The 72089-nt window shown below is 40.5% G+C and overlaps 1 protein-coding gene and 1 long non-coding RNA gene across 2 annotated transcripts; both read left to right on the forward strand.

The window, feature by feature from the left end:
* The first annotated feature begins 18277 nt into the window (after positions 1 to 18277).
* Positions 18278 to 18704, forward strand: LOC120894345. Its single transcript, XR_005738187.1, has 2 exons — positions 18278 to 18405; positions 18466 to 18704. It is a non-coding gene; the product is annotated as an uncharacterized LOC120894345 (long non-coding RNA).
* Positions 18705 to 21633: 2929 nt separating this feature from the next.
* On the forward strand, positions 21634 to 50754 carry LOC120893274 (WW domain-containing adapter protein with coiled-coil homolog). The gene is given in 12 exon segments (XM_040295070.1): positions 21634 to 22158; positions 22445 to 22469; positions 23436 to 23544; positions 23623 to 23877; positions 23974 to 24426; positions 24429 to 24504; positions 24560 to 25349; positions 25428 to 25783; positions 25919 to 26184; positions 26282 to 26472; positions 26538 to 26665; positions 50482 to 50754. Coding segments are annotated over 12 exon segments (2775 nt in total). The 5' UTR covers positions 21634 to 22114; the 3' UTR covers positions 50564 to 50754.
* Positions 50755 to 72089: the final 21335 nt, after the last annotated feature.

The raw sequence follows: 72089 nt of genomic DNA on the forward strand, positions 1-72089 counted from the left end.
ACATCACAAATTTCCACAATGCCTGCATAGTGCAATTAAAGCGTTTCACAAAGTAGGAGGGGCTCAAGCGTGAAAAATGATGGTAACAAAGTGTTAAGGGGAGAAATTTCTCCCGCTGGGCAATGCCACGGAGGAAATCATTGCCTTTCGCTCATTTTTTCAGGTCTTCTCCTTCCGCCCTACACCAAATTTGTTAAACAGCGTTTCGAACTATCCGTCCTTGCCTACGCTTCATACTCCTCGTCTGAGCGCGCTGTCGAAGGTTAAGATGTGTATGTGCGTCAGACGGCCAATCGCTGTCAGCCGTCGTCTATGCTCATTCTATATATAGCACTATCTCTTTCTCGCATGTGATCAAAACTCGCGAATTGTTGTGGTGCTTAAAAACCGTTAACAAACATTGCGGCGATGAAGTTGCATTTTCACAAATCATACCAAAAAAATCGCAATGAGTTCAATCGCTGCAATGTAAAAATGACTAAGGAATCGATGCTCACGTTGGAGGGTTTGCTGTGGAACGCACAGAGCCACAATTCGAAGTATTGTACGCAAGACAGGTGACCATGGCCGTACATAGGACAGCTGAAACTAGAATGCATAAAGCATAACTTTGTGTTACACTATGCTTTTCCTTTCGTATTTTGTAAATTACACGTACAGGCTGAGCCGTCTGCACAAGGGTGTGAATGTGCATGTTTGTGCACAACTGTCGCCAAATGTCTGTTCTTCCGGAATGTTATGATTTATCGGTCAAAGAAAAGAAGATGTTCATTACGGTGATTTTTACTGTGGGTGTGCATCCTTCCTCCTAACTGCAGCGTATGCATCGGGCAGGAGACAATGTGGCTGTATGCAGTAAGTTACCCGCTGGATAGGAGCAGTCCCGCGGCATAGCCATTATTCCGCACATCTTAACACCATGCCCGCGGTGGGTTCCAACCGCGTATGAACCGTCCGCCGTAGCAAGGGCTGACTATCCGGCGATGTGGTACTCAAGTCCCCATAGGCCGTAATGACAATTCTGTGAATACAAATGAACGGCCTTTTTGTATTGTATTTGTCTGTATGTACAGTTTTGCATCACGCAATAACTACAACGTTGATTTGAGCCAAATTTGCCACATAGGAAGGTTATAGTTCAGGGTATTCTGTTTACCTTTTAACCCTTTAGCATACCATATCTACAGTTTCTGTGGCAATGTGTTAACCTTATCCTTCAGCAACTCTTCCTGAAACTTTTGTACCCATTACAAATTTTGAATTTAATATTTTTATTCTTCTTATTCTTATTTGGCGCAAACATTATTTTCTAAGGCCTGCTTATTATGGTACAGTCGTCAACTCGTACGACTTTATAACATGCCCGTCATGAGTTCAAGCCCCAAATAGACCGTGCCGCCATACGTAAGAATGACAATCCTGCTATGGGGGTCGTAATCCAAAAGTCATTGACAGCCAACCCAAAAAGGTTGGGGAGGAGCACTGGTTTATTCAATCCTTGGAGCCTTGGACCAAATGTTATATCGCATGTATCAATAAAATGCATTGAATACAACCAATTGCAATTGCTAGCCATGAGCCTTGCATCTCGAACCATTGTAGTTATTGTTTAATCGTTTTTTTGTATTCTTTTAAAGTAAAAACATTATAAAAACATTTTTAAGCATGTTGTACATTACACAAAAACAGTATAGTTAAAGCAAAAACCAAACATTTTAGTAGTTGTAAACACACAGTTAGAAAAGTTCTTTTTTACTCCATGTGAACTTCACGATCGAATTTTCACGGATTCTTTTAATTAATCATCGAAATACAAAGAAAAATATCAAAATACAACGCGTTTATGTCACTGTAGCCTTAATCCGGCATAGAATTTTTATTTTTCTCTAATTGCATACGCACACATTAAAAAAGATTTCGTGTTGCTTGCAGCTCTTTTGGATCGCTACTGGCTGCAACTCTCTCATGGTCGTCTCGGATTCGGTTTACGGGACTTGTAACGAAGCTGCGGCCAATTCATCGTCGTTAAGTGGCGGCTAATCTGCGCTGTCAAAGCTGCTTTGGCAACTCTCCAAATATTTGGCGTAACGTCCCACTAGGACATGCTTTTACAGGCTTTCGAGACTTATTCAATACCAAGCAGCCGGATAGTATGTCATGCGGTTGACGACTGTACCACAGCGCAATGGGAATTTGCTGGGATAAAATTAAAAAAAATAACTTTGTAACAGCGCAATTCCAAATAATAGGTTTCAATACTAAGGGTTGAACTAAGAAAAATACTAAATATGAGTTCTTTATCTTTTCTGGTTCTCTAGAATAGACCTCTCAAAATCAAGACTTGTTAAAACAACGCAGAAAAATCTTAACTTTTTTGGAAAACTTTGAACCTTTGTAACTTTTTCAAATATAAACCGATTTTGATAAGTTTAGGCATTTAAAAAGGATATTTAGTCCGCTTTATAAATACAAAAAATATTTTAAGTTAAGTTAATTTTATGCTAATATATACGATAATAACTGAAGAAAACTCCTGAAAATATTCATCCTTATAATTTTTGACTTGATGCCATTATGAAAGAGCCGTAGAGTGGCGTTGTCCCATATATGTCACATAATAGTGTAATATATAGTTATATGTGTGCAACACAAATACAGGTGCGACATCACTGCAACAGCCAGAGACCTGCAATTTACTTTTGGTATCATCCGGTGTTAACCATCTCCCGACCTGTGGACGACTTGTGGTGATATACAGGTAAACTAAAACACCCTGGAGGATTTCAATCGGAGAATAGGCACCTCCCACTGAGATAAGCATTGTATTAAAAGCTTATGCCTAGATTCGAACCCTTTCCGAAAGTGAAAGCATTATCTTTTGTGCAAAAAATGGAACTAGCCGATCTCCATACGTTCATGGCTAATTTGGACCATGGACCAGCGTCTAAATGCTCTCCAATTAAAACATTGGCGAATTATTCAGACAGCTTGAGCAACAAAACGTGTTGGCTTCCCCCGGACCTTCGGGTTGGTTACCAAAACGATCTTTTCAAAGTTTCTGATCCTTTGACAAGTATTCCATTATTCGATGGAAATAAAATGCATTTGGCATCATGGATTGCCACAGCGAAAAAAACACTGAGCATGTATCAGCCGATTGTTTCTACCGCAGTTTATGTTATGTACGAGCAAATAGTTATAAATAAAGTAGAAGGCAAAGCTAGAGATAGTTCATGTGTGAACGATAATCCTACATCATTCGATGTGGTTATCGAAGTGTTGAATGCTACGTTTGGTGACAAAAAAAAAGACATGGCTACCTACCAAACGAGCGTACAAAAGAAATTGCACACGATATGAAAAAAGGCAAGTGTTTGGCAAGAAAAAAACGCTTGTATTGTAACCATTGGCAGGATATAAATGATTTTATAGACCAAGAATGTCTAGTCGCTTTTATAAAAGGGCTAAATAAAGAATATTTTGGCTACGTGCAAGCTGCTAGACCCGAATATTTGGAATCTGCATATTCGTTCCTTTGCAAATTTCAAAATCTGCAACACACAAATAAAATACTAGCACCTCGTGTCGAAACGAAGATTTCTTATCAGAAACAGTTTGGCCCTTCATCAAAAAATCGGAATACGAACGCATTTACTAGAAAGCCGAACTAACAGAACGCCGCATTCACTATTAGAAAGCCGAATAGTTCTGAGAAATTAAACAGTAGTAGGCAACAGCACTCACCGATGGAAGTCGATACGACAAGAACAGGTGTAAAACTATTCACGCATACTAGCGAGGATACTGAACAGCACTATGATAACGGAGTAAATTTTCAAGAGGTCTTTGCACCCCTGCCTCAGAGGTAAACGCAGTAAACGGAATGCCTTACATATTGTTACATATCGCATATACATATAAAAAATGTGCATACATTTTAGTCGATATTCAATAGCAAATCAAATCAATATCAATAGCAGATAGTAACGGCACGCATTACGCGAATTAAAAGGGCGTTACAAAAATGTTGTATTCGGATGTTGTATTCGGATAATTATTTTGACGGCATTCTAGGGTACGAAAGCCTCTCTGAACTCCAAGCTGTTTTGGATACGGGTAAACATAAACTTATCTTTTCCAATACAAGCATAGACCTGAGGATACGACAACTCAACCCAGAAACGCACACAGTTTAAGCCAATTCAGTAACCCAAATTTGCCCAATGATGTTCGCATTAACGATATCGTTATTCTGTCAGGACTTTATGTTGCAAAAAATGGCAATATTACAGCATTTGTAAGCAATTTTGGAAGAAAAATGGTTTTCTTTTTTACCAAACAGTACTTTCAACTGAACTTTCAACTTTCAAAGTCGATAAAATTGCCAAAGTTAACAATACGATACAAGCACCTGATTCTATTTCGAAAACTGAAATAGAAAATATGATTAAAATGGATAATTTAAACCAAGAAGAAAAAGAACATCTGTTAAAAGTACTTTATGTAAACATTTCCATTATTCCCAGGGACAAGGAAAAACTATCTTGCGTTACATCCGTTAAACACATTATTAACACGGTAGATGAGATTCCTGTGCATTACAAATCGTACAGATATCCACACATTCACAAAGTTGAAATTCAAAATCAGATAAACGAGATGCTTGCTGATGGCATTATCGAGCATTCGATATCTCCGTGGACTTCACCAATTTGGATCGTGCCGAAAAAGCCCGATTCAAATGGTGCAAAACAATGGTGAATCGTCGTTAATTATCGTAAAATTAACGAAAAGACTATTGACGACAAGAATCCGATAACGAATATTGAGGAAATCTTAAACAAGCTAGCTCGCAGTATGCACTTCACAATGAGTGCTGCTGCTGCAGTGCAAGCAGTATGCTCACTGCAGCAGCATATCGAACATTTGCAGAAAGTTCTTCGCAGATTGAAACAGGTCAATTTAAAAATTAAAATTGATAAACGCGGGTTTTTGCAAAAGGAATGTGAATTTTTGGGACATATAGTGACGCAGGAGGGTATCAAGCTTCGTAGATTTAAAAGAACACCCTATTGCGTATGCTTCCAAAACTCTCAATGATACAGAGTGTAGATATTCTGCCACAGAAAAAGAATTACTCGCCACTATTTACGCTATAAAACATTTCAGGCCATACATTTATGGCAATAAGTTTGAAATCCGTACAGACCATAAACCTTTACTATGGCTTAGGCAGAAAAACGATTTAAATAGGAAATTATTACGTTGGAAATTAGAGCTGGAAGAATTCGAATTCGATATAACATACAAAAAATGAACTACAAATAGTATCGCTAACTCACTTCCACGAATAGAACTAGCAATAAATGCTAATGTACCTGAAAGCTTAATGACTCAACATTCATCTAACACAGATGATAATGATTACATTCCAAGTACAGAAAGACCGATCAACGAATTCAGAAATCAAATTATTTTAGAAAAACTAATGAAAGTAGTACAGAAACGTTAAAACAATTTCTAAAATATTCTAAAATAATAATTGAAAAATCCTCTTTTACTACAGGTAATTTTGTTCAGATAATTCAAAAATATGCCGCACCCAATTGTTTAAATGGAATATATTGCGACAAGAACATTTTGAACTTGCTGCACGAAGTATACAAAAAATATAATAATAATAATTACATAATATTGTTAAAATAATATTAGGGCTATATCATTTAAATTTCGCTGGACTACAGAAATGCGGTAAAAGTAAGGCTCAGTCCTCTACGTTACGCTAGCGTTACGCGTAACGCCTGTTTATTACAAACCCAAGCAGCATTTTTGAACGTTTGTTTTAGCCGCCGTGGATGAGCAAATTAACAGATTATCATGTCTTAATATTGTTTATTTTTATATGATAATAAGAAAAGCTAAAATTTTTGAACAATCATAAATAAGTACAGCAATCGCTTATAAAGATAAATTCGTTGATAATTTATTAGTGTAAATAAATAATAATATTTTTATTAGGCCATCATTTTTAACAGCAATCAGAGTTGTTACAACTTCAAGAATCATAATTATAACAATCTTATACATAAAAAAGGGTAAATAAAAAAATGGTTTTTTATTTATTTACCCAGTTATTGACAAAGCAGGATAATGAAATACTTACAAGTATTTATTAACTTCATTAACCTAACTTTAAAAAAAGAGCCCTCGCACCTAAAGTAATGTTTATTCAAAATGGATGGAAACATGGATTGAATAGGTAATAATTATATTTCAAGTATACAATTTATTTATAAATATTTTAAATATTTTATATTTTCTAATCGTAGGAAATGTTACTCAAATTGAAAGCTTTTGGGATGTTTATGAGCTTCCTTCTTTCAGACTATTTTTCATAAACCATAATGCAACAATGAAAAATATTAAACTTGTAACGTCCGGACTAATATCGCCCAATGTGCACTCAACCCGAACCCCAAACGCAGCGGTATAAACGCATTATACCTTGACCGCTGGAGCACCCGGTGTGCTAGATGAACTGTCATAGAATAAAGCTTTCTTCTTGGCGCCAAGGTGTTATAAACGACAAGGTGAAGTTGTTCAGAGCAGAATGACATTTCTCGACATGACATTTCTCTTCCTGGGGCTCCGGTGTAAAAATCGGGGAGGGCTGGTGCGGAGTAATGAAATTTGTATGCAGAGAGTGACAGATGTCCCCCACAATGTCGCCCAGCAAAAGCGGTAAAAATCAACCTTCTAAATACATTATCCTTGCTTGGCGCGACATTGAACTGAACTGACGTAAGCCACTGCCCAAGCGGCATCGCTGAGAGAGAATTGAGCTTTTCCCGTTGTTTCCCCCCCTGACATACCCACGAACGGTGTGTTTGTTTCTACGCGATGCGTTATTCTCTGTTGTTGTTGTTGTCTTTAACGCTGTTACCGCAAGAGCTTGAAGCAAGAAGCGTTTCACACCATCACCGTCTCACCCAGACTTTGGTGTTGTGATGCGTTTATTTGTACCCCCGCCCCTATGTTCTTCTTACCCGTACCGCGCACCCCATACATTCTGACTTAGAATTCAAAGCAAAGCGAGATGGTCTAACTGAATTTGGAAAAGATGAGTGATGGATATTTCATAACGATTCAGATAACATATTTTAAAACAAAAGTAACAAAAACTTGTACTAGAATTTTATGAAAAAATTAAAGGTTTCCGCCATCGGTATAATGATTGAAAAATAATTATATTAACAACTTATATATAGTATATTATATATATTATAATATCATATACCATATGAATAAATGTATATATAAGTATATATATACATATATATATATATATATATATATATATATATATATATATATATATATATATATATATATATATTTCTTTATTTATATTTATATATTTATGTGTGTTTATATATATGTATTTATATATGTTTTTTTAAACAAACTTACATGTTTCTATTTAAAAAAACCTTATCTTGAAGAATTGAAAAAGAGAAGAATTGAACAGAGTAAATTGTCTGTTTTACTTAATAACATTCATATAGGGATCACAAAAAAATTATCAAATAATTACACACGTGCATGAACATGCTTACTAGTTAGGTTATCGTTGTACATAAATGTAATAAAATACATTTTAATCATTATTAAGTTTATAATTGTCTTTCTGATTATTTAAAAAAACACAGATGTTTGTTTTAATTTAAACCGCTTTGAAAATAGCAATATATATGATACAATTAGAGCTCGCTAATTGTATCTTTTAATGCTTTAACACATTATTCCACAGGAAAAACATCATTTCATCCCGAAATTTGGCAACATTCGTCCGAGTATGATCGAGCAGCTGTGTGTGTGTGTGTATGCCGACGAAATACGACGCCGGTAAGATGAAATGTTTTACTTTTTCACTTTTACTTTACTTTTTCACTTTACTTTTTCATGAAATCACAATGAATCGTAAAAATAGTACAGATTTAATGATATTGATCTTTGTTACAGTTTCTACAACAATCACTAAAGCCGGCTGTGATCGTGATCGGCACATTCTCAACCAACGTTGCCATACACCACAAAATAGCATGGAAAGGAAAGTATTATAAAATAATGTCATATATGAAAGCATTCTAATCTTTCCTTGTTATTTTTCTACTGCAACCAGGACATTGTATCACCGCATCGACAAGTGGTGTTTATGTGCAAGTGTTGCGAAGAAGTGTGTTGTACGGTGTATTATGTGTTTTATTTTATTTGTATCGCTTTACAAGTGGTACATTTAGAGCGTTTAATCGTTGTGATACAGCTTTCTAACGATTCGCCCGAGGGGTAGAAGCGGCAACAATACATGTGCCTGACGCAGAGACAACAACGCCGTCGGCATCCGTTGATACCATCCAAAGTGATGGTTGAAATCGTATTTAAACGTGTAAAACCATGTATTGGGGCATGTAAGTATTGAATAATAGTTAAATAAAATACATTTTATCGTTGTACTGGACAATGTGCATCGAAATTTTAAAAAAAGTTTGTGTGTTTTTGTTTACATCCGAATACAGAACCCTCAGCGTTATACTGTGGTTCGAGCACTCGCTAAGTAACGCTTGAGCTTTCATTGAGCTTACATAGAATGTTACACGCTACCTGCTCACTAAGGACTGCTATCGAGCAGTGTTATGAACAGGTAGCGAGCAGTAACGCCTCCATACAAAAATCGCGAAACGTAACGCTTCAATGCTATTTGGGTGACTTCTGGGTATAATTATTTGTGTGCTCTTCCGAATTGTGCTAAATCTTATTAAAACGGCCAATTAACCTTCCACCACCCGTAAAACGCTTGGTCGTTACAAACTTATGGTTTACTTGTTATTTGAAAATTAAATCTCTTAGAAATCGATTCATCTTAAACAATTTTTTTTTTCGCAATTTAAAATATTTTTTATTCAAATAATGTACACTGGTTGGTCGCCTGGATGACAAAACTTGAGTAAAAATGTTGCTTGGGAATATTTCCAGCCGTTCTCTTTCCATAATGTCTATGGGGAATTCCAATATTCCCAACCAAAGGAGCAGGGATTCGGTGTATGTGGCATCGACGCCGTATTTTACAGGTGTTAGGTGAGCGATGGTTTCCAGCATCCGAGTTGTCTAGTGCTCCGCGATGGGATGGTTGCTCTAAATCACCACTCTGAGCTCGTCATGGTGGTGAGCTTCTGTCCCAACCGTCGGTTATGTGTTCAGATTATGTTATGTGCCCGAGGATCACTAAACGTAATGTAGACTATATACTACAAACTAAAGTTACTACTAACAAATACGCTAATAGGTACAATCATGCATAACTGGATAAATATGTACGCGCGAGAAAATTAATAAGTGTCCACATGGCTATGCGTGTGTAGATGTGGATATAAAGAAAATCCACATGCACACACGCACACCCATGCAGACACTCACCCATGCACACGAACGCCCATACACCCTAAGCCATACATGATCATACCTATACATTTATTGGGTCTCTAAACATATAAGTTCGGTACGTGATTATAAGGTTATGCCAACCTCTTTAGTATATTTGTGCAGAATTCTCGCGTATTCGTAGTCCGTTTGACCAAGGATGTCACGTATTGGGACCTCAGGGTTCCTCCCTATTGCTTGAACCGTCGAAAGTAGTGCGGGTCTTGTTGTTTCAAACTCCACATATGACCATATGACGTGGTCGATGTCGTGGAATCCTTTACCACAGCTACATACATTTGTATCGACGATCCCTATGCGTTGTAGATGTGCATTCATCGCATAGTGGTTTGACATGAGTCTTGATGTCATGCGAATGATTCCACGATCTGTCTGTAGGCTTTGAAACCATGGACGTTGTGTCACGCTAGGAGAAATGGAGTAAAGAAATCTCCCGAGATCATCGGCATCCCACATGCTGTGCCAACGAGCCATGCATAATTGCTGTGGGAAGCGGAGGAATTCGTGAGGCTGAATCGATCGTTCAAAGGAATCGCCCTCAGAGGCGCCTCGTTTGGCCAAGAGATCTGCCCTCTCATTGCCAGGGATTCCGCAATGAGCAGATAGCCAGACAAGCGATATTCGAAACGCTTTATTGAACAAAGAGCTTAGTGTTTCTAGAATTTTTTAACAAAGTAATCAGAGCCCTTTATTGCCTCCACGGATTTCAAAGTTTCGACAGCACTGAGACTGTCAGTGAATATATAATATTGATCCGGAGGGCTCGCGCTTATTAGAAGCAACGCGTAAAATATGGCAGCCAACTCTGCGACAAATATTCAGCATGGCTGTCTCAATTTGAAGAAGGCTTGTTTGGATGTATTATATACACCAAAGCCCGTGCCCACGTCTGAAAAGGATCCGTCCGTAAAATATTGTTTTTCGTTGGGATGGCAATACTTGTTCACAAAAATGCTGGGAATTGTCCTCCAGCGAAGATCGTTTGGTATGTTCTTTGTTTCCTCTTGCAAAGAGGAATCAGTTACCAAAAGGGAATTGTAGGACTCCGGTAGATTGGCGCAGCTGATTGCTTGTGAAGCACTAGGGTTAGCCTGTAAAGATACAAAATCCTGATATATCTTCATGATTTTGCAATTAGAACCTGCCTCTTGTAGAGATTTGAAATTATCAATCACTAGTGGATTAGATACTGTGGAACGAAGTAGAAGGCGAAGCGATAATTGTTCAAAACGTAGTTTTAGCGGCATCACTCCAGACTAGTGTTGGGAATTTCGTTAAAAAAAGGAACGGAACGGAACTAGTTCATTTTTCAAAAAGAACGGAACGTGAACCTGGGGTGCAAAAGAACCGACCCAGAGCTTCGAAGCCAAACTGTCTTCCGGGGGGGGGGGGGGGGGGGGGGTTATCATATCGGACACCAAATCTAGATGGGTTCAACCTATTCCCAGTAAGCTGTACCAGCTGTGCTAATATAAAGCATGCATTTATTATCTACCATTTTTTAAACTTTTTATATGCGACGACCATTTTCGGTCAAAGCCTTCCTGTACCACTAATAGGCTTGGCTATCAGTAACTTATTAAATGCCCATAGCTGGATAATCATCCCGGCGTATGGGGGCTGATGTTATTGAGTGCTACGAGTTGACGATTGTATCACGAGATTGACTAATTATTTGAATCGTTTACAAGATCACAGCACTCAAACGGTTGTCGAATGGAACAGAATGCTTCAAATCGAATGGCCAAATATTGGAATCATGCCGAGTGCCAAGATCATGTGGACATCGTGGCATTAAAAATGAATACATTTTATTTTTCGTTGTTCATACTCGCATATCATAATACATCTTTTCCAACCCGTTCTGCCATATGAGTACTAATTTAAATTTTATAATAGTTATTTGTCTAGTTTAGACTAGCTAAATTATAACAAAAAGTAGAATAGATGTTACAAATTGCACCATAATACCAAATGCAACACCCTTTTTGGTTTCGCTTATCACGATTTTTATATACGATACGCGACGAAGTGCGATGAATATTCCTGTGAGCATGGGAGAGTGCTCAGGCAACACATACTGTATGCGAGAAAGAGTGAACAGTTATCATGCATGCAGCAAGCAACAGTCGGACAAAGCCGGTTTTTTCAAAGAACGGAACGCACGAACGATAGCACCTTGCTAACAATATTGAAGCGGCAAAGACCGGAACGGAACGGAGTGAACCGAAAGAACGAATTAAACGGAACGGAATGAACGGAAAGAACGGAATGAACGGAAAGAACGAAATGAACGGAACGGAACGGAATGAACGGAATGAACGGAACGGAATGAACGGAACGGAACGAACGGAAAGAACGGAATGAACGGAACGGAACGGAACGGAACGGAACGGAACGGAACGGAACGAACGGAAAGAACGGAAAGAACGGAATGAACGGAACGGAACGATTTTGTATAAAGGATCGGAACGGAACGGCCTACATAAAGAACGGAACTTTTTTACTAGGTTCGGACCGGAACGGCCAACACTACTCCAGACATCACTTCTAGGGACATATTATGGGTGGATTTCATACATCCCAGCGCAATTCTAAGACAACGATATTGTATGCGTTCTAGTTTTATTAAATGCGTCTTGGATGCCCAATGGAAGCATATGCAACCATATTCCAAGACGGATAAAATCGTTGTCTTATACAGTCTTAGGAGATCTAGTGGGTGTGCACCCCACCAGAATCCCGTGACTGTTCGGAGGAAGTTAATTCTTTTGGCACATTTTCTTGCCAGTTGTTCTATATGTGACCTCCACACATTTTTGCTGTCAAACCAAACCCCTAGGTATCTAAAAGTTTGGGCAATCGTGATTTTTTCTCCATATAAATATATGTCAAACTTTGGTTTGTATACGTTCTCACGCCTATTTTTTGGTGTATCGTAGTGGAATGAAAAAATAAGCATTTCAGTTTTTTCTGGGGAAAACTCGATACCTAGGTTGTTTGACCACGTTTCCAGATTGTTCAGTGTGGTTTGCAAAGGATTTTGAAGACCTACGATGTCGTTGCTAGCGACTGACATAAAACCGTCGTCTGCCAATTGCCTTAGGTTGCTGTTTGGGGCAAGACATGAATCGATATCATTTACATAAAAGTTGTATAAAATAGGGCTCAAACAGGACCCTTTAGGTAGTCCAAAATAACTGATCTGTCTTGTTTGAGCGAGACCATTATCGAAATTCATTGCTTTTTCAGAAAGGAGGTGTTGTGACGAGTAGAAAACGCCCTTAGGCACTCAGGAGCTGCGCGCCTCGGAACGTGAGTGTGTTCGGGTTTAGCCAGGGATCGTGAGGACACTCTCGGATAAGCGGTCAAGCGAGTAGGAACGCGATTAGGAAGTAAGCGGAATAAAAAGTATTCTGTTAGCTGTATGAGTAAACGCGTGTTGTTTTAACGTTTTATATTACGAACCACCCGAAAACGTAACAGGAGGTTGCAAAGGTAAGTGTTAAGTTTAGGACTTAACCCCGTGTTTTGAAGTTTTTGACCTAGTATGCTAATCGATACTGAGTCAAATGCCCCTTTTATATCTAGAAATACAGAGGCCAACATCTCTTTACGAGTATGTGCCAACTCTATTTCTGAAACAAGAAGCGCTAAGCAATCGTTTGTACCCTTACCTTTACGAAAACCAAATTGGGTACTGAACAACTAGTTGTTAGACTCCAACCAGTTGTCCAATCGAAAAAGAATCATCCTCTCGAACAATTTGCGCAAGCACGATAGTAGGGATATAGGTCTATAAGACCCGTGCTCTGATGACGGTTTGGCGGGTTTCAAGATGGCGACTACTTTCACCTCTCTCCATTCTTGCGGGACTATATTGAGATCTATCATTTTGTTTAATATCATCAATACCCGCTTCTTCGCCACGTCTGGAAGGTTTCGGAGAAGACTACTCCTAATCTTATCCAGTCCGGGGGAAGAATTATTGCAAGAAAAGAGAGCCAGGGATAGCTCGACCATGGAGAAAGGTGCATTCAAGCTGGGATCACTGCAAGGCGCATGTTGTTCAAATTTCTGCGCTGGAACGAAATCTGGACAGACTCTTTCGGCGAACTGAAAAAGCCAGTCTCCTGAAAATCTTTCGCTCTCATTTGTAATTGTGCTGTTTCGCATCCTTCTACCCATTGTCCACAACGCACGTAGCGAAGTGTCAGGCGGGAGGTTTTTGACAAATTTGCGCCAAAATCCTCTCTTTTTCGCTTTAAGTAAGTTTTTACATGTTCTCTCCAGTGTCTTATACTTTTCGTATAAGGCAGGAGTCTCCAAACTACGGCCCGCGGGCCGCATGCGGCCCTTAAGAGCTTATAATGCGGCCCATGATGACTTTGCCAGAGTTAATATAAATATTACGTTATTATGACTTATTCAAATAAAAATGTATTTTTTACTTTTCTTAGACAAAAATCAAGCTTTAGTAACACGAAACTGTATTAGTATCGTTAGTATTTTGTTGTAAAAACGAGATTTAAACGTTCACTCATCATTTAAAGGTAGCGTCAAATGGCCCTCAATATAGTTATTTTTGAAGCAATGCGGCCCGCGAGCTGAAAAGTTTGGAGGCCCCTGGTATAAGGCAATGGAGATATTTTAAATTGCGATAAAAAAAAAATGATTTTAGATGATTCGATTTCTACGAGAATTAATTTTCAAATAACAAGTAAATCATAAGTTTAATATTTTTCAGTGTTGCTTTATGATTTATGAAAAGTAGTCTGAAAGAAGGAAGTTCATAAACATCCCAAAAGCTTTCAATTGGAGTAACATTTCCTATGATTAGAAAATATAAAATATTCAAAATGTTTATAAATAAATTGTATATATGAAATATAATTATTACCTATTCAATCCATGTTTCCATCCATTTTGAATAAACATTACTTTAGGTGCGAGGGCTCCTCCCCAAGTGCCACAAATCCACTAAACGACCACTAAACGGCTTCTAAAAGACTCAAGTTCTCTACCTAAACGGAATATAGAAAGACTTCGTTTAGCAGACGGCAAACGACTCATGCAATCTAAAAATAGCGAAAAAGCTGGTGGCGCCATCTGTTTGTGGGATAGCCAACCAGTTGAGCTTCATCGCTTGGAGGAGAGCTTTCTCATTTCCTCTGTACTGTTGTATGGTTTCGCATTGAAGTTATGCATCGCTAGAACTAGAACGGCGATGCGATTGTTTAAATACTACCCAAGTGCCACAAATCCACTAAACGACCAACTAACGGCTTCTAAACGACTCAAGTTGTCTACCTAAACGGAATATAGAAAGACTTCGTTTAGCAGACGGCAAACGACTCATGCATTCTAAAAATAGCAAAAAAGCTGGGTGCGCTCTCTGTTGGTGGGATACCCCAACCAGTTGAGCTTCATCGCTTGGAGGAGAGCTTTCTCATTTTCTCTGTACTGTTGTATGGTTTCGCATTGAAGTTATGCATCGCTAGAACTAGAACGGCGATACGATTGTTTAAATACTAAACTCCAACGGAAACCACCAGCACTGAAGCAAGTGAGATTTGAGTAATGGTAGTTGGTGTTGATACCCACGTATCTGACCACACGACCATTCATATAGATTTTTGCTCAGAAAGTTAGAAGGCTATATAGGTCATGATAAGATGAAACTTGTCGAAACACATTGCAAGAAAAGGATAGCAATATAATGATGAGTTGTAATACGCCATCTATTGATCAAACCAATGAAGCTGTGGAGCTTTCATTTTTTTCTATGGATATTCAATTTTCCAGTCGTTTAAGCTTAATCTGTGGCGCTTGGGTAAACTCCAACCGAAACCACCAGCACTGAAGCAAGTGAGATTTGAGGAATGGTCGTTGGTGTTGATACCCATGTATCTGACCACACGACCATTCATATAGATTTTTGCTCAGAAAGTTAGAAGGCTATTATAGGTCATGATAAGATGAAACTTGTCGAAATACATTGCAAGAAAAGGATAGCAATATAATGATGAGTTGTAATACGCCATCTATTGATCAAACCAATGAAGCTGTGGAGCTTTCATTTTTTCAATGGATATTCAATTTTCCAGTCGTTTAAGCTTAATCTGTGGCGCTTGGGTCCTTTCTACCCACTTTGGTTATAAATGACTAGGTGAAGTTATTCAGCAAAGTGAGTAGAAAGGAGGTGTCGTCATCAGTGTTGCGAACGGTGACGTTCATCGACATAATATTGTAAACATTCATTCGATTTGAAGCTTCCCATTCCCATCTCTCTCTGTTATTTGACATTCCCATCAAAAAATGTCATTTGACATGAAGACATTTTCAAGATACATTCATTTGATATTCGCCAACCTGTATGAATCGTGAACTGTGTCGTATTGCAAACGGCCGTATTCATGTCAAACTACAACAGAGCGTGCGGTGCAAAGGCTTTCGTTTCACTAGTTTTTGCTATTTCACTAGAATCCCCATATTCAGCGACGATATACTTCATAATCCTCCGATCGTATCGTTTTGTGTTGTTCAAAAAATGTCAAATGACATTCAGACTACATTGTTTACATTTCATGTCATTGGATCAGCCCTGACGGTAGCAACACGAATGAATTTCGTTTAATGACAGTCGTGTCGTGGAAGCATTGAATGTCATCAGCCAAAAATTATTTTGACCGGCTGTTTACGGTGACTGTCATGAAAAATGTCAACAGTTAACAACACTGGTCGTCATACATAACATTTGGCCAGCAAGGCTTTAGAAAAAAGCACAAAACCAGGATCGACGGCAGTTGTCAAAAGCGACGAATGTTGCTGATTTACTGTTGCTGCTGCCCAAGGTGGGTTTAAAAATATCAGATGGTGGACTCTAGTGCATTTTGACAATTCGTCACTTGACGTAAGGTCCCCAGGATTCAAACTTTGTTTACATTTATTAAATTTGTTCATATAATTTATCTACCCCATTTTTTCGAATAAATATTCTTTAAAAATATATTTTGGACTTTGTGAGTTCTTATTTAACATTGCAACATACATTAAAGCGTGTTATTTTGTGTTATTCTGTGAATTTATTCTATAATTCTTTGTGTTTTCGACATTTTTGATGATAAAAATTAAGAAATCATTATTTTTTTTCAATTTTTACATGAATTCCTCATTATCTACGAGCCGCATGGACAATTTACTTGAGATTAGAACTCATGCTAGCATGATTTTAAATTTCGTGCATAAACAAATCATCAAATCTTTTGTTAATATATTACGTTTTTTTTCGATAAAATCAATAGACACAATAAAATGCACATAATAACAAAGAAATCTGTTCTATTTGCTAAGCTTTGTGTGCGGAAACCAATGGTCAACGGTTCTAAAATGACGTAAAGTCCCTCAACTATGGCGACCCCCCAAAGGCCCTAATCCACCACCTGATATTTTTAATCCACCTTGGCTGCTGCCTGTAAACAAATATTGACGGCTGTTGTCAAACTGAATCTCAAAATGGCAACATGCCAAACGCTAAGAAGACACCTCCTCTCAAGGTGTTATAAATGACAAGGTGAAGTTGTTCAGAGCAAAATGACATTTCTCGACTTGACATATCTCTTCCGGGGGCTCCGGTATAAAAATCGGGGAGGGCTGGTGCGGGGTAATGAAATTTGTATACAGAGAGTGACAGATGTCCCCCACAATGTCGCCCAGCAAAAGCGGTAAAAATCAACCTTCTAAATACATTATCCTTGACCTCCTCTATATTTCACCTTGTTGTTCAGAGCAAAATGACATTTCTCGACTTGACATATCTCTTTCGGTGGCTCCGGTATAAAAATCAGGGAGGGCTGGTGCGGAGTAATGAAATTTGTATGCAGAGAATGACAGATGTCTCCCACAATGTCGCCCAGCAAAAGCGATAAAAATCACTCTTCTAAATACATTATCCTTGGTCGGACGTGCGATTTCGTCGTACGACGGAATCAATTTTTTTTATTTCGTCGGACACCGCTTCCGATTTTATCGGCCAAACTAAATGTGTGGTGTTTTGTAGGAACTATCTCAACTTAATTTTTCATAATCGTTATAATATTAAAATCATCCAAATAATCGCGATATTATACGAAAAAGCGTTTGACAGCACGACCGATAAAATCGCATGCGATGAAGCACAGACACGGCCCTAATACTTCCTACATTCGTTCCCTAATCGTTCCTACATTGTCCTTGATTTTGACCAAGGTGGAATATCCCAAGTAGCCTTAAGAAACTCTATTTGATTATTAACAGTTTTTTAAAGCCTTTAATAATCAAATAGAGTTTCTTAAGAGAATATGACATTTCCCAGCGTTACATCATAACGACGTATTCCGTTACACTCGTTTTTTTCGATTCGGGTTAATATAACACACAGTGTTTTTCAAATTTTATCTACACCATTTCCAATTTATTCAATATTCGGAAAATCATTTTTCATTCTTATTTATGTAATAATGCGTATTTATTTTTACACCAAACTATTTTTTTTATTAACTGTTTGAAAACTATGTGTTTTCTTTTATTCCTCTATTTGAATCTGCGGTGATAATAAAAAAATTTAAAAAAAATAATATTTTCAAATAATACAAGTGAAGAGTTTGATATAGGGTTTGCAATATTTGCAAATGAGAAAAATTTTCAAAAAAATGTATATTTTCTTGGGCAAAATAATATGCTCTTGATGACGATAATTTTTGAGACATACTGTATATGGTCACGTACATGGCGCCTCCATTTCTTATGTCAAAAAGTTCGTCAAGTTTCGTGCGTGTAGCTTGTGTGTAGATGGCAACAAAACCAAGCGTCTGCGACTATTTCTATCAGCTATTGTTTAATTTGTGTGTCATCATGATTTTATAACAGGTCAGTGTATTGATATTACCAATATCTTTACATGAGCTACATAAGTTTTATATTCCGCAGCATATTTGATTTGGATAGCGTTTGGACATCATGTTTTTCGTCGACTGCTGCAGCTGACCTCCATGCTGATATAATGGAAGAAACCCATGGAATGAAAGAAACTTATGTGATACAGTGACAATATGCAGTGACAAAACGATGAAATGTCGAATAAAAGTATTTGTGGTGAATTTATGCATTTATTCCATGAAATATTAACACCTTCTGTTGTAACTTAACGAAGATCTATAAAATACATGTAGAATGAGACAGAGCAATACAGCCATCTCTGTCGATTTGTTCGTTGAGTTTGACATTTTTCGTTAAAAATACCGGCAAAATTTTAATTTTTAACGAATCATTGACGAAGCCAGGAAAGCGTTACGCAGTGTTTTAAGCCCTGAAATTACTGCTGTATGGAAAGCTAAAAGTAATACTTTTAGGCATACTTTTAACGGTTTCTTAACAGGATTGTGCTACTTGGGATAGAAGAGATGTCTTCTTAGCGTTTGGCATGTTGCCATTTTGAGATTCAGTTTGACAACAGCCGTCGATTATCCGGGGACGGATTAACCGGCGGGCGGCTTAACCGTGCGCATAAATCTGACAGCTGTTCATACGTACGGCGAAAGTTTGCAGCGATAATCAATTGGGAAACCAGTTTCTTGTGCAGCTCTGTAGTGTCTAGGGGTATTTTCGAAATTCATTTTTGTTCATGAACAGTTGTGAAACCTACAGTTATTGATTAAAATAATATTCTACTAACGATTAATCGATTGATTCTAGGTGAATTAATAATAAAACTAGTGAATTTGATATGTTTTATATGCGTTTGACATTTCTTGGACCATTATCCGTGCAAATCGATTAACCGGCAACCGTCCGGTCCCGAGCTGCCCGGATAATCGACGCTCTACTGTATTTGTTTACAGGCAGCAGCCGCAATATCACGTTGAAAATGCCGATTTATAAATTGTGCATGTAAAATACAAGTTTGTTGTGCTATACAAATATTTATTAAACGAAAACAATTCATTTATCATACCCGTAAATCAGCAACATTCGTCGCTTTTGACAACTGCTGTCGATCCTGGTTTTGTGCTTTTTTCTAAAGCCTTGATGGCCAAATGTTTTGTATGACGACACCTCCTTTCTACCCACTTTGATTTTGACATAACCGTATTAATACACGATGCGCAATCTCAGATTGCGCATATACAGTGAACCCTCTCTTATTTGACACCTCTCCAATTTGAGAAACCTCTCTTATTTGAACATTTTTCACAGTCCCTTGATTTCCAGTACATTTTTGTCCCTCTAATTTGGAAAACCTCTGAAATCTGTGTCCCTCTTATTTGTGTATGGTATTGCCATGGTTATTGAATGATTTATGCTCAAATTGGCAATCCTGTTCGCAGTTTCCTATAGCAACAGTTAAGGCTGCATACTAAATGTTCTGTCTCTTTCTTCTTTGGATGGACCTTTCATTCACTTTCCACCTCTGTATTTGAAAACCCCTCTTATTCGACAGTCCCATCGCCTCTCAAATAAGAGAGGGTTCACTGTATTCGTTTTATCAAAACATAAGACATTTCACGTAGCCAACCCTGAGCTATAAACCTGATTTCCATACATTTTCACAAAGTGGGTTCATTACACAGGTGCAAGGTGGAATATAGAGGAGGTGTCTTCTTAGCGTTTGGCATGTTGCCATTTTGAGATTTAGTTTGACAACAGCCGTCGATATTTGTTTACAGGCAGCAGCTGCATTATAACGTGTAAAATGTCGATTTATGGAGTGTGGATGCAAAATACGAATTTTTAATGCTAAAAATATGTGTATTAAACGAAAACAATTCATATATCATATCCAAATACCAGCAATATTCATCGCATTTGACAACTGCCGTCGATCATGGTTTTGTGCTTTATTCTAAAGCCTCGATGCCTAATTGTTCTCCATGACGACACCTTCTTTCTTCCCACTTTGATACAGGTGGGCTTATACCGAACAATTTGACAGCCGTGCTGTAGAAAAGTGAAAACGAAATGACAGGAGGGGATTCGATCATTTGTTGATGTATGCGTGTGAATTCCAATGGCTGTTTTGGTTGATGTGTCGTTGTGTTGGTGAAAAACTACGTATCACAACCGAATCCCCTCCTGTCATTCGTTCGTCCAATATGGCCTTCCCGCCAAACCTATAAGCCCACCTAGTCCCTATACCCATTTTGCATTTTCAAATTGCGCCAAGATTGCGCATAAATTTTCAAGATTATATGGTCGAGATCAAGGTGTGTTTATTAAGGAGGTGAATTGTTAGCGCGTTTACCGGGCGCCATCATTGAGTATTGTTATGTCAAATCGCATACAATTTTCTATACCCCCCTCCAGCCCTCCCCGATTTTAATACCGGAGCCCACAGTATTGTTATGTCAAGTCGTGAAATGTCAATTTGCTCTGAAGCACTTCACCTCCTATTATCCATACACCTTGGTCGAGATTATTAATTTGTTTGACAGATAAATATATCTAACCGATCCGTTTGACAGATAAATACATGCGTAATCTGAGATTGCGCATCGTCTATTGCTACGGTAACAATTCTCAATCATTTTGATCAGAGAAATGCCACAAGACTTTACCTTCTCAATATATACATCTTGCCGATACACCTTGTTCCTCGATTTTCTACTCATCCTACATATACCTTGGTTACAAACAAGCTGTGGAATGGATTGGAGAAGGCATTCATTATGTGTTACCGTTCTTATAGACATAGAGCGAGAATTTCTCGCGGGACAAAAAGTAGCTAAAAATTTGACTCTATTTAGATCAAAGTAGCTCAATTGGACCTTGCTTACTTACTTTTTATTTGTTTCAAACACAAAAAATAAATTAATTTGAGTTTTTTATTTATTTATTTGCACTTTAAATCAGTCTGCCTCATAACAAACTGAATATTCCGATTGTTTCGGACGAAGCAGGAATGTCGTGCGAGACAAGTAGCTCTGTTTACAAATTAAGCTACTTTTTGTCGCGCGAGGCATCTTCGCGCGCGACATTTTCGCACTATGTCTATTTGAACGGTTACGCACACCTCTATCTAATTTTTACGTTATTGAAGTGTTCGTCTTATTATTCTTGGGAGATGGCGGCGTAGTGTGAAAACTTGTAAATTACATCTTTCGTTAAAACTTTTGGCTTTATTTCTGAAAGCCTTTTTATAGTGCAATAGTTTTTTATTATTAAATCTTATGGTCTTTCTCGGTTTCTTGTGAGATGCCGAATAATCCTTGAATATTTCATTCAATCCGTAGCAATTCATTCGAGGGCTGCAGAATGAGATGGAATCGTCCTCTTGGGATGTTGAATGTGCTGTCTTAATATAGTTAGCCATCTCAATTGGTTACTTTTGTCGCCATTAACAGTTATAAATCTAGAGTTTTCTTGTCTGTTATGTTAACAATAATTGCAGAAGCGTGTTTTATCTATATTTTTGTTATGCAAGGCTCTGGCTCCTCTTATCAGTGTTTGTATATTTTACAACAAATCGTGTAAGCTATCTTATAATTGATTCTCCTTAGCTGTTGTGAAAATAAAAAAAAGTGAATTTAGTGAAAAACGCGTGTAAGGACTAGGAACGCGCAAACAATATTTCCGTTATTAAATGGTAATGCATGCCAGGAAACCGCAACGTTTGCTAAGCGATGGGTAAATATCTATTTCACTTCCCTTGTATACAATAAATGCAGACATTCATACGGAAAAAAGATTTTAAACTATTGAATCTTTATTTTTGATATTCAATCGATGTTTAAAACTTTATCTCTTAGGTGATATCATTTCTCAAAAAAATATTGTCGAAATTTGTAAATGATATCAAAACGAGTTAATTTTGACGATCATAAAATAACATATTAATGCAGTCGGATACATTTACGTTAATATACATATCGATATCCTTTAATTCGTTACCCTGTGATTTTTTTCTTTCTAGATATCATCAGTCTCATCAGTATCAGGTAATATATACACATTTAAGGCACATATATTTCCTCGATTAGTGCAAATTTTCGAGTTGGACATATGTTTGAACGACCGCCACCACTCAATGGACAAACGCCAATTAGATTTCCTGCCATTAAAATTTTAAAATATTTCATTTCGGTAAAATGTTATATTTTTCATTATTTATGTCAGCTGTAGTTTACCTTACTGAAATTCCCTATTTCATTCTACGCCTATGTTTTAGATGTATGTATTTCACTTTTTTATTGCGATTTACGCCTAAGTATGTAGGTCTCTTGATTTGATTGTATTGATATAACATATTGATTTGTTATCGTGATAATGGCGATGAAATTGCGATTAATTGGTAGCGTATGCTTTTCACACAACAGCTATAATGATTAAGATGTTACTTTGTATCTTATACAATGTACAATGTCACAGCTAGAATTGAAATCACCAAAGAAGTAAGATGTTTATCATTCATAATATTAAATTTTGAAATACTAATACTTACTAATTCTTTTACTATTATTATTTCAATGAAATATTATTCAAGATCATACAACGTTCTAGACCATTTAGAAGAATCCCCCGAACATGTAATGAAACATGAAACAACTATGTAATTTGTGATCATTTTTACAATAATATAATATATCTAGCATCTTTGTATACGACGCGATCGTTTTATTTCTGAATAAAAAAAAATACGACGGGCGGGAAAAGGTTGGATTTGGTTTCAAATTTGCCTTTGGCATTCGCGTAACAAGGATAACACTTTTTTGAAGAAAGGTTCATATAAATTTGAAACCAAATCCAACCTTTTCCCGCCCGTCGTATTTTTTTTTTTCATACGCGAATGAATCAATTTAGCGTCTTAGCGTGGTTAATAATAACCTACCGTTAACACACTCGCTGGTATTCAAGTATGACATATTCATATAGCTTGATTTGATAATTTGATTTTTTTTTTCTAGAACACAAAATATAGTTCCTCCAAAAGGGACTATGAACGCGAATCTTCGTCTAGATCCACTTGTTACAATAGGGATCGGGATAATTCACCTGCTGGAGGAACAATAAATGGTACAATTATTTAAAAAAAGTATATCTGGCTCAATTAAACAGTATATATATTAATATTCATGTATATGTGTTTTTTAGATTCTCCTCGAGATCGGGACCGAGAACGTGATCGTGATCATCGTGACCGTGACCGTGACCGTGACCGTGACCGTGACCGTGACCGTGACCGTGACCGTGACCGTGATCGTGATCGTGATCGTGATCGTGATCGTGATCGTGATCGTGATCGTGAAAGAGAAAGAGATCGTGATCGATATCAATCATCTGGGTACGCAATGAGTAAACTGCGTGATAAGGAACGCGATCGAGATTATAAAAAAGAAAAATATTCAGGTTTGTTTGTGTAATTTGATAACACTTATGAATACATTACGTATTTTATATGTTTGTTTCATTTGCTTTACATCACTTTTTTATTCCTGTGTTTAGACTGTTCTCGGTCACCTAAGAGAGGCCGCAATGAAAGAGACATCGATCATCGTGCAATGCACGATAGGAGATTTAAAATAACGACATCTTCTCTCCCCGATAAACGCGGAACTTCTAGTGATGATCGCGAACGTGAACGAATTGAACGAGATAGAGATCGCGAACGAGATCGTTTACGAGAACGCGAGCGCGACAGAAGCGGTGGTGGTAGTATTGGAGGTGGTAATGCTAATACTAGCAACAACATGGGAGTACTTGGCAGCATTTCAGCGACTATAATTGCCAATGCGCTTAATAGTGGAAATTCTAACAGCAGTATGATAAGCTCTTCTGTAAATGCTCCTGCTGGTAATACAAGCAGTAGTGTTGGAGGTAACATCTCTGGAAATAGTATCAACCAAAGCAACGATCGAGATCGTGTTGGAGATTGGAGTGAACATGTTAGCTCATCCGGAAAAAATATTACTATAACTGCAAAACAGAAGTATCGCAATGGGAAAAGCCTCGCGAGTGGATAGAGAAAGAAAGGTAAGTTTCTTTAATGGATATGTAATTTGCTTGATATCGTAAGAACGATTTTTTTATGTTCCTACAGTCGTGTGTTAGTTAAGGAGCAGCAGCGGGATTATAGAGAAAAAGATCGCGACCGTGATAAAGATAGGTGCGGAGAAAAAGAACGTGATGAACGCTATACGTCAACTATAGTAAATCGTTCATCCGCTTCAGCATACGGAAAGCATTCCAGCAGCAGTAGCAGCAGTAGCAGCAAAAATAATTCCCGAGGACGATGGCAACCCTTAGAAAACCCACTAGCTTCTTCAAGAAGGCGAACCATTGAAGAAGAAAATCCGGACATGGATATCAGTCCTGGTGACTCTACACCAACCTCGGATGCTAGTTATTCTCACTCTAGTACACCCACTGCTGGTCTATCTCAAATAGGTTCCCAGCATTTACAGACAAATATTGGTATATCTGGTGGAAGTAGCAGCACAAACACAACAGCTATCCCTGTTTCGAGTAGTTTGACACCGATGTCATCATCTGTGATTGGATTGAACACTGCCGTTGGAAACAACAGCAATGCGGTTTTAGAAGGTGTTAACCATAACTTACCTGGTCTCTTGCCACGAATGGTGTCCAACTCTGCAGTTAACCAAACATGCACTTACGCACAGTCGACGGCACCTCAAGGTGTAGTGCCCTCATTTAATCCAACGTCATGCTCTTCCTTGGGGGTGGCTATGCTGTCTCCAGCCTTGCATCAGGCCACGCATAATTCTGGTACTGCTGCTTCGACATTATCGTGTACACAAGCATGCCCACCAGATGCAGGAATTCTCAGCTCTAATGCCCCAGGACCTCCATCGCTTACGGTATGTGTTGTAATGCGTTGGACATATATTAAATGCTGCTCTATTTTAACATTCTTACATTTTCTTTTCTTCTTACAGTCATCGCAGCAACAAAATGTTTCAACTCTTTCAGTAACACAACAACAAGGCTCTGCAATTATGCAACAGATGACTCATGTGCAACAGCAACCGTTACATTCTCAGCATTTCACGCAGTCCCCTATCCAGGCATCTTCTGCTAGCAGTGGGACAGTCATCAGTGTCACAACATCGTTAGCAGGATTACCCAAAATTCTTTCTCAGATTACTGGAAACAAATCCATAGAACAGAATGACCTGAATCCACAAAAGGCCTTGCAAACTATCAATAATGCGTTAATGATGCAGTCCCGGCAACAGAATCCCAGTATTGTGCATGATATAGGCAACAGTCCTTCAATGTTGATTAATTTAAGGTAAGTCCGTTTCATCCAGTATCGAAAGTGTACGATGAAATTCGACTATTTTAATCATCAACTCATTAAGACTGTCAATTCTTGTTTAAAGCTATTTCAATAATATAATTTTCATTTGAATATATGTATTTTCAGAGATCATGCATTACAATCGCCACTTTACAACGTATCTAATTTATCGCATACTGTCCATTCGTCTTCTCTTTCAATTGGATCGGCAATTCTTTTAAATCACAGCACACAACACAATAATACATCCAATAGCCATTCTAGTAGTCAATCGAATATGATAAACAACATGAACTTGGGAGGATGCAGTAGTGGTAATACAGCCCTCACGAGTGATGGACCTCCGACCCCTACGCAAGAGCTTGATTTGCCATTGGTAGATCATAGAAAACGTAAGTGATAATTTGTATGAATTTGGATCTTCTGCATGATTACAAACAGAACTTAATAAGATAATTATACATATATTTGTTCCATAATTTTTAGTAGTAGATGGATTGGGTAACGTTGTGGTGACATCGACTACGTCCAGCTCCGTATGCAGTCTACAGAGCGTCATGGCGTCATCTCAATGCGGTCGATCTCAGGGCCCAAATTTAACGCCAAGCTTAGCAAAATATTTCCGTGCCGATCTAATATCTCACGTTACTGGATGGCCATCAGAAATATTGGAAAAGACGGTAAATTTAAATCAATGAACAATGGATGATTAACTTCATAAAGTGTACACCATTTTACCTTTCAGATTCAAAAACTTTCCGAGGAAGCACATATTTTAGGAGATTTACAATGCAGCAAAGTATCTGCCGAGTTAAAATGTGCAAGAAGTTTAGTTAGAATAACCGAAATTACAGCAACCCTGCAAGAACAGAAGTATGTATTGAATTAATGTAAATATGTTTTAGTTAAACATTCTTTGAACCTACCATGTGGTGATTTTGAATCGCTTTCTTCTTAAATTTCATTCCTTCATTTCTTAAATTATAAATCGTATAACTGTTACGATTACTGATGCAATGCGTTCGTGGGTAATTTCAAATATCGAAACGAAAATATATATTGTACAGTGCTGGGTATCGAAAAGCGGACTCTTCAGTTTCGGTGGCTCTTTCTTCTTTGCAATGCAGGGGACTTATTCTACATGGCCATGTGAAAAAAACATCAAAAATACTTTTAATTTAATTTACTTAAAAAATAGGGAGCAAACGAAAATAGTCTTCATATAAGGTTTTCTTCTTCTTCTTCTTCTTTGGCTTAACAATCATTGTCGGTGAAGGTCTGCCTGCACCACTTGTGGGGTTGGCTTTAAGTGACGTATGAATTACCCCGCATAGCAGGATAATCAGTCCTACGTATGGCGGCACGGTCCATTTGGGGCTTGAACCCATGACGGGCCTGTTGTTAAGTCGCACGAGTTGACGACTGTACCATGAGACCGGCCTAACTAGCGCCATACCATTAGCGTTGCGAAAAGTAGCACAAAACAGTGTGCTGTGCGTATATAAATGCAATATGTTGACTCCATAATTCCACGTAGAACATGTATTTTGCCATCACCTTTCTTAGTCATACAGCTCGTGTCTTTTGTGTTTACCTCCATTCTCGAGCCCAAACACTCCATTCTTTTCTGATATAACAGATGTACCGACCCAAAATGTGTTTTATACAACGCCCTACTGTTAAATGATTAATCTCAATGCACGACAGTGAGATCGCCGTATATCTCGTATAGCTCTTCGTTTTAACGGCTTCTCCATTGTGCTTTACCCTTCACCGTTTTGTAACTTACAATTTGTCTAATTACAACAGTATTCGTTTGCTTCTTTCGTTTGCGTTCGTAACAGTTTGCTTCGGCATTGTTAAATCGTACTTGTTCTTTAATTTACAAAGTCGCTACTGAAAGCAGTGAAACGTTCTAGATTGTAACTCGCCATAAAATGTTTATATGGTACGAGAATTCCTAGAAAATCGAAATTTCCGACTTCAAATGCTCAGTGTTGACTTGTTTGGTTCACTTTAGTGTTGGGTTTTATGAATCTTTCGTTGAGATTCATTCATATGAATCTTCAGTGATGAGTGATTCGAATCTCAAGTCGAATCTATAAAGATTAATGAATCTCGAATCTTCAAAGATTCGTGAATCTCTAAATATTCAGGAATCTCTTAAGGTTCTTGAACCTATAAGGTCCATATATCCTTTAAAATTCATATATTTCCAGGGATTAATGTATCTTTAGAGCTGTATGATTTCCAAAATATTGAATTTGCCTGTTGTGGGTTCAAGCCTCGCATGGACAGTCTTCCTGTAGCAAGGCATCCTGTAAGGGCATAACCACGCAGGTTGTTACGTCCAGAAGAAGAAGAATAAAAAGCTCAAGCTTAATGATTTTTTTTAGATATTTATGAATCCCTTAAGATATAGGTAGGGTTTTTCGGTTTCTCACATATGGTACGCAATATATGTGCTTCTCATTCGCACTGGTGCAATACTTACGTTCACCGATATCGGTTCTTGCGCATCTCTGGGATGGTGGCCTATTCGTGCTACCTTGCTCTCGTCTTTTGTCATTCATCTCTCGTAAAGTTGCTGTCGTGTCGAATTTAACGGTGGATTTAATGGGCGATCGCAATTACGCCCCGTTCTCCTCATGGCGATAACTGATAATTTTTGTTCCCTTTAGTAATTTTAAGGTTACCCACTCACACATCGCCTGTACATTGGCTTTTTGCATTTTTATTTGAGGCATTCTGCATTCCACCCGGTTGACTGGGTTCCCACACTGATACGCGCAAGTTGAGCTTCTGTAGTCCGATCGTAGCTCCTTTGTTTTCACGAGGTTTGCTTTAATCCATCCATTCATCACTAGCGCTATGGATGAGGATTGCTGCCTTTCTCAACTTTTCAGAGAATCGAAGAACAACCGTTCCTATAGCTCAGCTATTGATATCGTGGATTTTTTTATAATGGGTGAAAAATGAAAGCAAGAGCGTGTGTTTCTACGTGAGAGTAAATAGATAAAAGCCAGTTCAAAAAGGATGCCGTTGAACCCACTTCTTATCACATAAAATACACTTCCCATAAAACAAATCAAGGAAGAATCCCAAAATTAAGAAAACCACTGAAATCTCGTGTATCTATTCGTGAGGTGCATTATCAGCGTCGTGCGAGAAACAGCATAATGCATGGCTGTTGTTTTACAGGAAATCCGTTCTTCGCAGATTTTTATGTTTTCTCCAGTGGCTGGTTGGTCCATGACATCCGGTTACCCTTTTAAAAAGGTGTGTGATGACATCTGTTAATCAACAATTGATAGCAGATGCAAAATATCTTTGTCACGGGGTTAAGTTAGTGTCATGATGCTAAACCACCAAAAGCAATATTTTTAAAGCTTTTATCGTCGTTTTATCATTAGTGCTTTGCTCATATTAAGCTTCCGAAAATATAAAGATTGCATATTTAAATAGCTTACGCTCCATAGTAGTCAAATTAGATCCACAAACGAGCGCACGATTGAAAATTTGTTTGTACAAATTTGATAAAAAAACATGCCAAAAATGTTTCTCAAATGTGTTGTCACACCTTTAGATTGAATACTTTATTGCTTAATAATTCACTAATAACTTTTATTCATTATTTATGACAAGTGTAAATCTTTCACGTAATACCCGTCTTTACTCACCATCTTCTAGATCAGGGGTCTCCATCTTCCAGATCAGGGGCCGCATTGCTTCACAATCAACATTGTTAAGGGCCATTTTGACGCTACCTTTAAAATGAGTGGAAGTTCAAATCTCGTTTTAATAAGAAAATACTAACAAAATAGGGTAAATGTACCAATAGTGGTGCAATTTGTAGTGGTACCAACGTGTTTTAATAGATTTAAAGTGTCAGGAAGGACAATTTCTGAATATTTTAACACATAACAATTGGAATATGTTTTATCATCGCAATCACAACCATTTTTATTCTGAAATACATCAAATTTACGAAAAAATACATATTTTTGTGACTGCTTCGTTGTACCTATAATGGTGGTATGGTTCCTATAGTCGTCGTATTGTGTTCCTATAGTGGTGGTAAACAAAGATGCATCAAAAACGGTGTATAATATCAATGAAACTTAGTTTCGAAGCTGTTTTCGTATGAATATCAAGGATTACTGCCGTAGTATAGGTTTTTGCGTAATTTAATCGTAAAAAAATGTATAAATTTGATCGACGAAACTATTGACTAAAGTACTGCATCACACTTGTCGTCAACCTACACACGGAAGAGTGTGCTTGATTTGAAGTCAATTTTTCATTCAGCCATATAAGCGAATTTTGGCCTGTTTTTGGTAAATTACCTACATAAAACTCATTTCTGTTGCTTCTTTTAGTGAAAACAGTACGACATGTCAAAAATATCCCCTCAAAAAATCTACAACGACCCGTTTTTATTGATTTTACAACTATAACCACTATAGGAACATGCCTGTTTTGTGTACCTTTAATGGCACTATGGTGAAAAACACTTTAAAATGCATAAATATGGTCAAAAGGCAAATAATTTTAGTAAAACAATAACATTTCATAACAGTTATGTTTCAAAACTAGTAATTGCGTGGTTATGTGGTCATTTAGAACGTTAACAGAAAAATGAGTTTCGTTATGAAATCCTAAGGATTTTGGAAAAATGTTGACACATTTCACAAATAGTGGATTTTTCGGTCACTAAGTAACGGAATGGCCCCATTAAACTTTTAAATCTTTTGCAAAAGGCTTAAGAACATTGCACACTAACGTAAATAACTCAATTACATGTAATTTGCCGTATGAAGCGCATTTTAGCGCAATACCACCACTATTGGTACTACCACCACTATAGGTACATTTACCCTATATCAAATTTCTGGAGCTTTCTTTTATTGAATTTTGATTTTCGTCTTTCAGAAGTAAACCAATAAAATTTGATTAATTAGTTAGAAAAGAAAGCTATTTAACTTAACTTTTACCCAGTCATCGCGGGCCTCATTAAAGGCTCTTGAAGGCTGCTAGCGGCCCGCGGGCCGTAGTTTGGAGAGATGCTCTAGATCGAGATTTTTGAAAACGCTTTTTGATATAATAATTTGGAAATGAAGTATCGATGACCGGCACACAAAGTATAGTGAACCGGGAAAACCTAAAAAAATCCGGGAAAACCGGGTAAAAACCTGGAATTTAAAATACTGATTCCAGTGGCCACTCTGTATAGGAATCTTTTGGGATTCATGAATCTTTCGAGATGCAAGAATCGTTCGAGGTTCTTGAATCTTTGAATATATATGAATCTTTGAAATTCATAAACCTTTCCAACCGAGATTCAGATTCTTTGAATCATTCCAAAGATTCATTCAGATTCATGAATCTGAATAAGATTTACCCAACACTAGTTCATTTTCCATTTTTAATCACAAATCACAAAAATCACAGTTTTCATGATGTACAGTTTTCATGATGTATATTAATTTTGAATAGTGTCCGATTTTAAATACCAAGCACTGTATGCAACAGTTTACTGTAAACAAATGTTGCCATAAGTTGAGAGATAAAATATCTTTCCATTATGTAGGAGGTTAGGTAACTGTTGAAATCGTATCTACACCGTCCATTGGGTTGCTAGGCTCAACGAGAAGTGTCGGGTATTATTAGACATTACTTTCTTTACAGTTCTACCCTATAATATAATATGCTATACAGCAATTATCCGTAGTACGTGGTTCCTCTAAATTTGAAGCCTCCATGTGTTTTTTTGAAAATATTTTAATGTTTTAAAAATTGTATGCTCTTTTTAAATTTCACGAATGTTCAAAAGGTATGATGCATCGAATTTGTGCAAAAGATGCCTGTTTTACAAAATATTTGGTTTGACAAAATAAAAATATTTAATTCAGTACTCTGTTTCGATATTTTTCGACCCTCGAACCAGTAGTATAATCTATTTGTCCATAGGAATTCGCTATACGCGAAAACTCAAAATACACTATTGTGCTCGGTCCCGTACGATGGCGTATATCGTATGACAGTATTTTAAAACCGCTATAATCTTAAATCTACAATAATGAATATAAAACTTTCCTCCTCTTTGGAAATAATAGATCCAGTCTTCGAGGCGCTGGCCCGGACTTTGCAACCAGCTGGCCCGGAAAACTTAGTTATTCACTAAAAACTAAAACAATTAATTTTTGCTTTGTTACTTGGGATAATGGTACCTTTTACGAGACCCCAACAGATAGCACGGAATATTTACGAAGAAAACGGAATATTTTATAAGACTCATGAAAACACCTCAAAGACTGGATCTATTATTTCCTAAGAGGAGGAAAGTTTTATATTCATTATTGTAGATTTAAGATATAAGATATTTTTGTAAATTATAAAATTGTGGGTTGACCCTATCGCTCATTTCGAATGATCCAAATGTTATCTCTATTTTTTATCTGATTTCCCAAGAACATTTTAAATCTTATCATAGTTTGAACGATGCTGTTACGACTATTTCATTAAGTCTTTCTTTTTCATTTCAATGTCTTGTATTATTAGATCATTAGAACTAAAAAAATACTTAATTTTGACTTAAATACTGAAAGTTAAGACTGCTAGTTAAAACCATTTATAGACCTTTAAGATTTGAAGCGCAAATAAAATATCAAAATTAAAGCTTATTGCTATGGTTATATTCTTGGGACGATAATGAAGTCATGATAATGAAATAATATTGTTTAAGATTGATTTTCAAATGTTGTCTTGATATTTTTATCATGAAATCGCCTGCGTATGAGCAGAAATCGATGCGAAGAAAATTTCACTGTTGAAATACGTTTTAATAATTTGAAATATATCAAAGTGTCTCAATTGTTGACGACGAAACCCGGGGCAGGCTACGCGAAGGAAAGATCTTCAGAGTCCTAAACTCCAACCGAAAACAGGTTTATAGAAAAATATGGGTTTCTGCCCAAAAGGAGTTATTGTAACAAATTGTGCAAGTGCTCACGTTTTATGGAAATCTATGCTGCGAAAGTGGCGCAATTGATACAATTACTTTTCGGATGGGGCAGAGTGACCCGGATGAGACCTAAAGCAAGTCCTAGGGAATTAAAAAGAAAATCAAGACGTTCTTCGTTAAGGTTCTCTATTAAATCTGCCTTCCCATAATTGGAGTTGGTTTTATTTATACTCAAAGATGTTATTGTTTTACATTTGGTTTTGGAATCTGTTTTTGTCTCAATTAAAGGTTATTGATTGGTGGTGCAATTTATACATTACTAGCTGGCCCGTAAATCTTAGTTATTCAAAAAAAACTAAAATATTTCATCTTTGCTTTTTCTCTTGGGATAATTGTATCCTTACAGTATCCGATTTTCAAGTATAAACAGCTTGACACCTTATACCAAGTGTCAAAGGGGAATCCTGTCCTATGTATGGGAGTTGTAAAATTGTAATTAAATTAAGCTTAATGTTACATCTGAATATGTTGTAAGTCTTAATACCTATTCTCATACCACCATAAGGTGTGTGCAAAGTTTCGTAGGAAATGATCCAGCCGTTTCGGAGGTAGCTGGCAACAAACACCGTGACACGAGATTTTTATTTATATAGGTATCGGAGTGAAGTGATGGTGATGGCCATTATGTGCCTATGCTGCGCTTTTAGTGTTTGGCGAAAGGGTTTCGCCTGTTCTTGCTACAGAACAGATGTGTTCTACAATCTTTGCCTACCCTGCGCTTTTAAGGTAATCAGTTGCTATGCGTTCTCGATTCACTTAGTAGCTTGCTGCAGTAACGCCTGATTTGCGTTTAATAAGAACGGTCTGGCATGAACTTTTCTTGGCTCACGCTCATCGTTGTTTTCAAGCATCAGGCCGTTTCCAAAAAAAATATGTTTATTTAGGCCAGCGATCTTGTCGATCGCTCATACGATAAGTTACAATTTAAATCTCTTTAAATTAAGCCGTTGCAAATGCAATATTCGTTAAATTGCATATCGTATCAAACCTAACCGTTGCTTAAACAATATTTAAAAAATGCAGATTTATTTTAAACGCACACAATTCGCATCAAAGGCTATTTAAAGGACGTGTCATAATGATCATGATATTATAAGCCTGGAAAGATATTGGAAATGTTTAAATAAAACAATAATAATGGCACATATTGTACATCATCTTTTGTGTAAAGCAATGTTATGCAGAATATGGCAAAATAATTTTTTTTTAACTTTTTGGCATTATTTCGTTATGGGTTTGTGCATTTTCTTAAAATGGTGGGACTGTAAAAGGGTTAAACATACATTGAACGAGGGTCTTGCAGTTTAACATAATAAAACTAGTGTTATTTCGTAAATACATTGTATGATTCACTATTTTTTGGACATATTTAAGGAGAGCAATACACATTCTTTTACAGTCAACTCTCTTTTATTTGAGAGCCGATGGGACTTCGAAATAAGAGCGATTTTTAGAATTAGAGAGAGAGAGAGAGATTAGAGGGAGAACACTGTATTTTACGTAAAAATTTTCACATTCCCGTATTATCTACATAATCAATCAACAATTTGATTGAAATTAGATCAGGTTGTAATGGGGGTCGAGAAGAAACCGCGTAACGCGAGTTTCCGAAGTCGAACCACGCAGTATCCAGTCAAAATAGAGTAAATGTTCGTGTAATGTTTCGATTATTTTATTCAAATTCATTGCCTTTTGACCATATTTACGTATTTTTAAGTGTTTTTTACGATAGTGCCATTATAGGTACACCAAACAGACATGTTTTTATAGTAATCTTAGTTGTAAAATCAATAAAAACAGGTAATTTTAGATTTTTTTCAACGACATTTTCGACATGTCGAACTGTTTTCATTAAAATAAGCAACATAAATGAGTTTTATGTAAGTAATTTCCCAAACAAAGGCCAAAATTCGCTACCTGGTTGAGTTAAAAATCAACTTTAAATCAAGCAAACACTTGTGGGTGTGGGTTGGCGACAGGTTCATACATTTTTACGATCAAATTACGAAAGAAATGAATCTAAAGGCAGTAATATTTGCTATTTACATGAAAACAGCTTCAAACCTAAGTTACATTGATATTATACACTGTTTTGAGGCATCTTTGTTTACCATCACCATAGGAACACAATACGACGACTACCATACAGTATCGGACAGAAAGATAGAACCCTGGTGTTTTCAACGCACCATGCACCCGTTGGGCCAGGTTTATGTGTGATTTGTATGTGTTTGTGGTTTGTATGTGTTTGTGTTTGTGTGTGTGTGTGTGTGTGTGTGTATGTATGTATGTGTGTGTGTGTGTGTGTGTGTGTGTGTGTGTGTGTGTGTGTGTGTGTGTGTGTGTGTGTGTGTGTGTGTGTGTGTGTGTGTGTGTGTGTGTGTGTGTGTGTGTGTGTGTGTGTGTGTGTGTGTGTGTGTGTGTGTGTGTGTGTGTGTGTGTGTGTGTGTGTGTGTGTGTGTGTGTGTGTGTGTGTGTGTGTGTGTGTGTGTGTGTGTGTGTGTGTGTGTGTGTGTGTGTGTGTGTGTGTGTGTGTGTGTGTGTGTGCATGTGTGTGTGTGCATGTGTGTGTGTGTGTGTGAGCCGTTTACGCGTTTGCCGCAAAAGTGCGCGATCGTTCCATTTCGAACTCGATCGTTTTGCGCTTAATGTCAGCAGCGGCCATTCGCTTTCTCATATGGCGCTGATAATCGGTACAATGTTTACCTCGACCCATTGTTACTAACATTGCCTGCTTGGACCGTCACGAACGGGCTGGTTAAAAACTTGGACACGGCTGATCCCGTGCTCTGCCTGCGTTCTACTTCTATACGTGATGAATTACATCGTTGTCGAGCAGCGAAAACATCGCATGGATAAAAACTATCCACGAGTACACGAGTAAGCGTCTTCCCTTCAAAATCGTGAACAGGATACTGCCGCGCTCATGAAACAAAACGCCCATTGAAAAGAACAACTGCGCACCAGCTCAATGCACGCACCAAGTTTTCCATGCGCACACAACGTTCAACGTAGAGATGCACGAAGGCCTTTCAATGGCGTGCACTGGCGAAACACCTGTGAGGGAATGCCGAGTTCATTGCTATTGAGCGCGTGTCCATTTCGCACCGGTGTCGCATTCACATTCATGAAACAGTACACCTGCGTTTTCGTCCGAGGAATAAGCGCTGCTGTCGATGCAAACTTTAGCTTTTATCCAAGTGTAAACGCACGATAATTCACATGATAACACACATTATCAGAATACTTGCAACGCAATATGACATCATGGCAAGCTACGTTTTTCAGACACAAACCCGCGCACTTGCAAATACACATTAAAAAGCACACTCTTTCTACTAGTACACACACACACACACACACACACACACACACACACACACACACACACACACACACACACACACACACACACACACACACACACACACACACACACACACACACACACACACACACACACACACACACACACACACACACACACACACACACACACACACACACACACACACACACACACACACACACACACACACACACACACACACACACACACACACACACACACACACATACATACACACACAAACACAAGTAACGTGGCAAAACAGTGCACACCAGGGTTCTATCTTAATGTCCGATACTGTACCTACCACCATTATAAGAACAAGGGAGCAGTCACAAAATATGTATTTATTCGTAAATTTGCTGTGTTTCATGATAAAAATAGCTGTGATTGCGAAGATAATACATATTCCAACTGTTGTAATCCATTAAAATACATCTGTACCACTACAAATTGCACCACTATTGTTACATTTACCCTAACTAAATTATTTGAGTTGATATTGAATCCGCTGTCGCCTTCTTGGGTTACTCCCCATCGAAGAAAGACATTCCCACATCCGTGCAAGTTTCATCTCAGCTCTCCTGTTAAATGAACTTGACGTCCCATCCTTCTTATCCGCCATTCCTCTCAATGCACCCTCTTGTCGCCTTCGTGACAGACCTCCCCTATCCATCCCATCCCGCAAGACCCGCTACAGTTCGAATGATCCCAATTGACATTTTCGAGTTCTAAAATCGGGGTTTTGAGCTATTTCCCTTAAACAGGCACCTTAAACTTCCCTTAAACTGCACCAGTTTAAGAAACCTTTATAACAAGCCTCTTAAAATCGAGAGTGAAGTGTATTTTTCGATGCTTTTTTTCTATCATTTGGGAAATAACGTTTCGAATGCTTATTACTGGTCGTATAGTTTATTTTATATAAAAAATCATCGAATTTTCACCAAATAACGCCGTACGAAATGTACAGTATCGGACAGAATGATAGGACCCTAGTGTTTTCAACGCAGCATGCACCCGTTGGGACAGGTTTATGTGTGTGGTTTGTGTGTTTGTGTTTGTGTGTGTGTGCATGTGTGTGAATGTGTGTGTGTACATGTGTGTGTGTGCATGTGTGTGTGTACATGTGTGTGTGTGTGCATGTGTGTGTGTGTGTGTATGTATGTTTGAATGTGTATTGGTGTGTGTGTTTGTTTCACAAGTATGTCGTTTCGGATAGATTTGTTAGTAGTTTTTTTGTGTTTTGGGTTAGGTTTTTGTTGTAATTAGCAGGACCACCGCCCTCGCGAGCAGTGATCCCTATTCAAAAATGCAATAAGCTCAGTTTTTTATCTTATTGCCGTCGCCCACGATGACATTTATCATGCGTTGACGCATCGACATCACCATATTCTGGATCGTTTTAGGTGGAATTTTGCTCCACACCTCTTGCATGTGATCGAAGAGGTGATCCAGATCTTCCGGTATGTTTTTACCCAGCCTCTTCTTGAATATTGCCCAGAGGTTCTCAATGGGATTGAGATCCGGGCTAAGGGCAGGCCACTTCATTGTTTTGACATTGCTGTCAGCAAGCCAAGTTTGGACAGTCCCGGAAGTATGCTTAGAATCGTTGTCTTGCATAAACATCCAAGACCGAGGAAGGTTATTCCTTCCGACCGAGGAATGTCTCGATACCCAAAACGATTTAAATTACCGTGGATTCGAACCAACGGACCCATCCCATAGTAGGAGAAGCATCCCACACCATGAGACTATCACCGCCATGCTTGAAAGTTTTGAAGCAGTATTTCGGATCAAGAGCACAATTAACAGGGCGCCGAACCAACCTGCGTCCGTCCGACCCCTGTCGATTGAATTTCGACTCGTCTGACCACAAAACCCTGCGCCAATCCTCCTCATCGAAGAACATGTGCTCAATTGCAAATAACACCCGTGCGTTTTTATGCGCAGGTGTTAAATTGGGCACTTTGCGTGGCACTGTGCGAGTAGCCCGGCACTGACCAATCTTCGCTGAACTGTTCTCGGCGTCACCGCCAATTTCAGTCTGCCTCGGATCTCTGGTGCCGAGCTAAACGGATGTTTCTTAGATATGTTTACGATTTTACGGTCTTCCTCCGCCGTGGTCTTCCGAGGACGTCCGGGTGACTTGCGCGTTTCGGTTGTCCGAAGCGCGTTTGCCACAAAGGTGCGCGATCGTTCCATCACGAACTCGATCGTTCTGCGCTTAATGCCAGCAGCCGCCATTCGCTTAATGATATGGCGCTGATAATCGGTACAATGTTTACCTCGACCCATTGTTACTAACATTGCTTGCTTAGACCGTCAAGAACACACTGGATAAAAACTTGGCCACGACTGATGCCGTGCACTGCCTGCGTTCTGCTTTTATACGCGATGAATCACATCGTTGTCGAGCAGCAAAAAAGCGTATGGATAAAAACTATCAATGAGTACGCGAGTGAGCATCTACCCATTCAAAACCAGAACAGAATACTGCCGCGCTCATGAAACAAAACGCCCATTGAAAAGAACACCTGCGCGCTTGCTCAATGCACACACAAAGTTTCCCATGCGCACGCAACGTTCAACGCAGAGATGCACGCAGGCCTTTCAATGGCGTGCACTGGCGAAACACCTGTGAGGGAATGCCGAGTTCATTGCTATTGTGCGCGTTTCCATTTCGCACCGGTGTCGCATTCACATTCATGAAACAGCACATCTGCGTTTTCGTCCGAGGAATAAGCGCTGCTGTCGATGCGAACTTTAGCTTTTATCAAAGTGTGAACGCACGCTGTTTCACATGATAACACACATCATCAGAATGCTTTCAACCGAATATGAAATCATGTCAAGCTACGTTTTTCAGACAAAAACCCGCGCACTCGCACACACACACACACACACACACTCACACACACACACACTCACACACACACACACACACACACACACACACACACACACACACACACACACACACACACACACACACACACACACACACACATACACACACACATACACACATAAACACAAGTAACGTGGCAAAACACGTGCACGGTGCGTTGAAAACACCAGGGTTCTATCTTAATGTCCGATACTGTACCTTATTTTTTCGCCAAATATTGAAGCAAATTACTCTAAAACGAATTGGACGCCATCTTGATCCAATAGAAGAAGGTCATTCGCACGCACAAACGAAATTTTGATACTTTCTACACGGTTTATCACACACAAAATCACACTTTTTGGTATCTCGAGCACCAAAATTTAGAACAAATCACTTGGGATCCTTTTCTCCGAGCTCTATCGGCTTTCAACAACTTATATCACTTATTTGACTTCGATGTCCCAGTGTCCCGTTTCCGTTCAGCGTTACACCTGTTTCCAGCTACGTTCGAATCACTAACCGCCTGCTTCGAATCGCTTGCCACTACGATCGAATGCGTGCATCCCCAGTTGAATCGCGTGCCAGTACGGTTGAATCGCGTTCCACTATGGTCGAATCATATGCCATTGGATTTCTGAAAGCAAGAGCATAGTAAACTGTTTGTTTACGTTTGAAAGCTGTTTCTTTCTTCGCCAACGGCATTTCGTTTGTAAAATACTAATAAAAGGGAATTATTCTCTGATTATAGGCAAACCCCACGAATATTGGTTGAAACCATGGATTTTACCATCAAAAACGAACACCGAATATTAGTTGAAAACAAGGATTTTACCATCAACAAGGAACCACGAGTATTCGTTAATAACAAGGATTTCACGTGTAATCAGTGAATAATTACCTTTTATTAGAATTTTACAAACGAATTGGCATTGGCGACGAAAGAAGCAGCTTTAAAACGCAAACAAACAGTTTGCTATGCCCTACCTTTCAGAAATCCAATGGTAGCGGCATACGATTCGATCGTAGTGGCACACGATTCGACCGTAGTGGAACGCGATTCAACCATGGTTGCACGCATTCGATCGTAGTGGCATGCGATTCGAAGCAGGCGATTGGCGATTCGATGCAAATGGCACGAGATTCGAACGTAGATGGAAACAGGTGTATTTTGCCTTGTATTATAGACTCCTTCCTTATCTATCATGTAGCCGCAGTTCTCAATCTTGTCCTCTGAAATTTTGCATATTTTTTTATTTGTTAGCATATTGTGATGATTAAATCGTTTGATTACTTGTCGCGTAATCTTTGTAGGGGAAGGTAGGTAAAGACGGACACGTTAAGGGAAATGGTAAAAATCTAGGGATATATAAGTGCAACGACCATGAGAAGGTGTATATATTATCTTACACTCCTGTTTTATCAGAAAATGTGTTGAAACTTTTAAGTTTCCATCGATTTTTGCGTTTTTTATGTAAGAAAAACATGATTTTTTTCGTGCGGTTTTGAAATGTTCGGGTAAGACGGACACCTGATATGGGAAAGATGGATACCATGAAGGGTAAGATGGACACCTGTAGAAAACGTTGGAAAGCGAAGAGGTTTACAGTATTTTAACAAATTCTATCGCTTTCCACGTCCTGGTACGTTTATAAACCAATTCTTGGCCTATTGCAACGACGATTCATTCAGCCGTGGTTTTAGGAATTGTAAGCACCGCTTCTAATAGAACGTAGAATGCAGAATCTAAGGCATCTTTTTTAATATCGCGCACTAACAGTGGAGGTTGCATCAGCTCACAGAACAACAATTTAAAACTTTGCTTTAGGAAATTATTCCGCGAAAAGACCACGACTCCAGTATTTTTTTGAGGAACTCGTTAGTAGTTAAAGCCATTTTCCACCATGTCAAAATTCAACATTTGATATCGTAATCCCACAGAATTTCTCATCTATTCCTGAACGATGTCGTATCAATGCCTCATCTTTTCGTCTGAAGCTCCTTATCAGCTACTATTTCGACCGGTGTTTCATTTCTCGCTTATTTCAATACTTTCTCTAGTTGCCGATTGGTTTATAACTTTGGAATATCCGTATTTAAGGTATTTGAAGAAATCAATACATCACCAATTGCAGGGCTGTTACAGCTAGCGCGGATTTTGCGTTTCGCGCGGATTTTGCGGAAATAATAAAAATTATCTTCAAAATCGTCATTATTTGTTAAAAAAAACTCGAGAAGGTTTCCGAGACGGAGGTATTCTCGAAAAAGAGGTTATTTGGACCATACACGCAGTAATAAAGAATGAATCGTTCAACACCGCTGAAAAAGACACCAAGGTGTTACGCGCGATAGCGCCAAATGATTTGAAGGGTTTCAGTTTATATCGGCAGAAAATGAACAGCAAGTTGGTTCGAAAAAGAGGATTCCAGCTAGTTGACACAGGATCATGCCCAGCCCATATCATACACAATGCTGTTAAGTATGCCTTGAAAGAGTTTGGTGGATTGAGGTGTCTGAGTGGGCGAAGGTAGTTTAATACTATTTTAATGTACCATCCAAGTGGGAAGAATTCGAAAAAAGTTGCAAGGAAAAACCAAAAAAGTTCGTAAAATTTGTTGAAACACGTTGGGTAATGTTAGGCAATGCATCGCAGGTCCTACTAGCGAACATAGACGAACTTTTTGCATTGAAAGCCAACTTGACTCACTCGGAAAGGAAAACAAATAGTTATCATGAAGAGGTTATTGTTAGGATACTGTCTATAAAAGGTATCAAGTCCGTAATTGAGTTCAATTAATTAAATTAAATTAAGGAAAAGTTAATTAAATTTCTGGAAACCAATGATTTTGTACTTTTTCAAATTTACGAATATATAAAATCTTTTATGTCGTGTTAGTTAACAAACATTTATGAAGTCGAAAAGCTAGAGACTGTTTTTGAAACTAAACATTTGGACTTAGTCTTCTTCTTCTTCTTCTTTGGCTCAACAACCGATGTCGGTCAAGGCCTGCCTGTACCACTTGTGGGCTTGGCTTTCAGTGACTAATTAATTTCCCCCCATAGCAGAATAGTCAGTCCTACACTCTTAAAAAAGTTTGCCGAATCTCGGTTAATTTTTGCCGAGATCTGCACAACTGAGATCTCGGCAAGGATCTCGGTTAAATTTCTGTTGCCGACATCTCGGTTAATGACATTTTGTTTTGACGTTTAACCGAGATTTTCGGTTAGAGCAAATCGAGATTTCGGCTAAATATAAAAACATTTTATCTTTATTTTAGTGGTTTTATTTGCGTATCAAGTGGGTTTATTTAGGTAACATAAATAAACAATATTATTTGCTGGGAGAAATAGTCATAGCAGTCTGAGCCCATGATGATGGCCGGTGTACACCTTCTGCAGCATGATGTCACCATCGTGCCCCTTACTGTTGCAGGACGGCAGAAAGTCACCTTAATCTTATGAGATTTCTGGTGTGATGGGAAGCGTAGGGACAGGCGTCGGTTCAACCGCCGGATGGGGCACAGCGTTTGGATGTGGTATATGTACAGGAAAATGAGCCGGGCAAGGAGCGGGCACTGGTACAGGCACGGTTCTGTAAAGTGGGCAGAGTGAAACAAGTCTGAGTGAACCCTGTTTAGATTTTACGTGGTCGAGTGTTGATACTTACTTACTCGTGTAGGTGACTGGAAATGAATCCTGGAAGTCTGAACGGCCTGGCTAAGGTTGAACCAATCGGATTAGCTTCCACATATGATCCTTCAATAGAGATTGCTCCGAGCGACGCTCTGAAGAGCACCGGTTGCGTGCGCTGATAAAGTTTCCTAGCCCCAACCCCGTTCCATACCCGTGCTCGATCGCACGCTACTGACACTCGGTTTTTTTTTTTTCACGCTGAGAGACTCATTTTCACTTATATTTTTACACTTTTAATTTTGCATCACAACATCACTCCGAAAGGTTTTCGTTTCATTAGCACGAGAATAGCCGGTCTCGTAGTACAGTCGTCAACTCGTACGACTTAACAACATGCCCGTCATGGGTTCAATCCCCAAATAGATCGCGCCGCCATACGTAGGACTGACTATCCTGCTATGGGGGGGAAACAATTAGTCACTGAAAGCCAAGCCCACAAGTGGGTACAGGCAGGCCTTGACCGACATCGGTTGTTGAGCCAAAGAAGAAGAAGAAGAAGCACGAGATTAACACAATGGCGAATGACAGATAGAATACCGAGCCTCGGCTAATCCAAATAGTAAAGCTGAAATCTCGGTTATTTTGACGGACGAGCTCGGTGACAGCTGTGTTAACGTATGTTCTCGGCAAGTTGTGTTGCCGAGTTTCGGTTCAAATATTTATTTAACTGATATTTCAGTTTTAAATGGTACTGATTTTCGGCTACTGGGATTTTTCAACTGACATATCAGCAAGAATCGAAAGAGCCGTCGGATTTCGGCAGTATTTTTAACCGAGGTCGTGAAATATTTTTAAGTGTGTACGTATGGCGGCACGGTCTATTTGCAGATGGAATCCATGACGGGCATGTTGTTAAGTCGTACGAGTTGACGACTGTACTACGAGACCGGCTAACTTAGGCAGTGGATTAAAAAAAGTTGACGAGATATTTTTGCCCAGTTGTTTATCTAAGTATGAGACAAATGAACAGGTCATAACCACTGTTAAAAAAGGTATGAAAAAGTATGTGGTAAAATTAATAACATATTTGCATGAGAATAACATTCCCCACAAATTTTATTTCCATCTCGTCTCATACATGAAACCTACAAAGGTTTTCTCCATTAAAGCAGAGGAAAAAATGTTGAAACTAGCTGAAATGGTCGACTCGACAAAGTTTGTGTTTTTGAAGAAATTGTGGTACTAACAAATTTGAAGCATTTCCTTCCACCTTATAATGATAGTTTGGAGTTTTATGCTGTTCTTTTCGGCAGCATAATTTCATTGAACTCAAAAAACTGTTCCAAATTGTCATCACCATTTCCCATTCCAATGCTGAGGCTGAACGACGCTTCTCGTCTTCCAAATTGGTGATGATAGTAAAAAGCTCATGTATGTTAGAACTCTTCAACCATCAAAAAAACATAATCAATGGATTGCAATTTTTCAAATATGATATATAAAAGTTTATTCCATCAAAGAATTATTATTAAAAGCAAAACTGGCTAGGCACACAACGAAAAAAATGAAAAAGAATAACAAGAAAAGAAGAATGCAGATTTAGGATTGAGCAGCAAGAAAAAGGAAGTTGAAGAACAGAACAATGTAGTTCCCTGATTCAACAAAAAATCCCTGATTCAATAATTATATGTGTTGCTTTCGTATAAGCGCGGAGTTTAAGTTTTGGCGCGGATTTCAAAAGCCTGGCGCGGATTTCGCGGTTTTCAAATTGAGACTTCTGTATCAGCCCTGCAATTGATATAAGAAATAATATAAAATAAAATGAACAAATTTGGTGTCCATCTTTCCTTACGACTAGGTGTCCGTCTTTCCCGCTTTGGTGTCAGGATGTTTAAACCACCTGAAAACAATATTTAGTATTGCTGTCGCCAGTTTTTTCATTAATGATCACGACAACTCATTCATGAAATAAAACTTCCAGAAATATAAACAATACAAGTTGTAGAGCTTAAGATCCGTAGTAGTCAAATTAGATCCACAAGGGTGCACATTATTGAAAATTTATTTTGTTCGTGTATTTAAACAATTTTGCATATATTATGCCAAAAATGTTCTCAAATGTATTGTTTTACTTTAAGTTATGATGCTGCATTGTTGATTTTTTGAAAAATTACCATTTTGATGCATATATGAGAAGTGTCCATCTTCCCCACAGTGTCCGTCTTCACCTACCTTCCCCTAAATGTTCCGTATCGTTTGGTGTATCATTTGGTGTAGATTTTTCCATCACCTAAGAATACTGTAATCCCTGGTATGCCTTAAAGAATTGAAGCTAATCTTTTAAATATGACTGGAGCAGAGGCAAAACCCCATGCATAACCCTAGTGAGATGATTAAGTCCCACGTGAGTATTTTACGTTAGTAAGTGTTAATCTTTCTCCCTGATTTTCATTTTTGAGTATGCATGGGCAATCGTTGTCGGTCAAGACTGGCCAGTACCACTAGTGGGCTTGGTTTTCAGTGACTTTTTGATTACCCATAGCATAGCACTTACTATCCTACACGTCTGGGATCACGGTCCATTCGGGGTTTGAACCCATAACGGGCATGTTATTGATTCATACGAGATGACGCCTTTACCACTGGACCGGCATCAATTAATATTTCATTGTTAATTGTTAGCTTGTAATCTCCACACAATCTTATTTTGTTACCCGGTTTCCTAACTGGTACTATTGAGGTTGCCCATTAGTTTTTCTCTACCTTCACTAGTATGCTTATTGCTCCAATTATGAACAATCGTAGTTTATTTATGCCCGCCTTTGTATTAATTTTCGCTTCATCAATTCCTACGACTGAACTTTTTCCTCCGCAAGAGCTTATCAGTTTTACGTCCGTTTGTACGAGCTTAATTTTTTAAGATATTTCGCTTTATCATGGTCGTTAATTAATATAACAGGCGAACGACTGTCTACCTAAAACTTAACATGTAATTTTACAATCTGATTTTTTTTGCTATCTTTTACATTATCTACTTGCAGAATATTTTTTATGAATTTGATTTCCGTTAAGCATTACGAGGGTTGTTATGTTTATGTTATTTTAAATAATCTTTATGTTTCATTCATAAATTATGTTTTTTTTGCGGTGTTATTCGTCGAAAAGGTCAATATTGCAATTTTTGTGGATTGAAAAAAAAAGGCAAAATTAGGTTTTTAGTATGTTACATATCGCACTTTTATACCTGCTATAATTATAACTGCTGAAGTTATTGCCAAAAAAACTGCCTAGGCTCTCGCAAGCTATTAAATGTGAGGGTGCTGGGGATGTAAACTTGTATGGCATGGGAGCCCTCACGCACTCGCAAATCACTGTGAATTGCATGGCGGGTCTGCTGTATCCTGAGTGTCCTAATCCTTAAGTTGCTCCACGAGGTTTGCTATCCTTCTCACTCTTTGGGCTAAAATTTATACACCGTCGTTAACTGTTTTCAATGAGAATGCGATTTGCTTTGCTTTACCAAATGTTAAATCTTCTTCAGTTATTGGCCTCGCATGGATCATTTTATTGGGTAAACCGAACACAAATTGGTTTCGCAAAACCTTTCTGCAAATATTCACCATACGCACAGTTTTCAGTTTCACGTTGTAACGGTGCCACGAACTCGGTGAATCTTTCTTCTTCCTTTGTGTACGTTATCGGAACTTCCAATGGTTTTGGGTCGAAATGATTGTAAAACGCGCTGACGATTTGGTCGTACGTTTTCGCCTTCGGTTCATCCAGCGAGAGTAAGCCACACACAAATGTTGTACGTCTCACTGCCCATGTAATGCAGGATCGTCTACTCGTCGTCAGTATGTCCACTTTCTCCACTTTTAATACTTTGGTAGCACTAGCGAAACGCTCCACCCATTTTTTCCAAGTTGTCTTCTTGTGCACAAACCGTGCGATATTGAATGTTGCAATTGTCGAATCGTTTTTTTCATTCGTGGCGACTATGGGCTTCGAACGACGAGATCCGATCGCCCCGGTTGTCAGAAGGCTCACTTGGCGCTCAGTTTTAAAATAACGTACCATTGAGAGACCGTAAGAAGCGCGTGAAAGAATGAGTTCTACCTGCCGGGGTCGAACGTTCCCGTTTGTATGGGGAGAAATGCGCGAGGTTTTGCGCTGCAGATTTGGAACGAATGTTTTTTTCAATGTAACGTTTTGCTTTAAACTAGTTAATTTGGCCCGGTTGCAGAATTTCGCTACAGAACCTTAAACGTGTATACCGACTACAGGGCACATTTAAAGGTTTTCATGCACATGTAGATAAACAATTCAGTTCTCTTTTGATATCTTTTTATTAATACTCTATATGACCGTGTTGCTATCTTGGTACAGGTATGTATCTATCCAATGCTTATCCACGTTCATAGCCCATACATATTTTTGTTTTATCTACAATATGTGGTAAATATCACTGTTTCCATTACATTAGCAATCATGGTCCACTTTCTTTCTCAGTATGTTTGACTATCGGCTGGAATCGTGGTACAGTCGTCAACTTGTACGACTCTACAACATGCCAATCATGGGTCTAAGTTCCAAATATACCATACGTATGACTAACTATTCTCCTGCTATGGGTTATCAAAATGTTTATGAAAACCAAGTCCCACTGTGGTGCAGGCAGGCCTTGACCGAAAACGGTTGTTGTGGCAAAGAAGATGTTTGACTATTCCGCTATCATTGACCATTTTACGACCACATACGACAGACAAAAATTTAATTTAGTCGTTATTTTTTTGTAGAGACTTTGAGCTGTGATTGGCTACATTCGTCTCTTTTATTAATTTAATCTTGGGGCGGTTCCGTGGTCGTCAACTCGAACAACTCAATAACATGCCCGTCATGGGTTCAAACCCAGAATGGACCGTCCCCCGTAGCAAGGATTGACTATCCGGCTACGTGGTAATGAATAAAGTCTCGAAAGCTTGTAGAGGTTGGCATGTCGTCCTAAGTCGTAAGTCGTAAGCCAAATAGAAGAATAATTTATTCTTTAACTAAAATTTAACAATCTTCTTTGCAAGCCATTTGCTGCTTGCAAATTACCTTATACCGGCTAGTTTCGGTTTACTTAAGCTATCCGTTGATTTTATTGTCTGTTACACTTGTGGGTTTGGTTAGAGTTGTTTATTAAAGTTAATAATATATTAGGATTACATTAATATTATTAATTATAGAGAGTTATTAATAATAGGAATTTTAAAAGTTTACACTGGCAATCGCTGTCTGGAGAGAAGATGGTGTCTATGCTGTGGTCCAATTTGCAGGTGATGCGTTCTGCTGTATAACCATGGCATTCGGTTGAGATGTGACGGATGTTAATGTCGACGCCACAGAAAATTAAGTCGTTCTGAACTTATGGAATAGCTACTATTGAATGTCATGACATGTTCATATGATATATGGGTCCGAGTCACCCATCCACAGGGCTCACTGTCACGGCTTATTATTGACCCGTGCCCCACCTCCTGCAAGACTATTTGTGTACCAAGCAACCATGGATATTCAGGAGTGCTAAATGCTAATAAAACAATTAAATTAACTTCATTTAACTTTGTAGCTTCATCATGTGCTCATATAAAAAAGAACCCCAGACCCAGGAATGTCCTTATTCCGTGTATATTATTATCCCATTACTTTTCCCAATAGGAGTTGCATTTCATTTCAGTTTTATAGTGCAGTTTAGTTGTATTGCCACTGCTGAACCATACAATTATTGTTCCCGCAAGATATACTTTCAAAGGATGAATAAATATTAAAATTCAATTATTCAATTTTTGTTTTTTTCCAAATGTTTAACACAACTCGTACTGAGCCTTATTCAGCAATCTGCGTATGGAGGCTTGATCCATGGGAATTATGAACCTGTTATATGCATGTTTTAAAATTGTTCATTTAGTCCTAGTTATGCATCTCCGATTGTTTCACTATATTGCATTGTATCACGCATTTTTGAGTTAATGTACAATGCACTTGGACGATGGTTCGAAGCAAGTCTTTTTATTTAAACGTTTTGAACTACACAATAAAATATTACTACGCATGATAAAATGGATGGAACGGGGTAGAAACTCTACCACAGAATTATTTAGAATCCCTGGGAATAATTTGATTATTATTGATACACTTTCAACACGTGTGTAGAAGAAAACAATGATGTCTTTTGATTTGAATGCCTGAATGATTCAATCACTATACAATTGCTTGATACCTCGGAGAGTGGAAACACCGCAAAGAAATAAAAATCATCCAAGCACCCATAGTTGGTTAGCAAAACCGTTCTATAGTGAGTAACTTTTCCGTACAGGAAGATCCTATAGTGAACAAACGTCACCTATGAGCGTAACGTGAGCGTCACCTCTTACTTCGTTTTGTATAGGGAGATTTGATACGATTCGTGCAGAACATTCTGATATTGGGGCCCTTCACGATTCTAGTCAGCTTTTTTAGAGTTTGACAGTTGGAGGCTGAAATCATGTGAACACTCCATACAAATCCACACACAAAACTACCCTGCGATCAGGTGGTGGAATCTACCGGAAACTGTTTGTTTACCTGATGATTCAAGGTGGATTTACAAGGTGGCTGCAGTCCAATGGGGGGAAAATGACAGCACTACAGGATCGCCGAACATGTCAACTTCTACGTCCAAAAAATACTACATCTCGCCGACAGGTGCCTGATCAAAACTACAACTCGCTGAACATGTCTATATAATCCTCGAAAACCCTGTAAGCAGTTTTTTGTCTATAATATTTACAGTTTTATTATAGCACCCGCGAATATTTTTAACAGCCTGAAATATAGCTTATATACAACTTGATATTAATAAATCTTTTTAAAGAATCCAAAATAATATATTGAGTTATCATATCTACGAATAATAAATTGAAGAACATTAAATTATTAACAAAACATACAGATTATTGCAGAATTGTAGAAGATAATATTTGAAACCCTCGCAATGTTTAGGGGATCAATATGATTTTTGTCATAGAATTGTATCAAAAGCATTTAATTACTGCTTAATGCACTGCTAAAATGAAACCGGTCTCGTGGTACAGTCGTCAACTCGTACGACTTAACAACATGTCCGTCATGGGTTCAAGCCCCGAATGAACCGTGCCGCCATACGTAGGACTGATTTTTCTGCTAGGGGGGTAATCCATAAGTCACTCAAAGCCAACACCATTAGTGGTACAGACAAGCCTTGACCGGCAACGGTTGTTGAGCTATAAGAAGAAATGCACTGCTTATAAGCTTGCAATGGCCGGCGAAGGTTTATCGTTTATAAGGTTTATTTATCGGAAATTAGCGAGTAGGGTTGTATCGCTTGCGCTTTTTGCTTGGCCTAGCCTAGCCTAGCCTAAAACGACTGGTCGTTAAAATTGGCAAATGGATTCAGTGCGTTCGTGATGCTAACGCCAAGCACTTTTTAACGACTGTTAGTTTTTACCCACTTCTTTAGCGATGCCGGCTATTGAAATTTGTAAAACAATGGAGGAAACTATATGTTCACCTCTATTGGATTTGAATTGAACCAAAATCGTAAATAAATAAACGATGCTCACTAGCAGTTCGGTGCGATGCTTATAACCCATTTCTCATAAAATAAGACCTATTTGTTTAAACATCAACATTATTTATGCATTATTATTTAGTTTAGTTTTCTTTTCACATAACTGTTTTCACATTTTCACTTTTCACATGTATAACTAATATAAAACAATATCTTTTCATTTCAGAATAATGTATCTACGTCAGCAAATTCGTAGATTAGAAGAATCTAAGTCGGAAAATTCATTTATGTCATCAGATGATCTTTAGCATTAACAAAATATAGGATGCTACATGTGTAACGAGACATCAGTAAAAGCGGTGGATATGCAATTAAAATTTGTAATTAAGTTAAGGGAACTTGAATGTAAAGGTGACATTGCGTACATAATTCATAATTCTGAATATGTTCATCCGATGTTGACACAAATATACATATTCAATTAGAAACGAAAAACAAATGCTGTTTTGAGAATATGTTTATTATGCAAAAAATCGATGAATTACGTTTGTGAATTTAGTTTATGACAGCTTCTCTAAGTAAATACAATCAAACGTCTTTTATCCGGGCTCGTCCGGAATCGATCTCGCCTTGGATACTCTAATAACACGGGTTATGGGTCCAAGTATGAGTTTTACTGGGTTTCGAATCATATAATGGAACATCTATCCGGGTATCTATCCTGCCTGCTGGAAAACTTCGTGGCTAGTTCCAGTGTTCAAAAAGGGGGAGAAATCAAATGTATGTAATTACCGTGGCATTACATCGCTCTGTGCCTGCGCTAAGGTTTTCGAGCTCCTGGTGTACGAACCACTCCTCGCAGCTGCCTCAAACTGCATTCGCGCATCTCAACATGGATTTGTCCCTCAGCGTTCAATCACCACCAATCTGGCTCGCAGATCGACGCAGTCTGCACGGACATCAAGGTGGCCTTCGACAGCGTTCCGCACGCCTTGCTGCTTGCAAAGCTCCAAACGCTTGGCCTGCCCGTGCAGCTGCTGGCCTGGATGCATTCCTATCTTGCCGGTCGCACATACTGGGTGAAGATAGGACCCCATGTGTCGCGCCGTATCGATGCTTCTTCGGGAGTGCTGCAGGGGAGTAGCCTTGGACCGCTGCTGTTCGTCATTTTCCTGAATGACGTAAATCGGTTGCCCCCTCCTGACAGTCACCTACTGTATGCGGACGACGCGAAACTGTTTCTGCCAATCCGTGACCGGTCAGACCAACTCCGCCCTCAAGTCACTCTAAGTGCCTTCCTTTGAATGGTAGAATTGTCGAGAAGTGTGTTGTCGTTACGTTTGCGAGAAAGCGGCGCCCCTTAGTGCATGATTATGCGTTTAATGGATCTACCATTGGGCGCAAAAGCTGTGTCAGAGATCTAGGAGTGCTCCTTGACGAAAAGTTGAGCTTCCACGACCAGCTAGGGCACGTTGTCGCTAAGGGAAACCAATTGATAGGCTTACTAAAAAAATTGCACGAGACATCACTGACCCGGTCTCCATCAAGACACACCTGCGATTTGGTGCGGTCAGTACTGGAATACGCTTCGGTAGTATTTAGAGTCTATCCAGCGCAAATTCACGCGGTTCGCTTTGCGCTTCTGGAGTGTCCAACTGGTCTAAGAGGGACGCCGTGCGTTGCTTGGCATCTAGACATTGAAGCAACGGAATTGCAATGCTCAGAGGCTGTTTGTTTTTCGCTTCTTTCGAAGCTCAACTTGTATGACACGCCGAGATCCCTCCGAGCTATTGGGTATACAACGTAATAACCGGAATTTGACGCTATATGTCCGTAGTAACAAATATGGTGAAAGCTCGAACTTTATATATATATATATATATATATATATATATTTAAATTTTTATATTTCATTTTAAAGGTACATTTGACAGCTATCAAAATCAGTCAACAAAACAATTTTGTGTTGTGTGCATCATTATTATTTTTCACGATGAATAACTTTGAAAATTGGAGAAAAAGACAGCATTTGCGGGAGGTTCTGTTGGGTCATTGTTTTGCAAAGAAAATTGCTACGGAAAGTTATCGTTTGCTTGTAGAAGTTTATGGCGACGATGCTTTAGCGAAAACTCAGTGTTTTGTATGGTTTGAACGCTTCAAAAGTGGCGACATCAAAGACAAAGAATGCCCAAGACAACCAAAAAGTTTGAAGACGAAGAATTGGAGACGCTTCTCGATGAGGATTCGTGTCAAACACAAGACGAACTTGGTAAATCATTGGGAGTGACTCAGCAAGCTATTTCGAAACGTTTGAAAGCCACCGGATACATTCAGAAGCAAGGTAATTGAGTCCCATATGAGTTAAAGCCTTGAGACGTTGAACGGCGCTTCTGTATGTCTGAAATGCTGCTTAAGCGCCATAAGAAGAAATCATTTTTGCATCGGATCGTGACTGGGGATGAAAAATGAATCCTTTATGACAATCCCAAGCACAAAAAGTCATACGTGAAGCCCGGCCAACCGGCCAAACCAACGACGAAGCCAAATATCCATGGCGCCAAGGTATGCTATGTATTTGGTGAGATCAGAATGGGCCGTTACATCATGACAGGTTTTCATTTATTTCTGCTCGATGCAAAACGCCCTCACCGGAATACTCTTCGCTTCAGAGCAAGGCATCCGAAATGCGATAGATTCGTTTTAAGCCGGCGCATTTTTTTGGGATGGAATTAAGAAATTGCCTGAAAGATGGGAAAATGTTATAGCTTCTGACCGGCAATACTTTGAATAAAATATATAATAATATAATATATAAAATATATTTCCACAATAAAGCATAAAATTTCGCAAAAAAAATCCGGTTTTTAAGTTGTACACCAAATAGATCGCTACTCGACGTGGAGGATCGCCGTACTCGCTTTGGCTCCTCTGATCCGTTTATTCGTATGTGCCGTAAGTTTAATGTCATTTGTGATCGTCATCAACCTGACATGTCGCGCACTGTGTTGTTAAATTGTATTCGTGCCTTGCGACCTTCTACGTGTTAATTATTTTACTTAAGGCTAAACGTGACAAATCGATGACCGAATCGTGACTTTCATGTAATGAATGTAAGCGAATTCGCTTAAAGTGGGCCACTCGCGGTCCGTTGAATTTTAATTAATAAATAACAAATTACAAATAACTTTTGAATCACTTGGTGGATTGTTTCAACTGATACGTAAAGCTGTAAAAGCTAGTGATGGGTGGGTCGACCAGAACCTATCGGGTCGGAGCCTTCCACATGCGACCCGGAGCGCTCCGGGTTGTATTTTTGATTCAGTGGTTTCAGCAAAGCATATGCAACTCCGACCCGTGGGTGCTACGAGTTCGGTAGGTTCATACGAGTTCAATGCGAACATCCACAGGAAAAACTCTACGCCTTTGCGTTCTGGCTTCCTCCCGACGTTTACCGAACTGAACCGAATAGTTGTGTTAACATGCATATGCGTATTAGTGATGGGTCACCGGAATCGCACCCACGGCTCGGAATCGCTTCCGAACATTGCTACTCCGGCTCCGATTCCGAATAATTCAAACCGTCGATTCCGCCCTGAGCTGTCGGAGCCGTCCGGAGCCGCTAGTCGGCAGCTGGAGCCGTCGCAGCCGTTAGAGCCATGGATACATCGGAGCCGTCCGGAGCCGTCCGGAGCCGCTAGTCGGCAGCCGGAGACGTCCGGAGCCGTCGGAGCCGTTGAAGCCGTCCGGAGCCGTAGGAGCCGTCGGAGCCGTTGGAGCCGTTGGAGCCGTTGGAGCCGTCGGAGCCGTCGGAGCCGTCCGGAGCCGTTAGTCGGCAGCTGGAGCCGGTCGGAGCCGTCGTAGCAGTTGGAGCCGACGGAGCCGGTTGGAGCCGACGGAGTCGGTTGGAGCCGTTTGAGCCGACGGAGCCGGTCGGAGCCGGTCGGAGCCGTCGTAGTGGTTGGAGCTGACGGAGCCATCCGGAGCCGTTGGGGCCGTCGGTGCCGTCGAAGCCGACGGAACAAGTTGGAGCCGTCGGAGTCGTTGTAATAGTCGGAAGTATTCTGAAGCGCTTTAATTTCCCGATATCAGCGATAATTTTATTTAAAAAAACAGCTCACTCGTAAAAAACGAGAGTTCTTCATTTATTGCTCTGTTTTTATTTTTTTTCAACAATAAAGTCAAACATACATAATTGTTTGCTCCATATACAGGGCGTTCGGGATAATTTTGACAGTTACATTTTTGTTTATAACTCGTGATCGAGTTGGCATAGGAAAATAAGCAATACGTCATTCGACAGCTAAAAGTGTAAGGAACAAGCAGCGAAAACAGCCCGAGCGAAAACATAAATAAATAAATAAATAAATAAATAAAAATGCCAAAAAGAGTACATTGTGGAAGCGGATCACATGCATCATGATGATCCGCGCCGGACGCGACAACCGCGACATCATGCAGTGCGCGCAGTGTTCGCTGAACACGGTGAAGGCGATCCGGAGTGAGCTGGGAGAAAACAGCGACGACGACAAAGCGGTGGCAGCACGAAAACAACATTCACAGCGGCGGGATTGCGTGCGGATCGACGCTTTCCTGGCTGACCTCCAGGCGCGCGTGATGGAAAATCCGGGGATTGGAACTCGGTCGTTGGCACGTGAGATGGGGTGGCACCATCCACGATGAAAATGGCCCTGGATGACTACCTCCGGTACTTCTCTTATAGGCGCCAAAGAGGTCAGTTGTTGACAGAGAAGGGCCGCGAGCGTCGGTTGGGGAACGCCAAGAAGCTACTCAACTTGCTAAAGCATCCCGTGGAGCCTGGCACGCTGTGGTTTTTCTCTCAGCGACTTCACCGCACCGAATGTGTTTCTCTCCGGATCTTAATCCACCCAACTCCCCGGATCTTAATCCAATGGATTATTTCGTGTGGGGCTTGGTGTGGAATGGGACACCAACAGAACCTCCAGCAACACCAAGGCGGAGCTGATGGCGGTCCTACCCCGCGAAACTGTCGCCAGGGCTTGTTCCTGGTTCCGGAGACGGGTGGAGGCCGTAATAGAAGCCGAGGGCGGTTGCAATAGAACTATAGACAGGAGGTGGGCAATAGACAGGATGTGGGTTTGATAAAATACGAAGCAACGAGGCAGACGAGTGTAATTGTGGCAGTTTTGTACGGTTCTTTACATCGACTAACGTATATGGTTTAGGCCGCACTTGTTTTTACCGAATGACATGATGGCACATGGACAAGACAAAGAATATAACTATCAATCATCCGTCCATCTTTTATGAACAAAAATATCAATAATAGTTTGATTCATATTTTTCCTATATACGGCTACAACGGCTCCCACAGCTCCGCACGGCTCCATCGGTTCCGACGGCTCGGATCGGCTCCGGGTGCCGACTAGCGGCTCCGCACGACTCCGGTTGGCTCCAGACGGCTCCAGACGGCTCCGAGGTCGGAGTTTTGTACCTACCTTCCGGAACCGCTTCCAATTTTGGCGGAGTCATTTGGAGGCGATTCCGGATTTTTGTTGAATTTACCTACCACTACAGCGTATATGAACGTGCATACATCTGAGGCCTCCTCAAGCGGAGCGTGCATCACGTGCGAGGAGGATACTCGAGGATACTCCCCGCAGAGCGACGGGTCTGCGTGCGGAATAATAACCTATGTAAACGGTGTTTGAAGCACCATTGTTACAAGTAACCGTGTCGACCAACCACATCCCGCTGCGCAAAGCGACGGAAGAAATCAAGGCATTCGGAGAATTTTATCATGCCATCTTTTTCCCTCCTGTTGTGGACAGACCGCTGCCTCATCCTGAGGGCTCACTGTTGACAGCAGGGCTGTCATCCTGTGACGTCCTCAGTGAGGATCGCGGCGCGAGCAGGACCAGCCGTCCTCTCCCCGCATTGCGTGTGTGTTGTTTATATTATTTATTACCAATATTAATTGTACCCATACCAAAGATAGTGACAAAATATATATTCTGTTTGTGCCGTACACACCACCGGTCTCATGTTTGTTTTGTGCGGACACAACAGTGGCGACGAGGATGGGATCCTCTTCGCGTAGGGGGGGATCCTACATCGAACCGACGCAGCACCGAGACCACCATCGCGGTTCCACCATCGCGCAACCGCCATCGCGCAGGATGGGCACGCTCGGGCTTGCGCGAAGCCCTAAAGAGGATCCTCACTCCGCTGCAGCACTATACCGGACAAAGCGAGGGACATTCCGCTTTGGACCGTCGTCACACGGCATCACCGCCGCCCGCTGTAGCGTCATCGGACACACTGGTGCAGTATTGTCGTGCGCGGCATCACGGCCGCCCTTGCTGCACCAGCACCATCGTCGAGCCCGGTGAGCAGGCACAGTGCTGAGGCATATCGGCTGCCCCCTGTCCATCTTCATCGCCGGCGCTCGAGCTGCACAGGTGCATCTCGACGGCGGCACCACTGTCGCCCTTGTGCAGCAACATCGTATGTGTCCCGGGTCACAGTCGTCGTGCGCGGCATCACGGTCGCCCCCTGTGTACCCTCAACATCATCGTCAACGTCATCATCATCCTGCGCGCCCTGCACAGCAGTTCACCGGTAGCGACATCACGGTCGCCCCTGTGCAGCGGTTCCGGCTGAGCGGTCCAAGCGCGCGCGGCACCACGGCCGCCCCCTGCTCAGCCGCACATTGACGCCCCAACGGCAGCAGCATCCGGAGAGCTGCCTCATCAGGATCATGGGCGTCCGGTGCAACGGCCTACGACAACAGCATCATGCTGCAGTTGCACTAACAACAACAGCACCAACAACAACAACAACACCACAGCGGCTGCAACGGAACGAGCGAGCGCAGCACATCGGCTGCCCCCTGTTGCAGCCCCCAACGCTCCTCCCGTTCGAGCGTTAGGCACGGAGGCCGGTCAACACTCTCCTCCCTCCCGTTTTACACAGTGCCACTTGAGCCGTACGCTTGCCACGCCGGTTTTAATTACATTAAAACCGCTGCGTCGGCTTAAGCCGTACCGGCTTAATTAAAACGGGGAGATGTTGTGGACAGACCGCTGCCTCATCCTGAGGGCTCACTGTTGACAGCAGGGCTGTCATCCTGTGACGTCCTCAGTGAGGATCGCGGCGCGAGCAGGACCAGCCGTCCTCTCCCCGCATTGCGTGTGTGTTGTTTATATTATTTATTACCAATGTTAATTGTACCCATACCAAAGATAGTGACAAAATATATATTCTGTTTGTGCCGTACACACCACCGGTCTCATGTTTGTTTTGTGCGGACACAACACCTCCAACGGCAAATTTGTCAAGCAGCTCGTCGAGTTACCCGTCCCTGACTCCGCCTCGTACCCCTTGGCCGTTAAAGACCATCTTTCCGGGGCCCTTGTCGCTAATAATCTGTCCACTTGTAGACATACGGCATACTACAGACTAGAGATCTTCGGCGACCGCCTAGTCCGCCTATCGTTAGGTCCGCCGCTGGTTCATGGCCGTGTTTTTTATCGTGGAGGTGCTTCCTTCCCCTGCCTGCAGCGTATGCATCGAGCAGGAGATAGTGTGGCAGTATGCAAGTTGCACGCTGGATAGGAGCGGTCCCGCGGCACCGCCATCATTCCGCACATCTGCATGCCCGTCGTGGGTTCTAACCGCGTATGAACCGTCCGCCGTAGCAAGGGTGACTATCCGGCTACGCGGTACTCAAGTCCTGAAAAGGCCGGCATGATCGCGTAGGCCATTACGCCAATAATAATAATAATAATAAAAATAATAATAATAATAATAATAATAATAATAATAATAATAATAATAATAATAATAATAATAATAATAATAATAACCCGTCCGGCAAAATGAGTGTATTTTTGAGTGATTTGAGTGACGCTGTCGAAATACAGTGTCCCTTCGACGAATGAGTTACACCCTCGCGCGAGCCCTCCCTCTCCCCACCCGTAACGCACGGTGCGCTCTGCAGTTCTCAATGTGTTTAAAATGGTGTGAACACTATTACCACGATAAGTGCATTGGACTTTCAACCCCGCTCCTGCGTGATTTTAAGAAGTCACAAAATTTATTTTGGGCTTGCGCGGATTGTGCTCAGCGTTTGCGGGCCGTTGACACTTTACGCTTCTCGCACGGCCTTTCTCGTGATGTTGCCTACCTGTTGGAATCGTTGCAGTCCGATTTCCGCGATACCTCACGTTCTGTGCAGGCGACATCAGCTGGCTTGCGACTTGAACTTTCCTCTTCACTGGATTGTTTTAGAAACGAGATAGCTTTGATGAAACAGGAATCAGCATCGTCAATTCGTTCCGTGAAAGATTTCATCGACTCACTTACTGCTTCTCACTCAATGGAACGCAACTACTCACAGGCTCCACTACTCACAACGCTTGATGAAGTTAAGCATGGCATCAAGGGGCTTGATCTCATGCACCGTGAGTTTCTCACTTCCTTCAACTCACTAATGAACAAGCTCAACTCTCATCTTGCCACGCATACTACTACATCGAGTGCTAACCATTCCGCGATTCCTGCTACGCACTCAACGACCACGAATCCAGTTGCGGCCTCTAAGCTCACCCATCAAGCTGTTGGTGAGAATCCTTCCAAACGTCGATTGATGGATCGCTCTCCCGACTCGTCGCCTACCAATACCGCTACACGCGCTATGCTGTCATCGGGTACAGGGTTGTCCTACAACAATATTACGACCGTTCCTGAACGCCCACGCCGTACTTGGGTCTTTATCTCCCGTATTGCTCCTGATACTCCGATTGAAGCGATCCGTGAAATGGCCTGTTCCAACATAGGGACAGACGACATCTTGGTATACAGCCTTGTACGACGCGACCGGGATCTTTCTACGCTCTCCTACGTATCTTTTAAAATTGGTACCCGGCTCGCGGGATCTCTTTAAGGAGTTCATCGACCTTAATCCCCGCTCCGTCAATGTTTGGCGACCCACTACTGCAGCATCCCATGCACCTTCTGCGCCTGTTACCCGTGAATCGGATCATCATTCATCGCCACCTTCTATCAACCACACGACACAACTGCGAAACGCTGATTTCACTATTTCGCCCGATCATGGTCCTATGAGCTTGCCTTATACGCAGTACTTTCAGCAAGCGTAAACCGGCTGATCCGGCTGAAGATTTTCATGAACTACCGACTTTACCCGAATTGATGGAAGCTAACCCTGCATCTAATACACACAATCCGACTGACTCTCTTCCGCCGTTAATAACTTGCAGCGAGAGCACTCCCGGCGCATCTCGCTCTCTCATTCCTTCGATCGATCGACTAAACATCTACTATCAAAACGTAAGAGGATTGCGCACAAAACTAGAGGAGTTACGCCTCTCTCTATCTGAGCTTGATATGGATGTGTTGGTGTTAACTGAAACATGGCTCGATGGCTCAATTCCGTCCTCTCTTATCTCGGAGGATGCGTATGTCATCTATCGCTGCGACCGAAATTCTCTCAACAGTAACCGTTGCCGTGGTGGTGGTGTACTCATTGCCTGCTCTTCCGTGCTGAACACGTCAACTTTATCACTGCCGTTCGACTCGCTGGAGTCTGTTTGGACAATTGTTAAACTTCAAAACCTTGCAATCTATATCGGCGCCGTTTACATCCCACCCGATTTGCGTTCTTCCGAAGTAGTCCTTGACGTTTTACATGAGAGTGTTAGTTTCGTTGCTGGCAAACTTAAACCAAATGATCTTATGGTGTTACTTGGTGATTTTAATTCACCATCACTCTCCTGGCAACCGTCGGCATCGTGCGTTAATCAGTTCATTCCTACTGGTGTATCTCGTGAAAATGTTTCTCTGCTTGATGGAATGTCGGTAAACGGTTTGCTGCAATTATCCGGCATAAAAAATATACGCGGAAGACAATTAGATCTTCTATTTGCCAATGCTGCCTTCTTGGAGTGCTGCTCCCCCGTCATAGCTTCACCTGTTCCACTCGTCGCGCTAGACAATCATCATCCTGCTCTTGAGACAAGCGTGCTCCTTACGCACTCTCGCCCTGCATCCTCCCAACGAATACCTACGGCTCGTATGTTCAATTTTAGGAAAATGGACTACCAAAAGCTTCATCGTATATTAGCCGATACCGATTGGTCCTTTATTGATGCTGACTGTGACATAAATCAAGCTGTAGCAGCGTTTACTAATGTAATCACTTCCGCCTTCCCTTCCTGCTGTCCTCACCTTAAACCCGCTCCTAATCCTAAGTGGTCGAACAGAGCTTTACGTCTATTAAAATCGGACAAAACCGCGCTCAACGCGCCTACCGTTTAAATAATACTTTACACAATCTTTGTGTATATAAATATGCGGCTAAGGCTTATCGTCTTCTTAATCGCCATCTGTATCGTCGCTACGTTAGGCGTCTTCAAATGCGCTTCACTATTGATCCTGGGTCATTCTTTCGTTTTGCGAACTCTCGGCGAGGCTCTGCTAGCCTTCCATCCACCCTGTTTCTTGATCTGTCCTCTGCTACGTCCAATCCTGATATATGTAACCTGTTTGCCAAACATTTCTCTAGTGTATTTGTCGATCCTAGTACTTTTAAGGTTCCTTTGGACGTAGGCTTGTCTTAAACGCCCTCTGATGTGATATCATGTAATTCAGTCGTTGTAAGTGAAAGCCTAGTAAAATCCGCTTTATCCAAACTTAAAACTTCGTTTTCACCCAGGCCCCGATGGCATCCCTGCCTGTGTTTTGAAAAAATGTGGCAATACCCTCACTCCTATTCTCACTCGTCTTTTTCTCGCTCGCTTGGTGTAGGGATTTTTCCTAGTCAATGGAAACTAGCTTGGCTTGTTCCCATTTATAAGAAAGGTGACCGCACACTAGCATCAAACTACAGAGGCATCTCTATTATTTGTGCGTGTTCTAAAATCCTCGAGTCAATTGTCCATTTATCTGTAATGCCTTGTGTAAAAAATTATATTTCTACGGAACAACACGGCTTTATGCCCAATCGCTCAGTGTCCACCAACCTAATGTGTTTTTGTCTTCTCTATATCACTATCTGTCTAGTGGTAAGCAAGTAGATACTATCTATACCGATTTCAAAGCGGCATTTGACAGTATACCTCTATCATTACTTATTGCTAAGCTTCGAAAACTAGGTTTCGGTGACTCTATATTGCCGAGGTTCAACTCCTATCTTGAGAATCGTTCATATGCAGTTAAAATCTGTGGCTCTTTCTCTGAATGTTTTCTTAGTTCTTCGGGTGTCCCTCAAGGTAGTGTCCTTAGTCCCTTACTGTTCATTCTCTTCCTCAATGACTGTACTTCGATCCTTCCTCCTAACGGCTTCTTGCTATATGCGGATGACGTTAAAATTTTTCTTCCTGTATCTTCTACAGCTGATTGTCTAGTCCTTCAATCCTGGCTCTGTAAATTCTCTACATGGTGTGCTTCTAACGGTTTAGTCCTGTGTCCTGAAAAATGTTCTGTCTTGTCTTTCTTCCGATCTTCTACAAGTATAAATCATGCTTATAGTGTCTGTGATGCCCCTATTCCCCGTGCGTCCTTGTCTAAGGATCTTGGCGTCTTCTTTGACCCGAGTCTTTCTTTCAAGGAGCACACGGACTATGTCATCAACAAGGCCAACAAAAGTCTTGGTTATATTTGTCGCATGTCCACTGAAATTCGTGATCCTTTTTGTCTTAAGTCCCTTTATTGTTGTTGGGTCCGTTCCGTACTGGAATATGCCTGTGTCATCTGGTCTCCTGTTCAACTATCTCTGCTCCAAAGGATTGAGAGGATCCAGAGACGTTTTACAAGGATCGTATTTCGTAGGTCGCTGGGTCATCACTCTATTCCGCTTCCTTCGTATGTCGATAGATGCACTCTATTAGGCCTTGCCAAGTTGGAGCAACGCCTCTCGGTCGCTCAGGCTTCTTTCGTCGCTGGCATATTGCTCAATACGATTGATACTCCTTCACTTCTGTCGCGCTTACATTTGTATGCACCTTGTCGCACCTTACGTTATCGTTTTCGTCTCCAGTTACCTATATGTCGTACACGTTTTGCTCGCAATGAGCCTTTTGTAAGAGATATGTCGTCTTTAATAGTACTTCTGATCTGTTCGATTTCAACATATCCTATCCTGTCTACCGATCCCGTCTTCGCTCCTTTTCCGTACCATAAACTCCTTCCAACTCCTTCGTGAATAATTGTATACTATAGTCAGTAAGCACTATTGCTGTAACCCAACGTGGCCGAGCAATTAATAAAATAAAAAATAAAATAAATAAATAAAATAAATGGATTCAATTCAAAATGTTGTTTCCACTTGCGTCCGCTAGCTGAATTGGAAAGAAATGTGCTACATATCACATGCACGTTTGCTTCGATCGTGTGTCTTTTTGAAACACCCAACAGCAGAGCCGATCGTAAAGATGATGGTGCCAATCCAATGATTGTGTTGTCTCTCAGGTAGCGAGTTCAAAAATGCATGGGCTTTGTAGCCGCAGCGGTTGAAAATGTACGCATCAGAATCAAATAGTTTTGGGGTTTCCACACACACACACACACACACACACACACACACACACACACACACACACACACACACACACACACACACACACACACACACACACACACACACACACACACACACACACACACACACACACACACACACACACACACACACACACACACACACACACACACACACACACACACACACACACACACACACACACACACACACACACACACACACACACACACACACACACACACACACACACACACACACACACACACACACACACACACACACACACACACACACACACACACACACACACACACACACACACACACACACACACACACACACACACACACACACACACACACACACACACACACACACACACACACACACACACACACACACACACACACACACACACACACACACACACACACACACACACACACACACACACACACACACACACACACACACACACACACACACACACACACACACACACACACACACACACACACACACACACACACACACACACACACACACACACACACACACACACACACACACACACACACACACACACACACACACACACACACACACACACACACACACACACACACACACACACACACACACACACACACACACACACACACACACACACACACACACACACACACACACACACACACACACACACACACACACACACACACACACACACACACACACACACACACACACACACACACACACACACACACACACACACACACACACACACACACACACACACACACACACACACACACACACACACACACACACACACACACACACACACACACACACACACACACACACACACACACACACACACACACACACACACACACACACACACACACACACACACACACACACACACACACACACACACACACACACACACACACACACACACACACACACACACACACACACACACACACACACACACACACACACACACACACACACACACACACACACACACACACACACACACACACACACACACACACACACACACACACACACACACACACACACACACACACACACACACACACACACACACACACACACACACACACACACACACACACACACACACACACACACACACACACACACTTCAACAACACACACACACACACACACACACACACACACACACACACACACACACACACACACACACACACACACACACACACACACACACACACACACACACACACACACACACACACACACACACACACACACACACACACACACACACACACACACACACACACACACACACACACACACAGTGCACACACGAGGGAGGAGTGTATCGAGTCATGAAGGACGTGTTGTTTCCAGCTCCGCTGCGAAATTGTTTTTTTCAAAGTGTTTTTGGTGCTATGCGCCAGTGACTTTGTCATTACCCTTTTCTTTGCTACATTGTGATGCCCTGTTAAGTGCCCACACACACACACCCACACACACACACATACACACACACACACACACACACACAGTGCACACACGAGGGAGGAGTGTATCGAGTCATGAAGGACGTGTTGTTTCCAGCTCCGCTGCGAAATTGTTTTTTTCAAAGTGTTTTTGGTGCTATGCGCCAGTGACTTTGTCATTACCCTTTTCTTTGCTACATTGTGGTGCCATGTTAAGTGCCCTGTTTATTTGCGCATTACTTTGTTGTTCCTACGGATGCTATTAGGCTGACAGTGACGCCGTTTTCTTGAGTGCAGCAAGCTCACTTGTTTCCATAGTGTTGTGATATCGCCACGCTTCTATCGAATACAGTACACTTTCGTCTTTCTGAATATATGGAATATGCCTTTATCTATTTCCTCTTGTTGCCCGTGCGGTAGCCTACAGTACAATAATGCACTTTGCCGCTCGGCTCTCTCTCTGGCCCGACCTGCTACACTCACACATCACCCGAAGACCATTACCTGTCTTCGGTGAGTGCCCTTAGCCGTTAGGCAGGTTGAGCCATAACATCTCCCTCTTTAAAGTATGAACGCATCGAACCTTCGCGGAAGCTTTCTATTCCTAGACAAACGGCGAGGTGAGCGTATCTTACGATGATTGCTCTCCCAAGGTGCAACCTGTGCCAGGGAGAATGGCCGGGGTGAAGGAACCGTGCGCAATTCCTCCGTTGTACTGCTTAGCGGCAAAGGCTCGTTCGGTACCGTTAAACTCCATTCACTCAACAGAATGTCGATGGGCAGTTGTGTGGGCGTCTCACTATCCTGCACCAACTGATGAGGTTCTTTAACTGATCGTTTCCTGATCTGATCTATATGTCTCCGCATAATTCGACCGTCTCGGCTGGTTAACTCATACATCACCGTTCCCAGCCTTCGTAGCACCTCAGCGGAGATCCATTTCCATGTATTTTGGTAGTACTTCTTGGTTGCAACAACATCTCTGGCTGGAGCCCTGCAGCGGTGATTTCTGTTTCCTCTTCGACAACAAGAGGCCGACGTAATAGCTCCAAGTGAGTCCTTACGGGGTACTTAACGATGATTTCCGCCGGTGTTGTATTCCCCTCAAGCGCTGGGTTTGGCGTGGTGCGATACGCCTGCAATAATATGTCCAACGCTTCATCCATAGATGTGCCTCCCGTTTGTATTTTCATTGGAGCCCGCTTCAATGTGTCGACGAAACGCTCCGCCTGTCCGTTGGATTGCGGGTGAAATGGCGCCGTAGTTACTAGTCGGATCCCATGGCACTCGCAAAAGATTTTGAATTCCTGGCTCGTAAATTGTGGCCCGTTGTCACTGACAATACTCAGGGGCATGCCAAAGCGTGCGAATAATCCACGTAATATCGCTACCGTGGCCCGTGAAGTTGTTGCGGAGGTTTTCACATTCTCTGGCCACTTTGAGAAGGCATCCACAACCACAAGAAAGTAGTCGCCTAAAATTGGCCCCGCATAGTCCACGTGTAACCTTTGCCATGGAACAGAAGGTTTCGGCCACGGTGTCGGTTTTACTTGAGGCGGTGTCTTTGCTGCTGCAGCACATGCCTCACAAGCAGCCACGTACTGCACTATTTCGTCGTCTAATCTTGGCCAGTACACGTAGCTTCGTGCGAGAGATTTCATACGTTCAACGCCTGGGTGGCCTCGATGGAGCTGTTCTAGACAATGCGCACGCAGATCTTCCGGTATCACTAATCTTTCGCCAAAGAGGATGCACCCTTCGACGGTCGATAGCGCTTCTCTCCTGACGTGAAAACGTGCCAACTCTGAACCAAAAGTAGTATCCCGTGGCCAGCCTTTCTGCATATATAGATAGACTTTCCGCAGCAATGGGTCCGCTTGCGTACTTTTCTCCACATCTCTAAAACAAAGAGGAGAGGAATTATAAATCGCGTTGATAGCTTCTGACCTTAAATCCTCCTCTAGGTTTAGGCTGGCTATCACATATTCGGCTTCGGGCTTTGCGTGGTTCCTTATGAGTCGCGAAAGGATATCTGCATTTCCAAACATTCCGGATTGTATATATTCTATTGTGAAATCATATAACTGCATGGTGAGGGCAAATCGCTGTAGTCTGCTAGCCGTGTATATCGGAATGCCCTTCTTCGATTCAAAAATCCGGAGTAAAGGACGATAATCAGTTTGGACTCGAAAATGACGGCCGTACAACATCTTGTGAAATTTTGTAACCGCATAAACAAGGGCCAGACCTTCGCGGTCTATTTGGCTATAGTTGGATTCCGCCTTTGTCAGCGCCCTTGAAGCGTGTTGCACAACTTTGATGCTACCGTCGGAGAACTTGTGGCTAAGAGTGGCTCCGATTCCAACGGATGAGGCGTCTGCTGCCACTATTATTTCTGCGGATGGATCGTAATGTGTTAGTAAAAGTTCTGATGATAGTACTTCCTTAAATTTCATAAATGCCGCTTCACACTCCTTTGTCCATTTGAATTGCTTCTCATCTTTTAAAAGGCTGTCGAGTGGAAATCTTAGATTCCACATCATCGGTATGAACTTCCCATAGTAATTTATAGCTCCAAGAAAAGAACGAACTCCTGCGATGTCAATGGGTGGCGGTAAGTTTTGTATGGCGCTTATCTTTTCCGGATCAGGGCGTATTCCTCTACCATCAATTACATGCCCTAAGTATTTTATCTGACACATTCTAAAAACGCATTTATCAGCCCGTAGTGTAAATCCGAATTCTTCTATACGCTTCAGTACTTGACCCATAGTCTTATCGTGGTCTTTATCTGTCAAGCCACCGATTATAAGGTCGTCCATATAACCACAAACTCCCGACAGTCCTCAGGCAAAGGGAGTGGATACTCATGTGATTGTAGAAGATCGTTCAGTCCAGTAGAATAGTCACCGCAGATCCTAATTCTCCCGTTCGCTTTACGCACTACCACTATGGGGGCAGGCCACTCAGAATAATCAACTGGCGTGATCACGTTCAAGGTTTCTAATCGATCTAGCTCCTCATCAACAGTCTTCAGCATTGCGTATGCCACCGGCCGCTTGGGACGAAATATAGGTCGACTGCCTTCCTTCACTTTCAACTTTATGCTTGATTTGGTGCAAAGACCCATCCCTCGGAAAACTGTTGGAAAATGTTCCTCCCATGTCCCAAGGAAACATTTTGGACCTAGCTTGAACAAAAACTGGGCTGTCTTGCTCTATCTTCTATACCACACCTGCTTGCACTCATTCGCGAGCGTTAAAATATACTCTCCCGATTTCATGTTCTCGCGAATTGCCTGCTGCTGTAAGAATGTATGAGTGAATGTGTAGCGATTTTCTCTGTGCTTCCTCTTCTCCCCCCTCGTTCGTACTCCCTTCTTCCATCGATCCGATGCGCGATTCCTGATTCGACCGCGCAATAACATTTGTAAGGTTCCGCCGCAATGAGATACTGTACGGAAATATACAGAGCATTTCCATTAAGCATCCGTGGTCCACACGGAACGCCGATGAACCAAACACCACCGGCTAATGTCAAATTCTCGATATTGGCGGTGACTGGTGAATGTGTCCCTCCCCTCTCCCTCATCAACTTTAATTCACTTACTTCATCTCCTTCCCTTTCTCCTTCTCCTAGAACTCATACAAATGGAATTCTAGAGAGAAGTGGAGAAGAGGGGGAGGAATCAGCTTTTGGCTCTCTCTCAAAAAATAATTCTAAAATTGTCTGCCTTTGGGTACCAGTTTGGGTACTGAGATAGGGCCCCATCTCAGGTCCATAGTTTTACCCATTCATCGCGTTTTGGACGTTTGGGCAGTACGCATCGCCAAATAGGAGAGCTGTGGGAAGGCTGGGCTCGAGCCAAGTCTCAGTGAGTACCACAACACCCGTCCCGCAAAATGAGTGTATTTTTTGAGTGATTTGAGTGACGCTGTCGAAATACAAGGCCCGATTATTAAACACAAAATTGTAAAGACAAGTTGTCAAAATCGGAAGATTTGTATTATGACATCCGTTTGTGTTGTGTGGAAAAATAAAATTTGACGAAACACAAACTCACAAGCATACTGCCAAGATATGTATTATGAAACACAAACGGAAATCAAAAATTGTCAAACTGCTTTCCGTCAGCTTTTTGTCACGGAAAATGGCCAATCTCAGATTGTTTGACCGACGCAACACAAGCACAGAGTTGTTGCTGTTGCTTTCACGACAAATTATATGTATTTCATTTCAGAAATTATCAAATTTTATCATTTTAAACAAAAATATGTGTACTGCCATATCCATACAAATGGCAATATGGTAGAGATACTGGTAACGTGCTGCTGTTTTGGGTTAAATAGCTGCTGTTATTTCCTTCCTCTGTTGTTGTTGGATGGTAGTCGAAAGATGAAGGGCTCACGCACCCTGTTTACGTTCAACAGCAAAGGATTCCAGCAACTTCTTCAGTGAGTGACTGCTTCAACAACCAACAGCATAGGCACATGTAATTATCACATCTAATACTGCTTACACTTTTAGGAATAACAAAGACTCGGAGGGCTTAATCTCCGCCAGAATGTCAAGGAAAATTTCCTTCGACACACGAATTTGTTTCTTAAATCTGAAATTAACAACCACGAAATGAAACATGTATAACACGGTTTGCACAAATGATCCACATGCATAACTCACGCTTGGTTGGAAAGCTGCAACGTGTCGAAAACACTTCGAAGCAGTCGGCGCTGTCTTGCCAGATCTACCGTTGTTTCTTCTTCACTGCTGCTATTTTCACTTAGGGGAAGGTAGGTAAAGACGGATACGTTAAGGAAAATGGTAAAAATCTATGGATATATAAGTGCAACGGCCATGAAAATGTGCATACATTATCTTACACTCATGTTTTAACAGAAAATGTGTTGAAACTTTTAAGTTTCCATCGATTTTTGCGTTTTTTTCATGAATGAAAAACATGGTTTTTTTCGTGCAGTTTTGAAATGATCGGGTAAGACGGACACCTGATATGGGAAAGATGGACACCATGAAGGGTAAGATGGATACCTATAGAAAACGTTGGAAATTGAAGAGTTTTACAGTACTTTAACATTATCTGTTGTTTTCTTCACTCCTTTTACAAAAAAAGTAATTTATAACAATAAAAACAAATTTCATCAACGAAAACCTAATGAAAAAAAGAACACATTTTTAACAAACATCATTTAATTCATTGCAAAAATCAGGTAACAATCAATGAACACAATATTTTAAGAAGAAAGGATATAAGAACAGTTTCTGCAGAATATTTTAACGATGTTAAAGCATTCTGAGTGGAACCAAGAGAAGCATTTCGAACACATAGTCCATCCTGTCCCTTGGTCTGAATTGGAAAATTGTGTAGCGACCTCGACTGTACCACAGTAGATGCCACGAGATCGACTGCGGAGATCTCGGCCGGGTACCATAGCAAATGGATTGAGGAGATAAGGAAGAGTGAGTAGCCGTGCGGATAAGAGCAACGACGAAGAGGCGAAAAGATGCGAGAGTGAGTGCGGATTAAGAGCAACGACGAAGAGGCGAACAGATGAGAGAGTGAGTGCGGGGTGCGAGGTGCGAGAGATCCAAAGCACAGATGCTTTCGATTATTCGTAGATTAGCTGTAGGACAAAACGTGTGCGGTTTAGATTGGATAGGGTACAACGCTAGCTGCGTTAGGAAATAAAGTGTGTAATTGTTCTAGCTGTATAAGTGGTTTTCTTGGTTCGTTTTGAGTGCGGTAAATTTAAGTGCTAATTATTTGTTGTTTTAGATAGTGTTGTTCTAATTTACGGTTCAATTGGTGACAGCGGAAAGCAGTGCGTTATTTAGCCTGTGTGGTGCGTCTTTTCTGACTGGTGAACGGTGCTATTACCTAGCTATTAGTGTTAAACATAGCGTAACGTTTACTTTTAATTTTTTTATTTAGACTACACAAAAACGAATACATAGAAGTAGATAAGTACGTAACTTTCTCCTTCTCTTCATAGAAGTAGCAGTGATAAAGGAGCTAGCATCATCGTTGCAATGGCGGCAGTGAATGATCGAGAGAGTCACTAAAAGTAGGGTGTGGTGTATCGTCAGTGTGGTTGTTTGCCAAATGTTATCACAATTTTTATATTTATTTAATTGATTTTTTGTATTTATTCATTTTATTAATTGATAACAATTATTGTTGAATTTTACTAATTTATTGTCTACTTTTTAGGTCATTCGAATCGTCGTTTAATAGTTTACTTAAGTTTTGTATTGGTTAATTGTATGTAGTAGAGATAGAGGTAAAGTAAAATAGTGATATAGATTATTAGTGATAGATTATTAGAGATATAGATTATTAGAGATATAGATTATAAGTGATATAGATTTTCAGTGACATAGTATTAGTGACATATTAGTTGGGCAGGGTCATTGACTTTGGCATGACCGAACGAGTTTTGGCACTTAGGAGTAGAGCAATCCAGGTAGCAACTGGTAGCTTAAATAATATAAATTATATCGAATCCAACAAACTAAATTCAACAACGATAAGTGAGGCCAGTTGCAATCACAAAGAACGAATCCGCAGGTTGAAGCGGGAATTACTTAACCAAAGTTTTGAGCTGGACAGGTTATTAAACGGCACCAACGCCAATATGGCTTACGAGTTCCCCATTGAAAACGCCATGAAGTTTATCCCTGATTATAATGGTGCGCCGAAGGAATTAGATGGATTCCTCTATCAGATCGATTATTTTGCTAAACAGATACCTGATGGACATTCGGAAGAGGAATTAATTCGCATAGTAATGTTAAAATTGAGGGGTAACGCTGCAGGATATTTTAAAAGAATAGTGGCTGATACATGGGATGAGATTAGGAATAACCTCGTGAAAGTTTTTGGAGAGCGTTTTCATTTGGAAGCCATTTTCCATGAAGTAGAAACTCTACGACAGGGGTTTCATGAGCCATATAGTTCCTATAAAGAAAGGGTTTTGATGTTAAAGGAACATATTATGAGTAGTGACACAAAAAATTCGGAAGATTCCTATGCAATTAAAAATTTAAAAATTCATTTTTTAGCAGGATTGAAGAATCCGGAATTGCAAACCTTAGCACGAACCAACAAACATTTAGATTTTGATCACCTTTTATAATACCTTGAAGAAGAAGTTGTTCAGCTGGAGCACATTCACATGATAGAGGAAAGATTAAGGAAAACTGAAGCTTCTAGTATGAATGATGGAAACACACGTTATAACACCTATTCAGGAAACCAAGGAAATAGTTGGGAAAGAACTGCCTCAAGAATCGATGGCCCGCATTCCTCAAGGACATATGCACTGAGAGGAAATAATCAGTTTAATATGTCAAATGCCAGCATCAATGGTTGTGGCTCACCACAGCAGAACAGCACAACTAATTTTAATAGCTCCAATAATGGTCAAGGGAATTTAACGCAATCGTACAATCAAAATAATTTTTCTAGACAACCGCGACAACCAAATAATTTTTCAAAAAACGAATAGCTGAAGAACTAGATGATAGCGATGGAAACACTAGCTCTTCATTAGATAACAACAATTTTTATAACTTTCAAACTTTAGTCGAGCAAAATAATCTAGATAACGTTAATGGTGATACTGTTGCCTCTAGATACGAATCACTTGAGTTAAAGGTCACTGATGGAGGAAAATTTACTGTGGAAATACCCTCAGTTTACAAATTGTGTCAAAATATAGAATACATGATAGATTCTGGAGCATGCGCTAACGCTTTAAGTTG

Source organism: Anopheles arabiensis, chromosome 2 (genome assembly GCF_016920715.1).
Source record: "Anopheles arabiensis isolate DONGOLA chromosome 2, AaraD3, whole genome shotgun sequence".
NCBI classification, from domain to species: Eukaryota; Metazoa; Arthropoda; class Insecta; order Diptera; family Culicidae; genus Anopheles; species Anopheles arabiensis.